Source organism: Solanum dulcamara, chromosome 1, assembly GCF_947179165.1.
Source record: "Solanum dulcamara chromosome 1, daSolDulc1.2, whole genome shotgun sequence".
NCBI lineage: Eukaryota > Viridiplantae > Streptophyta > Magnoliopsida > Solanales > Solanaceae > Solanum > Solanum dulcamara.
Window position 1 is genome coordinate 70,725,136 of NC_077237.1, and position 72,089 is coordinate 70,797,224.

The window sequence follows — 72,089 nt, forward strand, 5'->3', positions numbered from 1 at the left end:
TTTTATTTGAATTGTCCATTAATATGTATAATATATAATATTTTCTTGCAATTTATGTTATTTAGAAATTTAGAATAAATATAATTTTCGACTAAATAAAAAATTTGAAAAAGAATTAAAAAATTTATTACATAAAGATTTTATAGGGTGATTATTTGAAAATAACAACAATTTATATTATGAAATAAGAAAATAAAAATAATAATATAATACCAAAAAAAGAGAAATATTCTTTTCAAAAAGTAAAATAGAAAATCGAGTTGAAATTGATTGTCTCCAAATATAGAGAACTCCTATATTTGGAGAGTAAAATCGAGAATAGGATTAAATGCCCTTAGGGGTCATTTGGTGTGAATGATAACACAAAATAGTGATGGATTAAATTATAGTGACACTTAATTTGTTGTTTGGTTGACAAGTTTGGATAACTTATCATGGTATTAATAATTAGTAATGAGATAAGTTATCCCTCCTCTTGGGTGGTATAATAATTCCGGGATAAAATAGGTAAATGACAAAAAATTCCCTTTAAATCATTTTTATACCTCACTTTTCAAATTCATATATATTTACACTATTTTTAATATAAATTTTACTTAAATCCCATAATAAAAAAGCCCAATTACAATTCATCCCTACTCTTTCGTTAATTATCCGAAATCCCTGATTTTGACATACTTTCGGATACATAAGTATTGTGCCTGATACATCGCGAATTGATCTATAGTAATTAATGTGGTTGATTTTTTTTTATGAAAAGGTAACGTATCTCACTTTAAGTTTCCTTCATTCAAGCAATCACGTAGTAAAATCAGGTAATTAACCCCCAAACAAACCGTAACAGATTGTTGAATTCGAAAATTCAAAAATCCAAACGGGCATAGCATAGAATTCTTTCAAATTTCAATTCAATTTTCAAAATTCATTGAATAATTCAAGATGAATATATCAATTTTACTGAGACATTTTGAAGTTTGACAATCCGAGATGAGTTATGAAAGATACATAAGTGATGGAATCGTAGTTGGCGGTAATATTTCGTTCGTGAATCTAAAATCAATATTTTTTGCTGAATTGAGCATCGACGAATCATTGAAAAACATTGAAATCTGATACATCGTGCAAGGTAACTCATCGTCAATGATTATTCGTAATGATACGTGTGTTAAACTTTACATCGAGTTGAAGAAGAACGAGCCCGGATTCACAATATATCCCATGTGCATAACAACATCAGATAGAACAAGTTATTAGATACAATCACTCGATGTATCATTAACAAATCTAATATTTATTTAGATTTATGATATAATACAGATACATATACATAATATTTAGAGATATACATATTGAGTTTGATACATTGAGTATACGTGTTTAAGAACTGTCTGATACATATAGTTTTAAATATTTTTTTTTATAGAAAATGAGTGAAAATTTGAATCTTGATACATTACTAAATATTGTATCTCAATGGTTAAGCAACACTCCGTACATTTCAAGTTGTATCAGGTACACTCATTTTTTTGAAGTTTTTATTCATGATTCATCATAGTCTTATGTATCTAATAGAGTTTAATAAGTTTTTCTACTATTTTGTTGATTTCGAAAATTATTTTTTTATTTTATAGTCAAAATACATAAGAATTATTATGTATTTGGTATAATTGAAAAACACTTTTGCTGTCAATATGTACTTTCATTATTATATTTGGTCATGATACATAAAAAACTTATGTATCTGGGACATGTTAATAACTTTTCCTAAAAATATGCAGTTGTGAGTTAACATGCTATTCAGACGACTGTTGTTGGAGAATGAAAGCATTGTGTAGGAAAAACTCTGATATATTCAAAGTGAGATATTTCAATAGTGAACATTCATGTCCCTTAAGAGATAGAATTTTCAACAAAGTCCATGCTACAAAGGCTTTTGTTAGTGCATTCACTGCACCTAAATTAGTTAATCATAAGAGAATTCATGCCCCTAATGATATAAGAAAGGATATTAAAGCAGTCTATGGGGTTGATATTATCTATCAACAAGCATGACATGCAAAGAAATATGCTTTGGAGATGTTAAGGGGTAATCCTGCTGATGGATATAGGCAGATTCATGTATACATCCATATGCTAAATCCCTGTATCCAAATTTGTAGATAACTATGCACAAGTCACCAAGCGATTAGTTCATGTATCTATTCATAGCGTTAAAGCTATTGATGAGTGGGTTTCAGTTTTGCAGACCTGTAGTTGTTGTTGACGATGCTCATCTTGATGGACCTTATAAAAGGACATTTGTATCGGCTAGAACACTTGATAGAATAGGTATTACGTTTTGTTACTGTTAGGTATTGAATAACAATATATCATCTCATTTGATACATTTGTTGTGTATCTGATATACAATAATAACTATTTTGTAGCTGAGAATTATTTTTAAGTTGCATATTTTCATTGGCGTATAGTATTGTTGATACGAAAAATAATTCATCATGGTCGTGATTTTTCCAACAGCTCAGAGATGCATTTGCTGAGAGGGACAATATGCGTATTGTATTGGATAGGAAGGAAAGCATAATGAAAAGTGTAAGTATTGTGTTTTCCAATATTCCTCACATTGCATCCATATGGCATATATGAAAAAATGTGTGCACTAACAACAGAAGGAACAAAACTATACTAAGTGACCTCTTCTACTCAATGGACAAAGCATACCAAAAAGATGAATTCCAACAAATAATGGTAAAAGTGAAAAAACTTAATCACAGGGTGAAAGATTAATTGAAAAATGCGGGGTACGAAAAGTGGTCAAGAGTTCATGGAACTGTCAACAGGGGGAGAATGATGACTTCTAATATTGCAGAATGTATCAAGGATGTCTTGTTGAAGCACGAGAATTGCCTATAATTGACTTTTTGAAAAAGATGAGAATGTTATTTGATGCTTGAAACTACAAAAATAGAAAAATAGCAGCTTATACAAAACAGACTTTGGGTAGAAAATTCGAAGATATCCTAATACTAAACACAATGAAGTGTTCGAGAATGAAGGTATGCATCAGTTATTTAACAGAATGACTCTGATTGATACATAGTTTTTTGTTTTTTCAGTGCTGTATTCATAATTTTGGTAATTTTTTTTACAGGTTGTTGCTTCATCAGAATATCTATATTCTGTTTATAAATCAGGAAGAAGATACATTGTGTGTCTTAAAAGAAAAATATGCAATTGTGGGAGGTTTCAACTAGACGAGATACCATGTCCATACACAATTGCAATGTTGAAGAGAAAGAACATTATAGACATGCACCCATACTGTTCTGATTACTACAAGCCAGAGGCATTGACAAATACTTATGAATTGTCAATGATTCCAATGCCATATAAGAAAGATTGGATTATTCCGAAAGAAATATTGGAAGAATTCGTCTTTCCACCAAGATACAAAAGGATGTCAGGAAGACAAAAGAAAGGAAGAAAAAAAACTCTAGTGAGAAGCTAAGTATGAGAACAAACTATGTGATCGTTGTGGCCATGAAGACCACAATAGAAGGACTTATAATTTCATTTCCAAAGAGAAATGATACTTTGATTTACCAACATACTTTCAATTTGAATCAAGTACTTATGTATCTGATATTTTTTTTATAATAAAGTAGTTTTTTTTAAAATAAAATTCAGAAGAAAGAGAGTTGTAATATTTTAGTGGTTATAAATTGATACATAGTTCTGTTTAGTAGATGCCCATGATAGATGAATACTCTATGTATCAAAAAAATAATTGAATAGTAATAACTGATACATGCATGGTTGATAATTATTTTTATTATAATTTACCTGATAATCAAATAGTAAAGGTTATTAATTATCAAAATAAATAGATTAAGTAATATATTTAAGGTGATACATCTCACTAATACATCATTGTTGTGAATCTAATACAAGAGACACAATTATATAATCCTTTAACTGATATATGAGAATAATACATTCAAAAGATGTATGTGATGCAAAAAGATGTTATGTGTTAGATACAAATCTGATATTAATTTAGACTTATTTGATACAATGCACTACAGATTTCTCATGAAAATGTATCAGATACATTAAAGGTTGATAAATTAAATACTGATATTTGAGTTTGATACATTGATTACTAATACATGACCATCGACTGATATTTGAGTTTGATAAATTGAAGACAGATATATAAACTTTTAACTGATACCTGTAAATGATATATCAGAATGATGTATCTTCCACAAGAGATGCTACATAAGCATTGTTATGTATCTGGTATATTGAAAGATTATGTATCATGAACAAAACTGATATTAATTTATACTTATTAGATACAATGCACCACAGATTTAAAGTGTTCAAGATCTATATATTTAGATTGATATATTGAAGACCTGTACACAGAATTGATACATAATAGAGATGTATCTAATACAAGAGCTTATGTTATGTATCATGGTCAATAACAATACCAAGATAAGTAAATATAGTGACCAATAAAAATATATATTCAACAACAACTGATAAATTGTTGCACAACAAAAGATTAACATAGTAGTTGTTCAATAAAACCTTACAAATAGTACATAACCCAAAAATGTTCACTATTGCTGTTAAAAAAAGTCTAAATTCTACTACTACCAATTTTAAAAAACTACTCGACGTCCACCAGTTCTCATTGACCAGGAGATATGAAATCTCTCTTACATTTTTTTAGATCATCATTTTCACTAACATAACCATCATTGGCCTTTCGACAACCATAATTCCACAATAGAGAGGTGTATCTTGAATAGAAGTATTCGGCATTTAGTCCTGTAGATGAAATTAAAATTTTATCACTAAGATATTCAGTAAAAGCAGCCACGAACATACCACAATCCCTACAAAAAAAGAATTAACCAATTTTTAAAAAATAAAAATGTCATTTTAATGAATTAAATATGCATAATTGTTAATACTCACAAGCTATCGCTTTCTTGTTGCTCAATGCCTTCAATATATTCAACCCAAAAAGGATGATGTGCTTCAAGCATGCTACCGGTTGATTTTTCCTTATATGAATCAAGTGATGACCAATCAATACGTTCATTCTTCTAAAAAAATCACTATCTTGAAGGTATGTAGGTAGCATTACTATTATATTTTGAATCTCTGGGAAATGATTTCTTCTTCTTGTTTCAGAGGATGAATCATGCACGCGTATCAACCTCTTCCTCAACATAACTACTGCAGAGCCTAATGAAAATCACTGTCACAGTTTATCAGAATGTATACCTCATCTATCAAATGTCATTAAAAATCGAAGGGGATTGACAAACCTTTGATTATGTTCTTCACAAAACTCTTGTGATGAGTTAAAATAACGGCCAATGCCATTGCTTCTTGGATAGAAATATCAGGAGGAGTGTGATAGTATCGTGTGTGTGTGCATACTCGATGTAAACTTTGAAGATACAATTTGTTATTGTGTATTAATACTGATTAACCAACTACATCTTGGACTTCTTTCGAAGGTAGTATTAAATTGATGTGTTGCACATTTTAAGAAAATAGTAGTTATTCAAATTGATACATAGTTAGTAACAGAATAGATACATTTGTATTAGATGTATCTGATATAAGTACTTATGTATAAGACAGTGTATCTGAAATGTATCAGACAGTGTCTTGTACTATATCAAAAAATAATTATAAAAGTTATAAATGTTATATCTTACTTCATCATTTCAGCATCTGTTAGACTGTGACATGAGATAGAACTAGTTCTTATCTTGAGAAAATGTCACTACAAAGTTTATTTTTTCAAAATTGAATAAAGAGCACCTTGCTTTGTAGTGTTCCTCCTTTGGTTTCATAATTGAAAAATTACATTAAAATGAGAGTAAACATATAATAAACGGTTTGTATTGATATAAATTATAAATATAATACTTACTTATTGGCATACGATTTTAATAGTTCCTTAACTATCCATTGTGAGTAGTCTGTGATAATCTCAGTTGGGAGACTATAGCATATGTAAAAACCTTCAAAAGGATATGTTTGATTCTTTTTAGTCGACATCTTCTCCTTATCCTTTTCACTTGAACCAAAGGTTGTTAGGTACTGTGATTGTAAGATCTTAGAAGGCAAGAGGTGTCTTGGCATCATCTGGCAACACAATGGGTTTAGATGGAAGAGTGGTAGGTATCTGGCTATCACATAGTAAGCATTCAGTCTGTGCTACTTGTTCATGACTAATAGCAGTCAATGGCGTGATCAGTAATGAAATTTTGTATATAAGAGCATCTACCACATTTTGAGTTTTGGACGATATCGAGGTTGAAGTTGTGGAATCCTATTTAGTAACAATGATGAAAATATTATGACTTTAATATAATAATCTGTACTAAAGCTAATGAATCAGATACAGGTGTGAAAGATTATCGATACACTGGGCTTGATTTTGTCTTTATCAATCTGCTCAACATATTTTTCAACTTTGTCAATATTATCAACATCCTCACTTGCATCTTTCATGGCAAAATTTGGCTCTTCTAATACATTAGCCTAAATAATGTGTATCATGGCACTACTAAACTTATTAATATTGAATGTATCATAAAATTTATTCTGATACATTACCTTTAATGTATCAGAAGTAGTAGCCTCTTCAAAGGATTCTGCAGCAGCTGATTCCATGTGATGTGGTAATACATCCTCCATTTGTTATGAAATCTTGGATGGTTAAGCTTCCTACAATTACAAGAATAACAATTACTTATGTAAATGACTATTAAAATGAAAAATAATGTATCTGATACATGATCATAAAATTTATCAAGTATTTTAAAAGTATATCAATTAGAAAGGCAGAATGATCAAAATCTACATGATGTATCTACCTGAATATCTTCTTAAAAATGAGATTGGTCATGTGCTTTAGGGGCATCAGATTTATTTAGATCATCAGTGTACTCCAATACAACACAATAGGTGGTTGATGTTCTTCAACCACATAGAATGATTGACCAAAATTATTTTTTTGAATTGTAGATGATGTGTTTGTCATGTGATGATTGGGGATCTACAAAGTTTTAAAAAATAAAAATTATAACATACTAAAAAATTCAATTGTTTTAACAAAAAATACTATACCTTGAAAGGTGGGTGAACTATATTCGCAATGGTTTTCAAGAGATCAGTATGATTTGAATCGATTTTAGTCTCGAGACGCTTGAACTTCCGGTCAACCTTAATACAGTAATAAGAAAAATTAGAATGTAGCAACTTATTAAATGTATATTGACTAACTTAAAAGTTATACTAAAAAAGTATGTATTTCTTTAAAAACTTCTTTAGGACTTTGACATCCACTAAAGCAATTTGGTCCGATTGACGGGACGATTCACCTCCTACCACTAACTTTGCCACTGATTTTGTAATATTGAAGACATGATTTTTTGATGGTTTTGGTGGTGGGACATGTTTATCTTTATTAGACGTTTCTACAGAAATTGTCTTTTTCCTAATAGCAGTCTTTCTTCTTTTGGGAAGAGATGGAGAAGATGTATCAATAATACAATCGGACCTCCTTAACAACTCTTCAAGTGATTTAGTTGAAAAGTCCTCAAAGCCAGAGAGTTCTTGAGGTTCCATTCGTTTGGGCTAGGCAGCTAATGTAGTGGCTACAGTAGAAGGTTGATTGCGAGGGATGTCAAGGAATGCCAATTCATCTTGTGTTGGGACAAGATTGGAGAATGAAAACTGGAAAAAAAAAGTGAAGAGTAGAGAAAAAAAAACAATGTTCAGTATGTATCATGGATTCATGACTGAAACCTAATGTATCAGATTCAATAGTAGTGAATATATCAGAATTTATATGTATATTGAATTAGTGCACAATTGTAAAGTAGAAAACCTTTAACTACAGATAATAAGCATCAGATGATATATACATTGATATAAAATATACCTCACTAAAAATGCTAGACATAAAGATCTCATATTTGGGCTTGACTACAACAACATGCCAATTAAGAACTCTGGGGATATGACTGCCCACTCTTACAGCAATTTCAAAAGGGACTTGAGATGCACATTCATAAATCTATGCATTGAGAGTGTATGATATGGTGCCCAAATGATACATTTGTTTGGAAGTAGTAAACTCCTACCTCATACCTTTCATCAATCTGAAAAAGACGATTTTACCCCTTGAAAACTGCTCATACTTACCATCCTCTACCATTTTGAAATCGTCAGCAGAAATAGGTGAATCACCTAGTTGAGGAAAGACAAACGTGTGGATGAAGTAGAGAATGGCCATCTGAACAACGTTTTGATTTTCCATCTTCCAATTAAGAAACGCTGAACAAAATATCCTGTGTTTACACCATTTTGTGCCCCAGGAAAATATTTAGACAACAACCTTCTTGGGAGTGCATTTGAGTATCGAAATTCATTTATATTATCAATACATTGTAGATCGATGATAATAGCAAATTCCTTAATCGAGAAATGGCGTACGTTATCCTAAATATGACGAATGTGCAATTCATTTGTATTTTTCTGTTCCAACTCAAGAAGTAATAGACATTTAATGATTTGACCTTGCAAATTACACTGTGACATATCTAAGTAGTGACCAAAAATAATTTGCCTAAACAACTGGATACCTTATTCACCTATTGATGATTTAAAATCATCAATAAAATTAGTGGTATATGTAGTGCCGAATCTAAAAGAGTGGAAAAGGATCTTTTTGATGACATACTTCAATTCCTACATTGACAGAACAAATGAATTAGATCAAAATGATGCCTGATACATTACATATTTTGCTTCAGAAAATAAAACACAATATGATATATTTGAGTAGATGATACATATCGAACTTATGTATCAAGTATATGACCAATCCAGATACATATTAAGCTTATATATATTGATATGATACACTTAATTTTGATTACCTATACATACAGAACAAATTGTGTGTAATGAAAATTAAAAGACCTTATGCATCAAGAACAACATAGAATGCATAAATTGATGAATCCTAATCAACGCAACATCAGTAAAAAGGTTATGTACCATAATTAATACATAATTTATCATGAAATCATAAAAAGCTGAAGACCTTATGTATCATGTACATAATAGCAAAAACCCATAATAGAACCTTATGTATCAACATATCAAAAGTCTATCAACACTTAAAATACAAGAAAAGAAAATTGATACATATAGTCTATATCAAATATGGTTAAAAAAATCTGATATATTTGGTCTCATACATTTAGTCTGATGTATTTATTCGCTACATTTTGGTCTGATACATTTGAATAACTTATACCTTTGGAATATGAAGGCGTGTTGTAACACCTTTGATTTTCTCCTCTTCTTTTTGAGGTGATTGTTGAACTGTAGACTTTGATTTTACAATTTGAGATTTCGATTTTGCATGTAAAGCATCCATAACTAATGTATTATTGCGATATTTGGATTTAATCGCTTTGTACCCTTTATCAACAGAATCAAAACCCGGTGAAATAAGAATTTCTTAATTTTGATTCAACTGTGTGAGACCAACACTAAAAGATGAAAATAATCAATATGTATTAGTGAATAGAAGAGTAAAAATAATAAAAAATTACAGTTGAAATCAATAGAAGATCGAAAGAGATGGAATTGAAGTGAGAAGACAGATAAGGAAAAAATTGAATTACCTTAATTAGAAGCTTGAAATTCAGAAAAACATGGACTGAAAATTCAAAAAAGAAACCACTATAGTTGTGGCTTGAAAATAAGCGTGAATTTAGGATAGTTGGGAGAACCAAAATGGGGCGTATTGGTGAGTTGGAGAGAGAGTTAGAAAAAAAAGGATTTTTGAGATTTTTACAAATGGTAGAAAATAATAGTAAATATAGTGTTATAAGGTGTGTAGATAGGTAATCGTTTTATTTTTAATACCATATATAACAACATTCACAACCTCCACTCCTTATTTTTATGTAATTCTTCATATTTTTTATTAAAAAATTACACAATATAATATAATTTTTATTTATAAAATTATTTGACTAATTCTTAAGTTTATTTATATTTTGATTTCTCATAAATCATTTTTTACTTTAACAGACTTAAAATTAAAATTCTATTTTTAAATTAAATAAGAAAAAAATATTTTTTAAATACATACGGACATCATGAAAATGCACACATAAAAATATTTAAACTAAAAAAGATGAAAGCTTTATTTTAAGAATAGATATTGAATAACTAAAGCTTGCAACTAAAATACAAAAAACTAAATAAAGTGAAGGGTATTTTTGTAAACAAACAACTTATTCTTAAATTTTATTCAATGCAAATTATTTTGAATACAATTAAACAAACACTCAATAAAAAATAATATCAGCATAACTTATCCCATCATAACTTTTCCAACATAACTTATCACATCATAACTTATTCTATTATAACTTGTATTCAAACCAAATGACCCCTTAGTATCTTTCTGCTTTTTCAGTAGGTAATTATATTTGCAGACATCGGATACAGTCCAAGTGACACTTTTTTGCATTTTATATGACAACTTTTTCTGCACTTTTGGGTTTAAATGTTCATTTGACTTGCATATTTTGTCACTATCTTTGTTTAACAATACTCGTCAATTATTAACTTTGCATATTTTTTACAAAATTATAAATAGAAGGATAATTTTTTCATATCATTCTTTGAATATAATAATTATAATGTCTTTAAAATGTAATAGAGAAATAACTATAATTAATGATAAGGATAAATTAGGAACTTAGTGTAAAATTATCTCTTGATTTTATAAATTGAACAAGTATTATTGGACATCTATTTTTAGTATAGTGAAAAAATAGAGATGGACAAAAGAAATACTTATAGTCTAAGACAAAATATTATAATAAGGTTTAAGTCATCAACGGACACTCAAAGTTGTCCACATATTTCACATAGACGTCTCAACTAGGACTAGTACCCAACAACAACAACAACATACCCAGTGAAATTCCACAAGTGGGGTCTAGGGAGGGTAAGATGTATGCAGACCTTACCACTTCCTTATGGAGATAGAGAGGTTATTTCCGAAAGACCATCGACTCAAAAGTCACAGTCCAAAATAAGAGAAAAAACAATATCTAGCATAATGACAAAAAAAGTGATGCAAATTTTATAAGACAAGAACAATAACGATAACAAAGTAATGTGATAATCAAAGACAATGAAAACACAACTATAAAGGCATGCTTAGACCTACGACCCCCCTAAATCGACACACGGCAAGTCACCATTTCATCCCAACTAGCCTTCTACCCTAATTCGCGACCTCCACTCATTTTTATCTAAGGTCATTCCTCGGTGATATGGAGTAGCGTCATATCTTGTCTAATCACTTCTCTCCAATACCTTTTTGATCTACCCCTACCCCTTCGCATAACCCCCAACTCCAATCGCTCGCAGCTCCTAACTGGGGCGTCGACACCCCTTCTCTACACATGCCCAAACCATCTCAGTCTCTCTTCTCTCATCTTGTCTTCCACAAATGTCACTCCCACCTTATCCCAAATAACATCATTTCTAATCTTATGTAATGAACTTGAGGATTATTTTAGGAAATTTGTGCAAAATTACCATTTTACCCCTATCATTAGTTCTCCCGAGTATTATTTGTTCAGTATGTGGGGTAAAATGTGTTAAAGCCTTAATAGATAGTGAATTCGGCAAATTCTTGAGTTTGTATGGAGTTAAGTTGTGAAAAGTAGTTTTCGGTACCAATCGGAGCTATGAGTCTCAGAACGTGATTCTGTCAGTTTCATTAGCTTCAAAATGTGAAAATTGGTGTAGAAGGATTGGCGGAAATAAATTTCAGGTTGATATGTGAATTTGAGGTCTAAAGTTGAAAAGTGAGGTTTTAAATGAATTGGTTTGACTTTAGTCAACGTTTTGAGATGTGAGCATCGGATGAGAATTCTGTCAATTCCGTTGCATCTAGAAAGTTGAATTTCATCTAGTTGAACATTGACTTAGAGCCTCGGAACCTTAATCATCATTTTGCGTTCTTAGGCCAAAAGTTCAGTTTAGGCCAATAAGTGGTTCGGGAGGGTATTTTGGTCAAAACAATTTCTTTTTAGAAATCTGATAATTTTATTGAGTCAAGAATATCAAATTCAGTGTTGTAGCATAGCCCATTTATTCTTATAGGACTCCAAATAATTTTCGAGGGTCCAACTGAGAGCATTTTTAGACTATGTTTCAAGTGGAGATTATGTTTTTAGTGCAACTTAAGTTGCTCTTACAGGTCGCGACCCAAGGTCACACAATCGTGAAGTATGAGTTTATTATTCCTCATAATCGCTAGGGAGGTTTCATGATTACGATGGGTTACTGTCTAGTGCTTCGCGATCGCGAGAGTTAGTGGCTCGCGATCACGATGCACAAATCATGCCTGAATAGTGTTCAACTTTGGAAGAAACCCCATTTTCACCATTTTTGAGTTCTTGAGCTTCATGGGCAATTTGGAGAAGAGGTTTTCGAGTAAAATCTTTGGGTAAGTGATTTTTAACCTAAAACCTTCCTTTTCTATTAATTATTTGATGAATTTGACTCCTAAATTTTTGTTTCAAATTCCAAAACTTGTTGTTTCTTCCCTAATCCAAATTCAAGGAAATTGATGATTTCTAACTCGCTTTGTACTCTATTTTTATGGGTTTTTCGGCCATGAATTTCTCATGACTAGTAGAACGTAATTTTTCAATAAAATTTTAAATTTAACCCTTCCGATTCTGAAACCTATCAATATAGGTGTTATTGGACTCATTATGATGTGTATGTTTCATTCTTGATAATGGGCTATCCTCTCGGGCATTGAATTCAAAGGTCGTTCATCCGGTAGAGTGTTTAAGTGTAACTTTAACAATTGAGGTAAGTTTGACTATACTTATTGGGGCTGAGTGTAATGACCCGAACCGTCATTACTAAGGGACATATGAAACCGTAAAAATTTTGCCATCTTGACCCGTACTATCCCGCTAGAGCGAACACAATCCTGCTACAGCGGCGCCACTCCGGTGGGATGTGAGCCACCAGAGCGGGATGATCGGGGCAGAACTTAATGTCCTAAATTCTTATTTTCTCTTCTTGTCCCTAAGTGCCAAAAATAGGCGAGGGTTACCCCTGAAACCCTCTAAAATCTGCTCTAGGATTGTAAAAGGAGGTAGAAGGAGATTTCAGCACAGGAAAGGTTCTAATCGGTGGAATTCAGGCCCACTTTCACCATCTCGTTGTCTGGAATCTAGGATTGAAGCCATAATGCCTCTCTAAAGTTGGTTGGCGCCTAGGTAGGCTAGGTTTCTCTAATTAACTAGTTTTAAATCTGTTTTCACGCATTCTATATTGTTGTTGACAGGATATTTCATGCCTAGGACTTCAGGCACGGAGTTTGGATGGCTAAATGTATGGTATTTGTTATTAGGGTAGGACTATACTATATGGGTATGATTATCCTGTGATTAGTGATGATAGTCTAGTTCTTGGTTGATAACTGTAATACTACTTGTTGATATAATTGATGGTCTTTGTAAAAATAAAGGATGAATGTGAATAACTCATTTGATAGTCTCTTGCCGTGAACCTATTTAATTACATGTGGCTGAAGATTATGGTTTAGTCTTTGTTATAGAGTGACTCCTAATTAGTATTCGAGTAATGTTGTGATGTCTACCATGGTTTCAATGGTTGTGGTTAAGTGATTGATATGTGGTTGTGATCGGTCTACAAGTTCAAGACCGTAAAATCTGTAATCTTGAACTTACTCTACTAAAAGTGATGCCTTGAATGAAGAAGGCTTAATGAAATGTTATAAATGAAGGGAAAGATAGACCGAAACCAATGAAATGACTAATTGTGAACAACTGCATACAATGAACCTATTCTTGATTGTGCAAATATGTGAATTATTCATTGTGGACTGTGATTGTGGTTGTGATTGTGATATTGGACCGGGTATCACATTTCAACACATATCTTGGATCGGATGTCATGTTATGACACTTATATTGGATTAGGTGTCACGTTTTGACACATATATAGGACATATGTCACGTTTTGACATATATATTGAATTAGGTGTCATATTCTGACACATATATATAGCTTGGTATGAGTTCCATGAGAGAACCATTGCGTGGCTATCATTTATTAATTGATCTTGACTATGTGGGTGATGATCGAGAAATTGACCCAGTTATAATTGAGCATGTCCATCGTTTTTAATAATTGATATGAAATGACCAAAGGTTCAAGTGTTTTCATATTGGCTGTTGTAATTGAGATTTACCTTGTGAAATTCTCCTGAAATGATAAATTGATAATGTGTTCATGTATATGCTTGATTGGATTATGTTATGGGTGCTAGATGCATCCACATAGTAGGTATAAGGTTGTGGATAAACAAGTGGGAAACAATCAATGCCTCTGTTAAGAGAGATTAATAACTTAAAGTCAGTTTTTGTTGATGTCCTGTAGGCACATTGGTTAAAAAGAGGATTGGAAGGTTTTCAAAGATTTTATCTCTGGGCAGGCCGCCTTGGCGGGAGGAATCCCACTGTGGCGAGGCAATCAGAGCGGGATATGTTCCGCCATGGCGGGACAGTAGCGGTTAAGAGGTGAGCTTTAGTCCTCCTAATGTTGTCCTCTTTCAAGTGAGATGTTAATTATCCTAAGGCCATGTGATAGTGTAAAACTAAATATAATAGACAGGTTAGACAGAGTTAGTACTGGCTCGTAATTTAAAAACTTCTCTATGTGATAGAAGGGTTAGACCTTGATTTGTATTAGAGTTGACAGCGGACCAACTAGAAGGGATGAGAGTTAGGCTTGAACGAATTTAATGAGGTTATGAGAATGATAAAAGTTTGCATAAGTTTGACGGTGAATCTCTTAAGAGCACATTTTCTTCTTATCTATTTCTTTATAGTATGCAGTGGGTATCAGGCTGACCGATGATGCCAACCAGTATGTGTTGTTTGTACTGATACTACCCTTTCTATACCAGTTGTCATAGTCTAGTTGCAGGGTCAGTGATGTTTCATAGGTGAAGACGAGAAAGAGTTTCCAACAGTTTTTACTCTTCCTTTCTTATGGTAGGAGTTGTGTTTTATTTTTATTTATACTCTATATCTTTAGAATCTCTTGTACCTTCTTAGATTAGTATTATTGGGGGTGTTAAAGTGTTTTGTAATAAACTCTAGAATTTTGATAATTTAATTATGATGTATTCCTGACTCTTAAGGTTATTATTAGTATTTTGTTAAACTTTCGCATGTTATTTCTGTAAGGGTTCTCCTATGTAGGTGTTAGATTAGGTGCCCGCACAGTCTGGTGGATTGGTTCATGATACTGAGTTGGGGTGATTAGTCAAATTCTATATTGTAGACTTTGGGATGGGGTCATAGTGTAGTTTGGGACTGATAATTGATATTGTGATACCCGGGTGAGGGCTTATATGTACTGTATAGCCCGTGTGGGGGCCTTATATGATATTTTATCTGTGATTGAGACTGTGTAATCTATGACTTAAATGAGTGGAACTGAGAAAAGGCTAATTGACTTGTAATGCCCATCTGAGAGGTAGAGTTGGGGGTTCCGAGCATGCCTAAGTATTAAGATATTGTTAAAAAGGGGGTAAACACTTAATTTGATGTATTTCCTTCCCATTACTGTTTATTGAGGGTGAATATCATGCTTAGGTTAAGTTTTGAGAACTTTGAACCTTGTACTACATGTTGAGTTGAATATTACCTCTATGCCTTATACGTTGTGATTGAATTCATCTTCATTCATACTATTATTGATCATTGGGAAGTTGAGAAATGTGGAAACCCTTTTGAGAAAGAAAATGTGACATCTTTTGTATCCTTGACCACGAGATAGGTGGCAAGCGAATGAGACATTTGTATCATGAGTCATTGGCCATGACTTATGTGGCGACGTAGTTGATACATTGAGATTGTGATGAGATATATGGTATACGAGACCCTCATGGGTCCTGCTTTGTAGCACGACTCAGCAGGTGTATACGATAGATTGTGCGATAACCTTGACCCCACCATACCATCATATCATTGTATCATCATAGTGTATTGCATTGCATTGATACCTGTGATAATTGTTCTATCTATTTAATTGTGATATTGAACTGTAATTCTATGTTTACTATATTCACATCATTCTATATAAATTGGCGGCAACATAGCCGGAGTAGGACTTTTCTCTGTTTAGGTGGAAACGTTCCTTAAATTATTTCTTAGTTTTTGATTAATCCCTTTTACTCAATCGGTTAAACTTACTGAGTACATGTGGATTTTACCCAACCCTACTTCTGTGTCCTTTTTTGATGCAGGATACTAGTCAAGGTACCCAACACGGTAGTTGATTCTCACAGATACATCATCATTGAATCAATGGTGAGATCTTGGGATCTAGATCTCCGCTAGTCCATCTTTCGTTTACAGTCTTTTCTATATTCAGAGACTTAAATTGTGTATTCAGATTCAGATTTTTATTTAGATGCTCTTAAAACTTATGACACCAGGTTTTGGGGTATTTTAGTTGTTGGCTTCTATTTTGCGTTTATTTGTAGCCTAACTTTCCTTTGGGAGTCTCTTATGGTTTTACTTTTCGGCTCACGCATCGGGATGGGGTTTGGGATGCATGCCATTATGATCTTAACTTTTGGGTCATGACATCTTATCACTCCTAGTGTGTTCACGCATCCATCTCAGCATCCTTATCTCCGAAATATGTATCTTCTGAACATAAGAGTTTTTTACTAGCCAACACCCCACTCCATATAACAATGCTGGTCTAACCACCATTCTGTAGAATTTACCTTTAATTTTAGGTGATATTTTCTTATCACACAAGACTTCAAAGGCAAGCCTCTATTTCATCCACGTTGCCTCAATACGGTGAGTGACATCATCTTTGATGTCTCCACTACTCTGAATGATGGATCCAAGATATTTAAAGCTTTATGTCTTGGAAATAGGTTGAGTGGCAAGCCTCGCTTTCGTGCCCTAAATTTGAACTCCAAGTATTTTGTTTTGGTCCTACTAAATCTTAATCCTTTGGACTCTAGCGTTTGTCTCCAAACCTCCAACCTATCATTAACTCTGTCCTGAGTCTCATCAATTAAAACTATGTCGTCCGCAAATAACATATAATATAGAACCTCCTCCTGAATAGACCATGTCAGCTCATCCATCACCAAAGCAAAAAGAAAAGAACTCAACACAGATCCATGATGTGTAGTCTCATCTCAACAGGAAAATGCTCTGAGTCACCTCTCATCGTCCTAACCTGAATCTTGGCTCCAGCATACATGTCTTTTCTCACCCTAATATACACCATCGGGAAACCTATAGCCTCCAGACACCTCCAGAGAACATCCCTCGGAACTTTATCATAAGCCTTTTCAAGGTTAATGAATATCATATGGAGATCCTTTTTCTTTCTCTAAATTTCTCCACCAGTCTCCGGATAAGATGAATTGCTTGAATGGATGACAGCCCCGACATGAATCTGAACTGGTTCTCTAAGATTGACACTCCTCTCCTCACCCTCATCTCCACCACTCTCTCCCAAATCTTCATAGTATAGCTTAATAATTTGATATTTCTATAATTATTACAGTTTTGGATATCACCCTTGTTCCTGTATAATGGAACCATAGTAATCCACCTCCATTTATCGGGCATCTTAGCAGTTTTCATAATAACATTAAACAACTTAATCAACTGCTCCAAACCTGTCTTGTCAGTGCTCTTTCAAAAGTCCACCGAGATCTCATCAGGCCCAACCGCTCTCCCCCTCCTCATCCTGCTAATAGCACGTCTAATCTCCTCAACCCTAAAATACCTCTAGTACCCAAAGTCTCGAAAACTATGAGAGTACACCAAATCAACCAATACAATATCTCTGTCTCTTTTTTCATTTAAGATTCTGTAGAAGTAAGCTTTCCACCACACTTCACCTTCCTTGTCCTTGATGCACTTTACTAGATTCAGGTCGTGGGCTTTTCTCTCTCTCTCTTTGGCGAGCCTATACTATCTCTTATCCCCACCTTTTCCCCTAACTCGACATATAGGCATTCAAAAGTTGTCGTCTTAGCACTGGTGACCACCAACTTCACTTTTTCTTGTACTTTTTTATTCCACCACCAATCTCCTTGACGATCACCAAAGATTCCTCTCAATACCCCTAGAACCTTGGTAGCTGCTTTTCTAATGCAACCAACTGTCATGTTCCACATGTTGTTCACATCCCCGTTATTACTCCAGACCCCTAAATCAGTCAACTTCTCCACCATCTCCTAAGAAAGAGAGGGACTTATCCCCCCATCTAATCCTCGGTCGGTTATAAAGGAAATTCTTTCTCCTATCCCTCTTAATCTCTAAGTCCATCACCAAAAGCTTATGTTAGGTAGTAATATTTTCATTCGGAATAACCTTGCAATCCTTAAAAGGCCTCTATCACCCTTCTGGAGGAGTAAGTAGTCAATCTGAGTCCTATCTACCATGCTACTAAAGGTGACTAATTGATTGTCCCTCTTCAGAAAATACGAGTTAGCAATGGCCAACTCAAAAGCTTTAGCAACCTTCAGTAGATATACCCCGCCGCTATTCCTTTCCCCAAAACCAAAATCTCCATGGACATCATCAAAACCATTAGAAGTTTGTACCGATATGACCATTGAAATCTCTACCAATGAAAATCTTTTCGGTACTCGGTATACCTCTCACTACCTCATTCAAATCCTCCCAAAAGAGCCTTTTGACTTCTTCCTCCAGGCCCACATGGAGTGCAATATTTGCTAGGGGCGTGGAGATGCTGTAAAATTCTATTTTATAAGTACTTTTTAAATTATTTTTTTTCTTCTTCTTTTTCATTTTTTAATTTCAAATAACTTTTTCCCTTTCTTCTTCTCTTTTAGATGATCTGCCTATGTTATTTTTCTCATGATTTCATTAATTTATCTCTAAAATAGCAAGTCTTTTATACATAAAAAATTGATACAAGCATTAAATTGAAATATATAGAATCGATAAATGAACAAAAAAATTCGTCGGAGATAACTTTTTTTCGGCAGATAGCCATGAAAATTTCATCAGAGACTTTCCAATCTGGAAGAAATTTTGAATTTTTTTTAAAAAAAAACAAAAAAAACAAAGGGATAGTGAAAGATTTATTTATTTTTTCAGAAAAAAGAGAAAAATCACTATCTTGAATTGTTGTTTTGGTCGGATATTGACAGGAACGCTGACCTGAGGTAAAGGAAGAATAACTGGAATTTTGAAGGGAGGAAGAAAAAAAAGGAAAGAGGAGAAAATTTGGACAGAGAATAGATGGTGGCTTAAGAAGAAGAAATAGATTGATGGACAAAAATGGGGGATCTGGGGAGAATTTCTTTGGATGTAAAAATTAGGGGGGGGGAGTGGGCGCTGGGTGGGTATAGAAATTAAGATTCTTTTTTTTAATTAGTTGAATGTATTTAAAATTACTATTTATTTATTTAAAATTTAAAATTTATTTTGAATAATTATTTGAGTGGATATGCCACGTGTCCTAATTTTATTCGTCATTTTACTATAACACCAACGTGTGAGTATCACGCAATATATAGTTTGGACTGATGGTCATTTTATGTTCAATCGGTACATATTTCTTAATATTTAAGTGCCTAATAGGAAAATAAATTTGTTGGGGTGTATAAGTGTCACATTTCAAAATACCCCCTAGACGTGACTGGCACCCTCTAACAACACCGGTAGGGTGAACCAAATATCAACACTATCACCCAAATTATTTAAGCACTAAGATAAAATATGTGCAACTCCAAAACTAATCAATACTCATCAAAAAAAATAATTATCCAACCAAAATCGTATATCGATTTATAAAAAGAAACAGTCACTTAAATAACGTATATCTAGCTCGAATCCCACCATAAGACCATGAAGTATCTGATAGAGTTACATGAGTTCAATGTTGGGCATGCAAACCCCAAGAAAAGAAGATGTAAGCTATAAATAACTAGAGTTGAAATAGTAGCCTCCACGACCAATGTGAAGGCTCATCTCAACGACAGAATCCACACGAATGAACTAGTTAGCCACTAGTCTCACCCTCTACTACAGTATCTGCATAGACATGCAAATAAGGAGTGAGCTATATATAAATATATCCTAGTAAGATCCTCGACCTGCTACTTTAATACCCCTGGAACAAGAGTTAGAAAATACATCTACATAATAAACCCATAATGATATGCACAAGAGTGTATTTCATAATATAAAGCTCAATAAGTCCAACCAGATATTCCTAAAAGGACACTACATGTTTCGTCTCAATTCACACTTAAAGCTTGTCATAAACGGCAGGAGATCAGCTCATCACCTCGACAAGTCCACGGCAGCATATATAATGCCCCAAAGTGTACTACGACAGCATATACAAAGCCCCTAATATATTACGGCAGCATAGGTATTCCCCTAACATATTACAACGGCTAGGTATGCCCCCAGTAACTATATTACGATAACGAAGAAAGATATCTAATTGCCACACCACATATAACTTATAAAAATATTCGATATTCTTTCCAAAATAGCATATCTACGGCTGATCAAAACCACAAATTCTGCCAAAAACACGCTTGTCCCAATACATGAACCAAGAAGAAAAAACATATTTTTAAAAGCAAGTTTGAAAAGCAAGCATTAAAGCTTAAAGTCTCACTTACCTCGCTAATGACAAGTCCCACAACCTTGTACGCTTAGAACATCAACCAAACAGCCCCCAATTGCCTCAATTTATGAAAAATATTGATTAACGATATCAATTATACTTGTCGGGACCAAATCTCAATATCCCTAACTTTTAAGCTTAGAGACAAACCTTAATATCTCACACCTGAAACCATGAATTAAAGGTAAAACAAATATCTCAACCAAGCTGCCTAAATTTAATTAATGAGTCATCTATCCAATAATTATACACCGCATTTCAAAAATAATGATCAATCTATTAACTAATAACTTGGATGAAATCTGACAACTTTTGCAGCAACCAATCTATGGTAGAGCCAATCTAGTGGCTACTCCAGATGCCTAACATGCTAAATATTCTAGCTGCATTGTCGTACTTTTGACTTTCTCAATCAAGTAGCAGATACCAAGAGTTCACAAAGGACCGATTTCTATACTTAGCAGCTTTCCATTCTTATATTGCAAATTTAGATTATTTTGCTAATTTAGCCCATCATTGAAAAGATAGAGATAAAAGATCACTTTCTGCACTTCTCGCAAAGAATATTTATGCTGCAGCCAAAACAAAAAAAAAAAACATGATGCCAATTACCTGTGTTTATCACCCGCAACAGTGGTACAAAAGTTCGGTTAATTCAGTCGATGAACTTCTGTTGCTGCCCATTAGAAAGTTAAGAGAATAATAACCCTACTATTTACTCCTTAGGTAAAGCGCACGCAGTAACAAGAATAAGAGAATAGGGTTACCTCACACCTTTTAATTTTCTTTATTATTATTATTATTATTATTATTATTATTATTATTATTATTATTATTATTATTAAGAGTTAAAATTATCAATTAATCCTTTATAAAAAAAAGGTTATTGCAATAAGTGAAATATGCAGAAAATTTTGAATGATCGTAAATGACTTAAGCCATTAAAATAATGAATATAATGTAAGTTTGATGGGAAAATATTTCACATGGAAATGTAAAACTTAGTTATATGAATTTAATTCCTCAAAGTAGTCAAGGTGTTATAAAAATGAAATGGCGCTGACCATTCTGAAATTTTCTCAAATAGAAAGATTGTCATGTAAATTAAAGGCCCAATTGCTTACCTATATAATTTAATATATTATATATTATTAATTATGAATTTTAGTACATGTTTTATTTTTATAAAAAATAGTTATACTTTTTTTTTTGAAATAGCAAAAATAATAATAAAAAAAAAATCTTCTCTTTTTTCTCTCTCTCCCTCTCTCTCTCTCTCGTTCTTCTCTTTTTTTTCTGTCCGTCTTTCTATTTTTCTTTTTCTTTTTAAAAATAATAATTAATTATTCTAATTATTTTTTAATATAAATACATATATAATGCATTTTTAACACAATTTTAATGTATTAACATATAAACTAATTTAAATAATGCTTTAATGTTTGAAATTCAAGTATAATATTTTGACATTATTAAAAAAAATACAAATGACAATTATAATACATTTTAAATTCAATATATTATACATATAATAGGTATGTTTGAATGCACGTGGTGAATATATAACTATAATATTTTAATACAATAATATATTTTAGCACTTATTTGCGTTATTCGTTATTTGCTTTCCCATAACGTTTTGAACTTCTTAGCTTTATCTAACCTCTTTTTATGCTTCTTTTGAGCCGAGAATCTCTCGGAAATAACCGTCCTACCTTGGTAGGACTAAGGTCTGCATACACTTTATCCTCCCCAGACCCCACATTGTGGGATTTCATTGGGTTGTTGTTGTTGTTGTATATTTTAGCACCGTCGATAAGGGAAAAATAAACAACAATTATAATACATTTTGAATTCAATATATTATACATATTATAGGCACATTTCAATGCATGTGGTGAATATATAACACAAATATTTTTAATACTAATATATTATAAGTATTATATGTGAATTTCAAATATTTTGATACTATTTAAACTAGCTTACATTGTTAGAAATATATTATATTTGTTCTGACATAACAACTATCTAATTCATAATAATATATATTAGTGAATTCGAATTGTATTACAACTATCATTTATATTTAATACAATTTTAATACTATTTTAATACATTTGTTTTAGAGCTTCACCTCTTCTTTTTCGATAAATCATCACTATCTGACCACCAATCATTTATATTTAATATAGTTTTAGTACAAATTTAATACAGTTTTTCAAAACTTTACCTCTTCTCCCGGTGAATCACCATCACCAGCCCACTATTGAACTACCAGTACCTTCAATCAACCCCAAAAAAATCACCATGCAATCCACCTGCAATCACTAAACTTCCTTTTCCCCATTTTCAAGTCCAAACACCACCATTAGATCAGAACAGTGGAGATAGTTTATCGATCAAATCAAACGCCGATTTTCATAGAGCTCACCAGAGCTCGTGATTCATAGCGAGATCATGTGTCCATCTATAGAACTGTATGTAATATATAATATGTGCAATAATTCATTCAGTTCTTCCTCTACTCAATTTCACCAAGAAACTATTTTTTATTTATATGAAATTTAGAAGATTTAATTAGGTGTACAGTGTAGGTATATCCATAGCCTTATATTTTTTTCCCGAATTTGACACGGAAGTTCACAGCTTTGCTTTGGTGTACACTAAGAATCGAGGAAGATCGGTCATCATTAATTGACAGTTGAATGACTGCGACGACCATGACACCAACGCCCGGAGCGCTGGTTTTATTGTAATATTTGCTCAGCCACTGATTAATAGCAAGAAGGAAGAAACTCTTAATTTGTTGGTAAACATATGCTATACATCTTAATAAAAAAAATACCTCGGAAAAGATAATATTTAATCTAAAAAAATGATTTATATATAAAAAAAACCTAAATTAAAATGAATGGAGTAATATTCCCATAAAGTAAATTGGGAAACGGGCTGTATCTACTCATTTTTTTTTTTTAAGGGAACAGACCCTACACGAGGCTCCCACCTCTCGTGCACAGTCAGGGGTTGAGCAGCACCCCCAAGCCTTAACATAAATAACAAAATAAAAATACAAGGAGGGGGACATAAACCTTACCTCCGATACTAATTTTAGTGTTAGGTATAAAAGAAAATGTTTTTCTAAAAAATATTTTCTTTGAAAACAAATTGAATTCAAAATTATTTTTTGTTAATGAATGGAAAACAGTTTTGGAAAATATTTTTTGAATTTTTTTTCCTATTATTTGGTTGTGATGAAAAATGTTTTTCAGATTTTTTTTTATTTTTGACTAGAAAGTAGAAAATATTTTTTTAGGAAAATAGTTTCTGACATGAAAAACAACCACAATAACCGATTCGGGATCGAACCTCGACACTTGAACCAAAATTTGACCCGACGACTCATTCGAGATCCGACCTCGAAGATCGATCCAAGATTTGACCCTAACCCCTGACCTAGGAGCTAACCTCGACCATCAATTCGAGATTCGATATTCAAACTGGCACCCAACCCTGACTCCGACACCCAATCGAGGACTTAATCCCGACTCTTTATTTGAGACCTGACATTCGAACTGGACCTGACCCAAACCCCAATCCTTATACCTGATCCGAGAGAAGACCCCACGATCAATCTGAAATTCGACCTCGAGACCTGAACCAGGACCTGACCCCCGATTTCCACATAAGACTTGACATTCAAATTAGGACCCGATCTCGACACCGACATTCGTCTTGTGACCTGATCTCGACTCTCGATCCAAGACTCGACTCCTATCTTGACACTCAAATCGGGACACGACCCTAATGATCGATTCAGAATCCAACCTCGAGATCCGACTTCAGACCTCACCTCGAGACCCAACCTAGGACCTGACCTCGACACCCCAACCTAGAAACAATCGACCAATTCGAGATCCGACAATGATACTCAAATCGGGACCCAACTTTCAAATTAAGGCCCGACCCCGCCACCCAACACTCGATGTGGATCTGACTCGACTCGAATTACGACTCAAGATTCGACTTTCAAATCGAGACTCGACCCCGACTTTCAAACTAGGATGGGACTACAGCCGACTCGGGACCTAACTTTCAAATCGGAATTTGATTTTTTTTTTAAAAAAACAATTTTAATTTTTTTTGGGGGAGGGGGGTGGGGGGGGTGGGGGGAGACAGTAGAAGTGGAGTAAAAAAAATTTTTTTTTTTGGTGGGGTGGGGGGCTAGGGACTAGTTTCGGTGTAGGGGGAGGTAAAAAAAATTGAAACTTTTTAAGAAAGAAATTTTAAAAAATTTAATTATTTTTGGAAGGGGAGGATCGGGGTACGGGGTGGGTAAGGAAAAAAAATTGTAATTTGAAGTTGGAGGAGAATTTTGGTAATGTTTTCCTTATTTTCGTTTTAGGTAATCATTTTTTTAAAATTTGAGAAAAATAAGTTAATTTGGAAAACATTTAAGCCAATCAAACATAAAAAAAATTAGAAAACATTTACACACCATGTCTTAAGAAGTTTGAATTATGAGTCTATTACCAATGAACCATTTAGACTTTCTGGTGTAAAAAAGAAAACCTTAAAGGAAGTTAAATCCTCCATACTAACTTCTTATGAACTTCTATTAGACTTTTAGTTAAGAAGTGGAATTTTTATTGATAAATGATCTTTTCTTAAAATGGATTTTTTTAGGAAATTACATGGACGCCTTGAAAATAGATGGTTTGAACTTTTCACCCGGCTTGTCTCATGGACAAACCTCCAAGCTGGTTAACATTCAAAACTCTTGTTAAACTAAAGTTTGTTCATGGGGTAAGTGGTCAAAAGCTTAAGACCACTCACCTCTGAGATCATTCTTGTAATTCATCCAGAAGTTTTCAAGTATAAGACGATACTAACCGGCTATGTTACTTATTGTAGGCTAAATAGTTTCAGACACACTTTTTGTGTGTACGTACACACACAAGTCAAAACTAAATCCAACCTCCCTCCCAATCCTTCTTGCATGGTAGCAGAACTAAAGTAACTTAAGCCATCAGAATTCTGAATGAACATATTTTGAAACTCAAAACTGTAATTGAAGAGGACAAAGTGTCAAATTATTTGCGTCTACAAGGGAATGAAAATAGCACACATCCAAAATTTTATTATACAGAAGACCTTAAGGCAAAACTGAAAGACTAAGTCCTAGCATTCACCATAAAGCATATATTATTAACTACATGAGAACTCTCTGTACTCCTTCCTGTTTCTGCTTCCCCGTACATTTCTCGTCAGCTACTCTGATTTTCAAATCTTTCTGATGGAGTTTATCAAGCCTCTTCACTTAACCAATTACACACCTCATACATTTTTCTTGGCACTGATTAATGACAGAGCCTCTTTCTTTCTTCGTCAGATATGTTGAATATGAAATAGTTGTAATGGAGTTTATCGTCGAGAACCTTCAAGACCAAGCCTTGCAGTCAACCAATTACAAACCTCATCCATTTCCCTTGGTACTGTGTAATGACCAAGCCTGCAGAAGAAGTTGGTAATTCGCATTTATCTTTCATAGATCGCAAGAACGACTATTTTTCTCCAAGAAATGAAAAGGGGTTACCCGTCATAGGCTTTGAATTGAAGATTCCTGAATCCAGCTGAACTGAAGACATAGGAAGCTCTCTCTCCATATCGATAAGGAACAACTTCATCGCCTAACAAGTCCAGATAACTGTGTAAGATGGATATGCAGATTGTAGATACTTCATATGAATCACATTACTCAATTTGCACTACAAGCGGGGAACAGCAAGATGCCTCATAGAAGCAAGGTTAAGGTGCCCTTATTTCGTAAGATACCAACGATCCCTTGGAGATGCTGCTGTCTATCTAAGTAGATTGCATAGAGAATGGAAAAGACTAATGATTTCCACTAGGATAAGCCTGACTCTACTAGCATGGTTTAAAAATAACATCTAGAATACTGTTGCATCGTTCAAGACAAATAAAATACCTGCATAAAGTAGCATTTTAAGTAGTTCAGACATTGGACACTAATTCAAAAAAAACAAAAGCATTCCTTAACAAACTAGCAGCTTTCTTTTTCTTGGTATTGTGGAGTGATAAAAAGATCAAGGTAGACTCAGAACACTCTGTACATCAGATCGGATGTTTAGGATCCTTAAGGACTCTAAAAGACATAACACAAACTCTGAGAGGGAAACGAACTTCAAGGTTTTAAAACCAATATTTGCAAGTGAAAGTACATACATTTTCCATGACATAGTAGAATGGGTAAAGATGCAGCACGTCTTGCAGCATCATGTGATCCTTCAATCTTGTTCCTCACATTCCTGCAGAATGTCAGTTGTTAACTCCTAAGTACATTTGTCTTTCAAATATAAGGATAAATAGAAACATAAGAGGAAAACAAAAGCTTTTAAATTTCATTTCATTCGGTATCATTTTGGGTAGTTCGTTTTTATAGCTCTTGAACAGTAAAAGCTATTAAATTTAAGAAAATAACTTCTTAGAATATTATTTTGCACAACTAATACTGATAAAAGATTGAGCAATACCTAGTGCTTGTGATATTCCATATAATTGTTCAGGATAAAGAGGAAAACTTAGAAAGAATCAAAAGAGCTATAGTTTGAAAAATGATTTCGCACCTGGAACCTGGAAGCCACCCACTGAGGCCTATGACAGCCCTCAAGTTGACAGGGTAAGGGTTTCCATTTCCGTATTTCCCCTGGGCAAAGCAAGTCGCTGAGTAGAGCGCAGTGGCTGCACCCATGCTGAAGCCTCCGATACCAAGTTTAACTGTATAGGACATAATAATTTGCTAATCAGACAAATAAAATAGTCTGACCAAACAATTTCAAGTGAAAAGAGTAATTTCTTAGGTGTCAATATTGCCAATCTAGACCCTAGTATGACAGAGGGAAGGTCAGAGAGGAGAGCAAATACGCCCAACACTATGAGCCTGTGCGAAGTATTTGATTGATTTAGCATTCACATCAATTGACATCATGCATAGTAAAAAAACTTACCGTCAGCAGGTTCAGTTGACAATAAGTTTGCAATATGTGCAACTGACGCCTCTAAGCCTTCAAGATCATTAGTCGTGTCATCAGAAAGTTCTCCCGCATCAAACCCTGGAATAAGATGAAGATCCATCTAAATGGAAGTTATAAAGGTAACTATGTCATTGTTGTCAGGTTCATTCTTACATGCAGTGCAAGGAAATCCACCAAGTATAGCCACGGGACGAGTTGGGGCAGTTGGGCATATCCATTTGATCTGCAAGATTATATAGACAACAATCATTTTCTAGGACGAGTACCATCTAACCACATAAAGCAAAAATGTTATCAGAGTTACACCACTTACATTAGGAAGGGCTAGGCTTTCCAAGAGTTGAGAAGAACTACAAAAAGAAACAAACAAATTAGCTGATACAACAAAACATTTCTTGATTTTTCTTTGGGGATCTGTGTGTGTGTGTAGGGGGGGGGGGGGGGGTGCACGCGGTGGTGGCGGCATTATAGGACATTATGATAAACTATCTTAGTTAACCTGCTGTATATCCAACACAGAAAAGAACCTAGTGAAGTAGCAGTAACAAAAAACAATTTTATCCAGCCTCTCTCTTAAACAGAAGATGATATGAAGAAAAAGTTGTGTCTAACAGAATACTGTAAGGGGTCGTTTGGTTCATGGGATAGGTGGATATCCCAGGATTAAGTTTGATATTAAATTTATACTTTGTTTGCTTGAAGGTATAAATTTAATCCTATCCACTCAATTAAAAGGGTATATATAACCAAAAATGGTTATCACTGTTTCTCCTTTTCTCTAGTTAACCGGAGAACCTTAACATAAATAAACTAAAAAAAAAACTTTTAACATGAAATGACTTCCTTATAAGACGTATCAAAACGCCGACATTCTCTAAACCAACTTTTCTTCTCTTGTTTTGTCAATGAACCCACACTTCTTTACAAACTTTATTCTAACAATTGGTACAGTGAACTCCACTAAGAAACAGACTATATGGCTTATGAGTGATGTGATTATTTTTGTAGTTTCTTTTCATTTCGAAAAGTGACAAAATGAAGGAAGAAATAGCAAAGAAGTTGTTCTTAATTGGTCAGGTTTATTTGTATAATATTGTCCATCATGACTTTGTTGTTGATTTCATACAAAAAAAAGGCTCAAAGGTAATAATCAAGAGCAGAAGACAGGGAATACACCAAAGTGATGTCTTATCTTGGATACTTCATACAATTCCTTTGCTTCAGATTAGATAAAGTTTGTCTTAAAAGCAAAAAAGTTACCAGACTATATAAATGTGACATTTTTTTTAAAAAAATAACCATAAATTGTTTGTCTTAAAAGCAAAAGGAACCAACCTAGAGCCATTATCACCGAGGCCGTGTAGCCAAACCATTGTAGCCTGGTGTTTTCCTTTAGGCCTCACCACATATGTCCTTCCGAACTCCATCGTCCTCCTAGACGTTCTACTTCCTGTAATATTGTTAACCAAGTTAATTTGTCCATTAGCAAATAATTCAATGGAGAAAATTACTTTGACAAAGATATAAAAAGAGACAACGAATGTGATAACGAAAATCCTACTCTCATTGATAGCTACCACAATGTCAAGTTGCTTTTCAGAATTTAAAGCCAAAAGGGCCTTAAACTTTTATGTTTCTATATTTTATAAATTGAAGCGACAAAGAGCTGAATCTCAGTACATAGTGACAGTAAGTCCAATAAGGTAGTCCTTCTAAAGGATGACATAATGCAAAGTCAGTGCGAAGAACCTGAGGGAAAGAAAAGCTTGTAATATGCAAACTAACCAGAGCCCATGGAAGGATTTATGTAACTCATGTCTATCCACAGATGAAATGCAACCTTCAATGTAGTTTTGAAAAGGCCACCTCTCTGTACAACAATAAACTAAAAAAGTGATGCTAAGTTGAAGAAAACACAACGTTTTGAGTCCCTATTTATAGACAAAGTAGTAGGTCCAAAATAGAATAATAAAACAAGTGAATATGCAACAACATCTAAGTATGTGTGGAACAGCTGCAAATTGTGCCTAATACCACCTAGAAACTCATAAAGAAATACAAGGCATCAATGAAAACAGAGGGAAAAAGAGTGCAATCTTTTCAACCGCGGAAACAAGAGAATCAAAAGAGAAACAAGAAAGAGCACAATTCATCCGTCCATTTCCCTTAAGAGGATTCTAGAATTACAGTATGGTGAAGAGAATCTATGCCATGGAAGAAAAAAATAAAAAGGAAATTTTTACAACTACAAGCTTTAAGAATATTACTGAAAACAACAAGGAATAATACCAAGTTGGTATAAAAGAAAAAATATCTTTCTTTCAATCATTTGTTTATGTATTTTGATGATGATTGATGGATACCCATTAACTTTCTTTTTTAAAAAATAAATAAAAATAAAGTAAAGCTCAAATTGTCTAATGTATCATGATTGCCACATTGTTATGCATTCAAGAAATGCAGAAATGATCAAGAATTTGAACAAGTGAGCACATAGGGCTTACCAACAAAGAATTGCTTAGGTGGAAGGGACAAACATCTGGAAAAGCAAGTGAACTTTATACGCTCTCTCTATCACTTTCTTGATTTGCCACCTATTTGGCTATTTTAGTCCCTCAAAGTCACTTTCTAGTGGTAACCCCAAGTCTCAAAGTCATCATAAGCTTTTTTGTTTGTTTCTACTGATGGCTGACTCCACAACAGAAGAGCAACTCACCTATCTGTCTGTCATGTAGCAGATGATTTTATTTGAGTGCCACTATACAATAGGTTTGAAGTTGGGTAAAGGCTAAAAACTGTTACTTCACCTCTGTCGATTGCTCTGTATTCTAAAGATTCCCCTTTGCTGGGGTCAGTGATACACCCAAAGTATACCTTCAAGTATAAAACAGTCGCTCATCAAATAAAGAACTCAATTAGATTAGGATCGATCTCACATCAAATATGGCTAGAAATCAGGCCAAGGTGTCATATCCAATCTTTTAGTCAGCTATTTTTGAGGCGGAATTTGTAATAACAAGTAACAGTTTATCAAATATCCATCTAAATTAATTATGAGAATGGTTTAGGAATCTGTTCCTCGTGATTTCATAACTCAGCAAGCGTATTGTAACAGTATTTTATTTCAATGCTTAGTATGCAAAATAATAAGCTTAGTACACCTAAACGTTTTTTGACCCTATTTAGATGAATACTACTTTATATATATTTTGGTCTTTGAGTGTGTAAATCTTAACTCTTACCTTAATTTCGGATTAACTTTACCTTTTCCAACTCAAGTTATTAGCTGAGGGTTGATAACCTCAAATATCCATTGTTAATCCCTTTTTCTATTCTATACCTATTTTATCAAGCAAGTTAAGAATTAAGGCAAGTTAACGTTTGCAATCATTACAAAGCAATCAGTACGAAGAGAGAAACAATACATACATGCACACTGTTCAAGAATCACTTTTTTGTTAACTTACCTTATTAATTTGTCATGATTCCCACAATCCTAGTTATGAGATTTATTTATGTCACGCTCCGATTCTAAATTCTAAGTGTGGCCGGCACTCAAAATTCATTGTTGGTTCCCAAGTGAATCCTTGGTCTGGCTGACTACTAAGCGGAAGACTTAACTCAGAACAAAAGCTAACTCAGATGAGCAATTCAAAAGCATAAACATTACTTATTAAATCATAGACTAAAAATACTCTGAATATAATATAATTCAATGCTTAAAACATAATCTCAAAAAACTCAAAGTAAACCTCTACTCAGTCTATGAAGCCTCTAATGACTCTGGATAGATACCAGGACAGGTCCACGACTATCTCAAGAACTAATAAAATGAAATAAAGAAACTAAAAGAGATCCTCCAAAGACAAGGAGGTCTTACCAACGAGTTGGATGGATGTGATCTTTAACGATACGCTTGTTGAGGATCTCTAACACCTGTATCTGCATCATAAAATGATGTATCTCCAAATGGTGCTAGTGCATGAAATGTACGGTATGTAAAATAACTGAAAAGAAACAACTCACCGAATACTCATCTGAAATGAATACTGAAAATAATGATTGAAAGTAAAGCATGTAAGTGTAAGAAAACTTCACAGCTTTACAGTAAAGTAAGATAAATGATGCAACTCAAATAATATAGTATTTTCTCTTAGTAGGAAGTTTTTCTAGCCAACAACCATCACTATGAGCCTTATGATGATACAACGAACTACTCTCATTAGCAGAATCGTCCAATACCTTATTAGGGTAAGGGACGCAAACTCATTTCATGGATCCCATAAAAGTCCATATCAAGGACTAGAGTGAGGAGTCTCCTGAACCAACGACATGATCATATCCTACGCCGGCTACGTAGTTTATGGAGTTTGAGTTATCTAAACTCTTATCCAAATCGAATCTCAATACTACTCCCAAAAATATGCAATAATGCTCATATACTCAAATGAGTGAAAATACTCAAAATAATATCTCATTTAGTCTCATTGGACTTTACTCAGTTTAACTCATCTTTTCTCAAATTCACTACGTTCTCTTTAAAATAGTTATGCTTCTCAATTTCAGTAAATGCACGAAAATATAGCTTTTGTTTCTCAACTCAGTCTCAAAATAAATACATGCATAATTCTCTAACTCATTTAGACTTAATAAGAATCATGCATAAACTCAATAATATAAAATTTTATAACTCAAGTGGCTTAATATGCTTAAAACTATTTTCTCAATTAAGACATGAAAATATGTCATTCTTTAACTCTACAGTGCATAGTAAAAGCAATTGTAAATACTCAACTAGAGTTCATGTGAATGTAAGCATGAACAACAATTCAAGAACATGAAGTATGAAAATAATTGCAACAGAATTCACTACGCAGAGAACTCAATGAGAGATAATCATAACTAACTCAAAAACTCAGTATAACGGGATTAAACTCAAGCTTAAACTCATACTGGCCGAATGAAGATGTAGGGCGCGAGGATGAACTCAGTACAACGCTATGTTTAAACTTACATGCCTGGAAGAGCATTGTTCTAGGCAAAACTCAAAGAACTTGATTAATACGCTTAAACCCTACCTTTTTTTCTCTTCAATATATCCTCACTCTAAATCTTCTAAGTGTTAGTGAGAGAAAAAGCACATAGGGTAGTAATAAAGGACCTAAATTAGTCCCAAAACGTCAGAATTTTTCTTTGAAAAGAATGAAATAAAAACCAAACTACCCTTCATTAAAATCATGCCTGAGCCACCTAAGAGTCGTTCTACGGACTGTAGAACTTTCTGCAGGCCATTTAAAACTCTTCGTAGGAACTGGGTGCTCCAACTATGAGCTTATTGGAATATGTCAAGTTGGAGTGTACGATCCCTTCTACGGGTTGCAAACCCTCATTGTGGAGGTGCACTTCTTTGAGGGTGGGTCTATGGAACCTCCTACGGTCCTTAGACCCTTAGACGGGATCATAGAAACGAGTCGTAAAAGTTGCACTGAAGAGGGGGTTTCTGGGGTTTGGGTCTACAAAACCTTCTACGGTCCATAGACCCTTTGACGGGTCATGAAGTACTTTCGTGGGGAAGGCACTGGGTTAGGTCTATAGGACTCCCTTCCACAGGCCCTTTCCACGATCCGCATAAACCTGTATATATGGACCGTTAGCGTGAAGGACACAAAGGCTCCACTTTTTGGAAGACATGGGCTTTGATGTATCAATAGTATAACAGAGGGTATACGAATATTATTTTTGAAAATTCGGCGGTGTATTTATCTTTTTTCATTTTTATAAAACTTTTTTTATGAGGCACAAAATATCATGATCAACAAGAGCCATTAATCAAGGCATGGCCCATAGAAGATGGATTCCTTGGCCCATTATGCGCCTCATCTTTTCACCTGGGCTCAAGCGCCATGGAAAATTAAGCTATTTTCCTGAGTACCCAATTTTTCAAAAAAGAATTAGTAGGAAGTATTATGTTTCTTTTAAAAAAGTTAACATTATAAAAGAGAGAACTTCCTTTTTATTTTTCAAAAATGAAAGATATAATATAGTTAATCATTATCTCACTCCAAAAACAATGAGTCTTATGTTTCCAACGCTCACAAACGTGTAAATTAAAACTAATTTTTCCAAAACCATATTCAAACGTTAACACTCTCAGAAATCGAAATCAGTGAGAAATTTATGCTATAATACATAATTTTTCCACTTATTTTTTCATTGAATTATCTCACTGAAAAAAAATACCGTGAAAAATAGATTCTTACTGAAATATTGGAAAACTTTTTAATTTTTCTATATGAAAATATTACTATTTTTTCTTTCTCACCAATTCAATAAAAATTTCGGTGAGAATAGCCGCCGAATGTTTTCAAGTGAAAAATTTTAATGAAAAAATTATAATTTTTTAATAGTGTAAGGAAAAAAAATAGTAGTCCTTAACACACGAAGCAAAATTAAATGGGTCACATGAGAACTCAGAAATGTAACTAATGACGGCAGCACTAATAATAGTAGTGACAATTGTTGTTGTTATGTCTCTTTTCAGAGTATTATTTGTACAAGAATCTCTCTTGATTTTTACAAAGTTATAAAGCAATTGATGTTGTTGCATTGTCACCAACAAATGTCGTTACTTAGAAGCTATATATGTGAATATGGAGATCATAATGACTTCAATCATCATACTTGTGAAATTTGCAGATTTTGCATAATTAGATATGGATTTATATGAGTAACAAAAAGGCATACACCATCATTAAATTAGTTGACCGCCTTTTTTTTCTTCTTCTTAAATAACAATAATATTCGAGTCAATTTATGAGCATATTAACTATTTTATTAAATGCATGTTACTTGCCATTGGTACACGTATGGAATAATAATTAAGCTAGTTGACTTAATTTGGGATTTTTTTTTATTGAAGTGTGGAATATTGAAGGGGGTCGACAATCTTTTCAAGTGAAAAAACAAGACCTTTAATTCTGTCTCCCTTTTGGAGGGGACGCAGATTATTATAGTGAAAATCTTGAATGTCATCTCTGTTACCACACTAAGAAAAAAGAATCAATCAGTAGTACTATTATGTATTTATATTATATGTATATAACACATTGATTATTCTATCTAGTGATGAAATTCAGGTTCGAATTTTGGGTGGGGATAATTTTAAACTTAATGCAAGATATTCTGTTGGCACTAGCCCCTTAGTTTGTCAAGGCTTAACAAATTATATTATCAAGTTGTTTAACACTTGTGAATGATTCACTTTGGAGAAAAAAAAAAGGTTGTTAATAAAGGGAAAAGGAAATATTGGCCTCAAATAGCAAATGCCTTTTCTACATATAAAATGATGGTAGTGGCTTTTTCCTCTTTTTCAATATGTAGATTAAGTGTTAAGAAAACAATATAATACATATAAGTATCATTCCGTTTATCATGTGTTGGGACTTGGCTGTGTCAACAAAAAATCTCACATATAAGTTATAAGGATATTCCGGTTAACCTTGTGAGATCTTTTGGAGAAAATTATGGGGGCTTGAATCAAAGTGGATAAGATCATATTATGTTAAGCGTATTTAAGAAATTTTTATCTCAATAATTACTATCAGAGTCAATGATTTAATGAGAGGAATATGAAAGTGACAAAATGATAATATGCGGATTTACTGCTTTTATCATAACAAAGGTAGCATTAACACATGCAAATCAAGAGGTTAGTTGAGCCTTTGGTCTCATAATTAAATGTACGGTGATCATGTGGATGGCACGTGGAACTTAATTGAAGAGAGACATTGTTGGATGTCTAAAACAAGCGAGTTTCCAAGAGAAGCCATTAAAATGTTTCTGACGAACTTGCCGTCAGAAATTCTTTAATGACGAGTCAATTTAAAAAGAACGTCCATCGAAAATTTGTGTATTATTAATAGTGATACCTTTTGGGAAACCTCACGGGCTTGACCCAAAATGAATAATATCACATTATATTAACAGTCTTTTTGAACTGACCTAATAAGAGAATCTGATCATTTAAATTTTTAGATGAAATTGATCACTCGGCGGAAACTCTAATTTCATCCCCTTTTCTCTTTTCTTTTTGTATACGCGGTTGCAATTCTTGCAGAGTGACCTTTATTCCCTATGCCATTTAGGACGGTGTTAACTAAAAGAGAGGTATCTTCCAAGTCTAAATTCATAATAAATTTTAACACTATAAGTGAGAAAACTTAGAGACAAAGAAAAGAATAAATTTTTAAGTAGGCAGGATGATGCTATTCCAAGAACCAATTAATTCCTCTCTTCTACTTTTTTTTGGTTTCTAATTTAACAATAATACTAATTGTGAGTTTCGTGATTTGACCTATGCGTCCCTTCAATCTAGTTTTTGAGACGATTAAAGAGCCAAATATATAGTACTTTATGCTATTAAAAAGAATGTGAATACGTAAAACGTTGGCTCATTAGAATTATTCTAGACAGACTTTCTATCAAAAATATCTGTTAGTATTATACCATCGAAAATATTGAATCATTTTCGACGTGCAGCCTAAAACGCCTACGTTCCGCTTATAGCCAATACAACCACAACTTAACTTGCACGAGATTCAAAAACCGAAGGTCTACCCATTTGCCACCTTAGTGGCGTCACACGAACTTAGGATATCATATATACATATTTAAGGACTATATAATGAACTAGAGGTACACTCATTGTTCTCAATTTTGAATTTATATCTATATAATATAATTTAAAATAATTAGATTTGTAGCCTCTGTCATAAAAGATAAGGTGGTTCAGTAATACTGAATATATCCATTAACTTTAAATACTATTATAATTGTTTTCAATGTTAGTGTTATTAAGTCATTTGGTTCATGGAATAAGGTAGGATATTTCAAAATTAAATTTGAGATTAAATTGATATTTTATTTTGATTTTGGTTGAAGGTATAAATTTATTTTTGATATTTCATTTTATCCCACGTAACTTGGTATTAATTGGTCCATGAATTATAATCCCAAGATTATAATTCCAAAATAACTTAATCCGCGAATCAAATGACCCTAAATATTCAATTTACTCAACGCCTTGATTTTGATACATTTCGGGGAACAAAAATATTTTTAAAAAATTGTCCACGTGGAATATTATGCCAACAACTTTTGTATAGAAAATCATATGGGTGGGAACCAAGGCGAGGGATGTAAATGTGTTTAAGATATGATACGCAGGAGGCTCGAGGGATAGGAATGGAGAAGGAATTTTAGTTGATATGGAACTCAAGGAGCATGTGGTGGAGGTTAAGAGGGTTCATGATAGAATAATGACTATTAAGCTAGTTGTGAAGGTTAAGAGGATGAATGATAGAATGATAACTATTAAGTTTACAACACAGCGGCAAGTGCAGAACGCACCATCAAAAGTATTTTGTGTAGCCTTGGGTCCATGGCAGTATGAGCTAAGAAGCAGATACGTCACAAAATGAATAGAGTCAACACGTAGAATCTTTCCACTTTCTGAAAATAGTGAGTTTGGTATTTAGAAAGTGAGGGACTATTTGTATAGGGGAAATCGGGCCTAGTAAAGAGAAACAACCCTCGGTAAGACAAGAGAAGCCTCAACGCCTATTTGAGTGAAACTGTTTTGTGGCCGATTATCCAAGAGAGATTTTACTCGAGGAAGACTGCCTTACAACTAGACATGTTCATAATGATCCTAGGGAGCTCAACAATCAATCTCGAGTCGCACGTCCACCTGTTCCAATCATCTTCATGCGAGGCATCATAACATAGGCACATGCTACAAAATAGCCTTTTCAGTATCAAACGTGTCATCATTTCACATTAAGACAACAAATTCCTTTCTCCGACCTATAAAAGGAGGCTCTGAAGAAAATATCAGAAAAATTCCTAGTAACATCATATTCTTCTTTTGTTCTTCTTATTAGATTTCCTATGGAAGAAGCCTTGAACCGTTTCCCTCGCTTGTACTATTCCTTTTCTTTTAGAAGATTGCATTTTTGTATTAAATCGCCACATTGGTGTATTAGTATAAAGAAAATAAACTTGATCGACTTTAATCTATTTGCCTTTAATCTTTTTTAGAGATTTTATTATTGATCAAAATGACGTTTTTTTCGATAAACAGACGTTATAACTTGAATTGTGACCTCTTAGCTACCGAATTAATCTTTTAGAGATGTTTTCATCCTCATTGATTGAAATTATTTCGCTTGAATTAATCAAATTAAATCAATAGTCATTGCTTATAACCACTCTTGGAGTCTTTGTGCGATATCATAAATTCACTCATGCGCATGTATTATATTAAATATAATTAATCAACTTTAAACATACTTATTCAAATAATAAATTCTATTTTTAATTAGAGAAACTTACCTAAATAGCTATAGTAATAAAGTTATTGACTTTCAATAGCTATAAGTATGTTATTTACCCAAAAATGACTATAGTTTATATCCAAAATTCGTTGTATGTTTGTATATATATATATATATTAATTCATTTATCCCAAGACTCAATTTAGGACGACGGGAGGTGACTCAAAGCATTTTTCTGTTGAGATGGGACTACATCACAGATCGGTGCTGAGTCCTTTTCTTTTTGATTTGGTGATTGATGAGCTGACACGGTTTATACAAGATGAGGTTTCATGGTGTATGCTATTTGCAGATGACATAGTTTTGATTGATGAGATTCAAAATAGAGTTAATGATAGGTTGGAGGTTTGGAGACAAACTCTAGAGTCCAAAGGGTTCAAATTGAGCAGGACCAAAACAGAATACTTGGAGTGCAAATTTAGTGTTGCGAGGGATGAAGAGGTCATGAAAGTGAGACTTCCCACTCAATCTATCCCCAAGAAAGAAAGTTTTAAATACCTTGGATCCATCATCCAGAGTAGTGGGGACATCGATGATGATGCCATAGATCGCATTAGGAAAGCATTGATGAAATGGAGGCTTGCCTCTGAAGTCCTGTGTGATAAGAAGATACCAGCTAAACTTAAAGATAAGTTTCTATAGAATGATGGTTAGACCGCCATTGTTATATGGAGTTGAGTATTTGTCACGCCCCGGGAGGGTACCCTAGACGTAACCGGTACCCGAAGGCCATTTCTGACCTCCGAGCGAACCACCTGGTCCAGTCACACATTCATTCAATCACATTCTCTTAGCGAAAACTCAATTAAAGAAATGCTATTCATACATGGGGGCCGAAGGCCAAACATTTACAATCCAACAAGACAATAAAGTAAGACTCTTCAAAATAACAGTTCGACCTCCCTACACTCCAGTCTATGAAGCCTCTATCAAAGTCTAAGAGGTGCCCATGACAAGTCCATGGCTACCAACAATCAAAATAAAGAAAAGGTCAACAAAACTGTACATGAAGGCTCAACATCCTCAGGAAACTAGAAGGACTCACCAACTAGCTGAGAGTGTATGTGGATCTTCAACGGAGCGACGGTTGATAATCTCTAGTACCTGTCTCTACATCATGAAATGATGCAGGCCAAATGGCATCAGTACATGGAATGTACGAGTACGTAAAATGGCCGAATACAACGAACATCAAGAAAGAATTAATCAACTCGGAAGCTCAACTCAAGAGGAATAATAACTCAATCAAATATCCTAAGTCTAAACAAGAATATGATTTAGATGGGACCAATCACATATAATTCAACTCAATCTGACTCAGAGTACTATCACGACCTATTTGGGAGTTTCTCTTACCCGACAACCATCACTTATGAGCCAGTGAAAGTACAACAAACCGATGTTATTACCGCGTCCGCTCATACCTTGCCAGGGTATGAACGAATCAACCAATCATGGATCCAATCCAACCAAGTCCTATAATGTCAGGACAAATCTCTCGGGGAAGCATCCGACTTTAACAGTTCAATCCCCCCTACGTTTGGCAACATAGGTATTGGGTTCGAGTATGGACTATACTCTTGCCCAATTCGGTGCTCGATACTCCTCCCAAGACTCAATGCTCATAAAACTCCATCCAATCAACTCAATCAACTCATATCGACAAGTATCGTTATAACCTTGTCATCTCATCAACTCTATCACAATCACATCTTTCTCAATCGTACTATCCGATCAATCTCAAGCATATCATTCAAAGAAATTTAAATGAACATATGTAGCATCATCTAGATGTAATCAATCATTTTTTTCATCCATTTGAGAAATCTTTTGAGGCTTATCACAATTTCAAGACTTTAAATTGACATTTCATATTGAGCAACATTTTCAAGAAAATAACATCCTTTATCATAATCTACATAGTTAAGAAGATAGATAAAACATATTTCACAACTCATCTCTCCATCAACTCGTACTCACATAAGGGCTTATTTTTGGAACCTCTTAGCTCAACAACATTGACACATATAGAATCAAATAAATAGGGGACAAAGTTCATACGAGCATAAACCATACCAAGAAACTCTATTTTCATGAACATCTAACATCAAAGCAAGAATAGGGCACATGGGTGGACTCAACCCATGTTTTGGATAGCCTTACATACCTTAGTGAAGACTTGAAGAAAACCTTGTGGTTGGGTCTTCAATGGAGGACTCAAATCTTGAAGCTCTTGGACTCCTTTTTGTTGGAAATGGAGAAGAAGAAGAAAAGAGAGAGAAGCTAGGGCTTTTTAGAGAGAGGGTGAGGCTACAAAGTGTGTTACCAAAAGACCAAGGGTAACATATATATAATTTGGGTAAGTTCCCAAATTACCCCTCCTCAAAAGTTCTGAAAATAGGCTAAAACACACCTGGCGCGATAGTGGCGTGTCGCGCCATTGCAGCGCCATGCTGAATACGCCTAAAACCTACACACCTCGTAGTGGCGTGCCGCGCTAGAGACCAAACTACTGAGGCATGTTTCTGGCGCGATAGTGGCACGTCGCGCCCTTCAACGCCAAGGCCATATTTTCTGGGTTCTAGAAATTTGGCCTGAAAAACCCTGCACAACTTTTAGTGGCGCGTCGCGCCAAGGACCAAACTACTGAGGCATGTTTATGGCGCGATAGTGGCGCGTCGCGCCCTTACAGCGCCAAGGCCATTTCCCCAGCAGTTGCAACCCAGGACAAAAATGAAATTCCTGCCGTGCTAGTTCATCTTAGGATCGTCATATCTTTTGACTCCGAACTCCAAAATTTATGTTCTTGGTGGCGTTGGAAAGAAGACTCAACGGACTTTGATTTAATGGGTCATGGGCCAACCAGATTGTCGTCTTTCAAAAGATAGGGTCATTAGAAGTCGACCCCTTATGCGAACTCCTACCCAAACTTAGCCACGACGAATCTTTTGGATTTAATTTGATCCTAGGGGTCCTTCATGACCCTGCCTCACCTCTAACGCTGCTCAAATTCTCAAAGACTCATTTCGACTCATGCATACGCTCCTCAATACTCGACTTTGACCCTACCCGTATACAAGAAGGGTTTGAATTCTAAGGGAAAATTTTGAGGGGTGTTACATTATCTCCCCCTTGGGATCATTCGTCCTCGAATGACGAGAAATCAAGAATAGACTCGGGGTACAAATCGAAATCAAAACTCAGTCATTCAATCAGTCAAATTCTCAATCAATTATCAATCAAGACTCAAGATGTGCAATTGAATTCAAATGAAGGAAATGGACATTACCTTCAACATTCTCATCGGTAGGCACGAATAGATGGGGATATTTAGATTTCATGGCTTCCTCCGCTTCCCATATGGCTTCCTCAACAAATTGGTTCCTCCACAGGACTTTGACTGAGGCGACTTCTTTGTTCCTCAATTTGCGAATTTGGCGATCAAGAATTTGGACCGGAACTTCTTCATAAGACAAGCTATCCTTAATTCCAATGCTATCAATGGGGACTACCAATGAGGGATCGCCCAAGCACTTTTTCAATATCAAAATGTGGAATATCGGATGAATAGAGGCTAGCTCCGACGGTAACTCCAACTCATAAGCAACACTCCCAATCCGTCTCAAGATCTAGTACGGACCAATATATTAAGGAATAAGCTTCCCCTTCTTTCCAAACCTCATGACACCCTTCATGGGTGACACTTTCAAATACACCCAATCAGCCACCTCAAACTCTAAGTCTCTCCTTCTCACATCGGTGTAAGATTTTTGGCGGCTTTGGGCTGTCTTTAGCCTATCTTGGATAACTCTCACCTTCTTCATGGCTTGGTGAACAAGGTCAGGCCCAATCAACTCGGCTTCACCAACTTCAAACCACCCAATGGGAGATCTACACCTCCTCCATACAAAGCTTCATAAGGAGCCATTTGAATGCTTGCATGATAGCTATTGTTGTATGCAAACTCTATGAGAGGTAAGTGATCATCCCAATTTCCCTTGAAGTCAAGCACACATGCCCTCAACATATCTTCCAATGTCTGGATGGTGCGCTCTGCTTGGCCATCTGTCTGGGGATGGAAGGCTGTACTCAAGTTCACCCTCGAACCTAATCCCTTCTAAAAGGATTTCCAAAATTGGGAAGTGAATTGAGCTCCTCTGTCTGAGATAATAGACAAGGGAACCCCATGCAATCTGACGATCTCCTGGATGTACAACTTTGCATAATCTTCTGTGGTATCAGTAGTCTTAACCGCCAAGAAGTGAGCTGATTTTGTCATTCTATCCACAATCACCCAAATGGAAGCATGTTGCTTTCGGGACTTCGGCAAGCCTGTAATAAAGTCCATGTTGATCATCTCCCACTTCCATTCTAGAATTTCTATGTTTTGGGCTAAACCATATGGCCTTTGATGCTCAACCTTCACCTGTTGGCAATTCAGGCACTTGGAAACAAATTCCGCAATATCCTTCTTCATCCCACTCCACCAATAGATTTCCTTCAAGTCATGATACATTTTCGTGGAGCCTGGATGAATGGAGTACCTGGAACTATGCACTTCAGCCATAATCCTCTCTCGAACATCATCGACATCCGGCACACATAATCTATTTTGGTACCTCAACACACCATCTCCCCCTTTGGTGAAAACCATTACCTCTTGTTTGTGAACAATTCCCTTCAATTGGAGAAGGATGGGATCTTGGTCTTGCTTCTCCTTTACCTCTGCCACAAGTGAGGACGTAGACCCATCCTGAATAGTAACTCCGCCTTCATTGTTCTCTTCCAAATGAACTCCCAATCGGGCTAATTTGTGTACCTCTTTCACCAATTCTCTCCTTCCTTCCTCCACGTGGTTAGTGCTACCCATAGACAACCTGCTAAGAGCATCAGCAACAACATTAGCTTTACCTGGATGGTAGAGGATGCTCATATCATAGTCCTTGAGTAGCTCAAGCCATCTCCTTTGCCTCAGGTTGAGTTCCTTCTGGCTAAAGACGTATTTCAAGCTCTTGTGATCGGTGAATACATCGATATGCACTCCATACAGGTAGTGGCGCCAGATTTTAAGCGCAAACACCACAGCCGCCAGCTCAAGGTCATGAGTTGGGTAATTCCTCTCGTGAACCTTAAGCTGTCTTGAAGCATAGGCTATCACCTTCCCCCTTTACATCAACACACAACTCAAACCAATTCTGGATGCATCACAATAGATCACAAAACCCTCTATACCATCGAGCAAGGTTAGAACAGGGGCAGTGGTTAGCTTAGTCTTTAATTTCTGGAAACTCTCCTCACAAGCCTCGGACCATTGGAACTTAGCCTTCTTTTGAGTCAGCTTAGTCAATGGTGATGATATGGAGGAGAATCCCTCTACAAACCTTCGATAATAGCCAGCCAAACCTAAGAAGCTTCTTATCTCTATCGGGGATGTGGGTCTGGGCCAACTCTTCACTGCCTCAATCTTTTGAGCATCAACCTGAATACCATCTCCAGATATAATGTGGCCTAGGAAGGCCACTGATGCAAGCCAAAATTCACATTTGGAGAACTTTTCATACAATATCTGGTCTCTCAAAGTTTGCAAGATGACTCTAAGATGATGGGCATGCTCCTCCTCATTCTTGGAGTAAACCAGAATATCATCTATGAACACAATCACAAACATATCAAGATATGGCTTGAATACTTGGTTCATGAGATCCATAAAAACGGTAGGGGCATTAGTCAACCCAAAGGACATGACCAAGAATTCGAAGTGGCCATAACGAGTCCGGAAAGCAGTCTTCAGAATAACGCATTCTCTCACCTTTAATTGGTGGTAACCGGATCTCAAGTCTATCTTTGAGAAGCACGTGGCACCCTGAAGCTGATCAAATAAATCATCTATTCTGGGGAGAGGGTATTTGTTCTTTATGGTGACCTTATTCAGTTGCCTGTAGTCAATAAACATTCTAAGAGACCCATCTTTCTTCCAAACAAATAGGACTGGAGCTCCCCATGGTGAGACACTCGGCCTAATAAATCCCTTATCTAATAAGTCTTTCAACTGCTCCTTCAACTCTCTCAACTCGGCTGGGGCCATTCTATAAGGAGGAATTGAGATAGGCTGGGTATCAGGAAGAACATCAATCCCGAAGTCGATCTCCCTATTAGGAGGGACTCCAGGCAGATCTTCAGGAAAGACATCTAGAAACTCGTTGACAATTGGAACCGACTCAAGGGATGGAGACTCAATATTGTCACCTTTCACTCGGACAATGTGATAAACACACCCTTTTGAGATTAGCTTCCTGGCCCTAAGGTATGAAATAAACTTACCCTTAGGCGCAATCGTACTACCCTTCCACTCTATGATAGCCTCATTCAGGAATTTGAATGTGACAATCTGAGTTCTACAATCAATAGAGGCATAACAGACATAGAGCCAGTCCATGCCAAGGATCACGTCAAAGTCAACCATGTCCAACTCAACTAGGTCAGCCAAGGTATCCCAGTAATAAATGGACACAGTGCAATCTCTATAGACTCTCTCAGCTAAGACAGAATCACCGACAGGAGTGGCCACACTAAAAGGCTCAAGAAGACGTTCAGGAATTTTATCAAATTTACTAGCCACATAAGGAGTCACAAAAGATAGAGTGGCACCCGGATCCATCAATACATAACAATCAAAAGAAGAGACTCGAATCGTACCCGTCACGACGTTTGGAGAGTCCTCTTGATCTTGGCGACTACCCATGGCATATAAACGATTTGTACCTCCGCTGGTGCCTAAAGTAGTGCCCCTTTGATTACCTCTAGTCGGTGGTGCGGTGGTAGAATGTTGGGCTCTGTTCCCCCATGTTGGACACTCCTTCTGAAAATGGTCTATTTGGCCACATTTATAACAACCCATCCTTCCCACTCTGCCCTTTCCCAAGTGAAACTTACCACACTTGACGCATGGTGGCTTTCCTTGCGCACCTTGACCCATGCTAGCTTGGGATTGAGAACCCTGGGGTTTGAAATTCTGGCGGCCTTGTCCCTACCGATCATACCTATTTTGTGGCATCGGTGCACTGGCGGTAGATGAGGCATAGTTGGAAGGCCTCTTCTGGAAGAAGGACCTGTTGCCCTTGCCTTGCCTCTGCTCATTCTCATGGCCCGCTGATTTTGCCTTCTTGCTCAGGTGCTCTTCTCTGTCCTTTCTTTTCTCATCCTCTACCTGTTGAGCATACACCATTAATCTGGAAAGATCCATATCCGAGATCAACAATGCTGCCTTGCACTCCTTCTTTACATGCCTCCCTAATCCGGAGATAAATTCCTCATCTTTGACCTCACATCTGGAATCATTTCTGGAGCATACCTGGACAGCTGGATGAACTTTAGGCCATACTCCTTAACCGACATACCCTTCTGTTTCAGGTTTACAAATTCCTCCACTTTCGCTTCCCTCAATTCTCGAGGAAAGAAGTGGTCAAGAAAGGCTCCCTCAAACTCATCCCACCTAGCAGGTTCAGCATCCTCACCCCTACTCTATTCCCATTGGTTATACCAAATGTTTGCCACATCCTTGAGTTGATAAGACACCAACTCGACCCTCTCGATTTCCGTAGCATGCATAGCTTTCAGAATCTTCCACATCTCATCGATAAAGTTTTGGGGGTCTTCATCGACCTTAGAACCCGTGAATGCTGGTGGATTTATCCTCAGAAAGTCTCTAATTCTAGTGGCGGCAGATGGCTCCTAGGAACTAAAGCTGAGAGTCGGCGAACTCTGATTACCATTTCGGGCAGCCATTAGTTGCGTGAGCATTGCAATTGCCCCTCGAAATTCAGCCTCTGATATGGGTGCAAGTGGAGTAGATAGCACTTGAGGTGCCTCCGCATATCTCGCGGCTCGGCCTCTAGCCTTTGATGGTCATGCCTCCGACTGTGGCATCCCTGCATTATCAACATTCCTCTGGCTAGCGGTACGTTTAGGAGGCATTATCTGTAACGTACAACGCACGAATTAGAAAGGAGTTTTATAAAGTTTAACTCTATCGCACGAGTCCAGAGTATGAGAGAAGTGAAACAATTCCTAATGTCCTATAGCCTCCTGCTTATAAGTGTGGTGCACAACAAACCCATAAGCAAGACTCTACTAGACACGGCTTCATAGACTCCCTAGGATACTTGAACTCTATGCTCTGATACCATGTTTGTCACGCTCCGAGAGGGTACCCTAGACGTAACCGGCACCCGAAGGCCATTTATGACCTCCGAGCGAACCACCTGGTCCAGTCACACATTCATTCAATCACATTCTCTTAGCGGAAACTCAATTAAAGAAATACTATTCATATATAGGGGCCGAAGGCCAAACATTTACAACCCAACAAGAAAATAAAGTAAGACTCTTCAAAATAACAGTTCGACCTCCCCACACTCCAGTCTATGAAGCCTCTATCAAAGTCTAAGAGGTGCCCATGACAAGTCCATAGCTACCAATAATCAAAATAAAGGAAAGGTCAACAAAACTGTACATGAAGGCTCAACATCCTTTGGAAACTAGGAGGACTCACCAACTAGCTGAGAGTGTATGTGGATCTTCAACGGAGCACCGGTTGATGATATCTAGTACCTGTCTCTCCATCATGAAACGATGCAGGCCAAATGGCATCAGTACATGGAATATACGATTATGTAAAATAGCTGAATACAACGAACATCAAGAAAGAATTAATCAACTCGGAAGCTCAACTCAAGAGGAATAATAACTCAATCAAATGTCCTAAGTCTAAACAAGAATATGATTTAGACGGTACCAATCACATACAATTCAACTCAATCTGACTCAGAGTACTATCACGACCTATTTGGGAGTTTCTCTTATCCGACAACCATCACTTATGAGCCAGTGAAAGTACAACAAACCGACGTTGTTGCCGTGTCCGCTCATACCTTGCCAGGGTATGAACGAATCAACCAATCATGGATCCAATCCAACCAAGTCCTATAATGTCAGGACACATCTCTTGGGGAAGCATCCGACTTTAACGGTTCAATCCCTCCTACGTTTGGCAACATAGGTATTGGGTTCGAGTATGGACTATACTCTTTCCCAATTCGGTGCTCGATACTCCTTCCAAGACTCAATGCTCATAAAACTCCATCCAATCAACTCAATCAACTCATATCGACAAGTCTCGTTACAACCTTGTCATCTTATCAACTCTATCACAATCACATCTTTCTCAATCGTACTATCCGATCAATCTCAAGCATATCATTCAAAGAAATTTAAATGCACATATGTAGCATCATCTAGATGTAATCAATCATTTCTTTCATCCATTTGAGAAATCTTTTGAGGCTTATCACAATTTCAAGACTTTAAATTGACATTTCATATTGAGCAACATTTTCAAGAAAATAACATCCTTTATCATAATCTACATAGTTAAGAAGATAGATAAAACGTATTTCACAACTCATCTCTCCATCAACTCGTACTCACATAAGGGCTCATTTTTGGAACCTCTTAGCTCAACAACATTGACACATATAGAATCAAATAAATAGGGGACAAAGTTCATACGAGCATAAACCATACCAAGAAACTCTATTTTCATGAACATCTAACCTCAAAGCAAGAATAGGGCACATGGGTGGACTCAACCCATGTTTTGGATAGCCTTACATACCTTAGTGAAGACTTGAAGAAAACCTTGTGGTTGGGTCTTCAATGGAGGACTCAAATCTTGAAGCTCTTGGACTCCTTTTCGTTGGAAATGGAGAAGAAGAAGAAAAGAGAGAGAAGCTAGGGATTTTTAGAGAGAGGGTGAGGCTGCAAAGTGTGTTACCAAAAGACCAAGGGTAACATATATCTAATTTGGGTAAGTTCCCAAATTACCCCTCCTCAAAAGTTCTGAAAATAGGCTAAAATGCACCTGACGCGATAGTGGTGCATCGCGCCATTGCAACACCAGGGTGAATACGCCTAAAACCTGCATACCTCGTGGTGGCACGCCGCGCCAGAGACCAAACTACTGAGGCATGTTTCTGGCGCGATAGTGGCACGTCGCGCCCTTACAACGCCAAGGCCATATTTTCTGGGTTCTAGAAATTTGGCCTGAAAAACCCTGCACAACTTTTAGTGGCGCGTCGCGCCAAGGACCAAACTACTGAGGCATGTTTATGGCGCGATAGTGGCGCATCGCGCCCTTACAGCGCCAAGGCCATTTCCCCAGCAGTTGCAACCCAGGCCAAAAATGAAATTCCTGCCGTGCTAGTTCATCCTAGGATCGTCATATCTTTTGACTCCGAACTCCAAAATTTACGTTCTTGGTGGCGTTGGAAAGAAGACTCAACGGAATTTGATTTGATGGGTCATGGGCCACCCAGATTGTCGTCTTTCAAAAGATAGGGTCGTTAGAAGTCGACCCCTTATGCGAACTCCTACCCAAACTTAGCCACGACAAATCTTTTGGATTTAATTTGGTCCTAGGGGTCCTTCATGACCCTGCCTCACCTCTAACGCTGCTCAAATTCTCAAAGACTCATTTCGACTCATGCATACGCTTCTCAATACTCGAGTTCGACCCTACCCGTATACAAGAAGGGTTTGAATTCTAGGGGAAAATTTTGAGGGGTGTTACAGTATTGACCAGTCAAGCATACTCATGTTCAGAAGATACATGTTGCAGATATGAGGATATTGATATGGATCGGATGTGTGGACATACTAGAAATGATAAGATTAAGAATGAGGTTATTTAGAAAACGGCGGGAGTGGCCTTTGTGGCAGGTAAAATAAGAGAAGCGAGATTGAGATGGTTTGAGCATGTGCAGAGGAGGGGGTCGATGCCCTAGTTAGGAGATGCAAGCGGTTGGATTTGGGAGTTATGCGGAGGGGTAGGGGTAGACCAAAAAAATATTAGGGAGAGGTAATTAGATAAGGTATGGCGCAACTCCATATCACAGAGGACATGACCTTAGATAAAAAGGAGTAGAGGTCACATATTAGGATAGAAGGCTGGTAGGAGTAGAATGTTGTCTTGCCTTATGACGGTTTAGGGTTAGTCTTAGGTCTAGGCGTGTCTTTTTAGTTGTGATGGATGCTATTGCATTTCGATTATCACTTTATTTTGCTATCATTATTGTTCTTGTCTTGTAAAATTTACATCGCATTTTGTTTTAGCCATTATGCTATATATATTATTTTTCTCTCTTATTTGAGACTGATACTTTTGAGTCGATGGTCTTTCAAAAACAATCTCTTTATCCCAATGAGATAGTGGTAAGGTCCGCGTACATCCTACCCTCCCAGACCCCATTTGTGGAATTTTATAAAGTAATACAACTATATAACTAATGCAGTAAATGAGGTAAAAAATCAGGTACTATAACTGATATCCCTTTGTTTAAGTCCCAAAAATTCTCAACTTCCCATTATTAAATAAACAACTATTACCTATAACAACAATTAATTAGGGGTGGGTGTTCGGTTCGATTTTGTTTAAGTTCGGCACGGTTTTGTTCTTCGGTGTTTGATTTTGAAAAAGTGTGTACCGTATTTCAAACCAAACTAGATAGGTTCGGTTTATTTTGATGTTTTTAAAATATTTTTTTGGTGCAAATAAAAAATAAAATGAAAACATTCACTGCACTTTAAACATCCTACAGCTGCCTATTGTCCTGCACTTTAAACATCCAGTCAAGTACCAATGTACTTAGTACAAATATTACTTTTAATTTTCAAATGCTACTGCCCAGCCATGTTCAATGCTATGCTCAGCGATGCTACTGCCAAAACTAACACAAATGTACAAAGATTACATTTAAATGCCTAATCATGCTACTGTCAGAGAATTGAACTGAGCGAGTCGCGACTATGATATGTGTGATTACGTATGTGCGAGTTTTGTTTAGTTTAGACTTTAGCGTTCTAAAATTTGGGCCAAATGCAAAATGATTTGGGTAAAAATTAAAATATTTTGGGTCAAAATATATAAGTAATATAATTTAAAATATTATTTAAATTTATTTAATAAAACTTCGTTTCTTCGGTGCACCGTGATTTCGTGATCCTTACATCGAACATCGAATCGAAGTTTATGAAAAGAAGAACTGACACCAAATTAAAACACCGAAGAAATGATACAAAAAAACTAAATTAGTTCAGTTTGATTCGATTTTTCACTTTCTTGTATTTATGCACACCCCTACTATTAATTACCTATTGGAAAGGGCATGTACGAGTGGAATGAGAACAGATTTACCAAAATTTTTGGGATAAAACTCTTCTTCTATTTTGTCTACTCTGTTCTTCTTCGAGGGTCATAACAGTATTCACTGTATTTGTTTCGATTTTATTTAATATTTACTAACATATATGCATACTTTGTTTTCAAAAATGCATGCAAGCATTTTTATAGGTATGATTATATTAAAATATCAATGATGCAATCCATTCTTGACTTTGAGCTAAATATGATATATTGGACAACCCCCCCCCCCCCTAAGAAACATATCATAAAATAATTGTATTTAATATATACTAGCATATATGAATATTTTTACTTGGTATAGCAGCCATCATTATAGAAACATGATGTGTTAATGTAACAAATAGGTAGTACAATACAATGTACATATATTTAGATACATTATTGTTAAGAATACAATAATATAGTGTATATATAAATACCCCTGCTATTAAACAAAAAATTGATATATTATGCAACCCAACAAAGAAAAAAATAGAATATAACACAAAAATCTCAAAATAGTAACTAGATGTATTCAAATATACTAAAATCATTGTTGAAATCATTCAAGATAATCTTGATTCGGATGAAAATATGGGGATTTTTTTTTATTTTAAAAAACTATGAAATAGGAATTTAATGAAAGAGAAACCTTGAATATGGTAAAAGATGGGAAGATAGTAAAAGTGGGAAACTATAAACATGTGCCGTGTAATTGATTAGCTTGCATTAAATGTGTTGCAATTAGAAATTTATTTAATTATGTATAAAAATAAAAAGAAATATTATTTGTATGTAATTAATTTTACTATTTAATATTTAATTATATTAATGTAATATAAAAATTGTAAACTATAGCTATTTATATAAATATATATTAATGTTTGTTGACAAACAGAAAGAGGGAAAAAGGAAAAGCCTTTCACAGCCGAAATGACAGAGAAAAGAGAGAGACTCATATTATACCGTTCACAATAATAAATCATTAAATTTTTTTAATTTGAATTTTTGTGGTTAATTTCTTTTTTTCACAGCACTGCTCTGAAATCTCAAATCCGTCTTGAAATCCTGTGCAATTTCTCTGACAAGTCTTTGAAAAGGTAGCTTTTGGATCAAAAGCTCAGTACTCTTCTGGTACTTACGGGTCTCACGAAGAGCAACTGTTCCTGGACGGAAACAGTGAGGCTTCTTCACTCCTCAGGTGTCCGGTGCTAATTTCCTAGCGGCTTGAGTGGCCAACTGCTTCCTTGGTGCCTTTCCTCCTATTCACTTCAGATTCACTTCCACCGTGGACAATGCCTTGAAGGTGCTCAACGAAATTCCTCAACGAAATACTGCTTCATTAAAGATTCGTTCAATTCAAAATCTGCTACCCACACAACCCAAAGATCGTTGTGAACAGCACCTTGGCAAGCCGACGTGGACAATAACTCCGACGTGTACAGTAACTCTGAAGTGAAACAATATTTTTCGACGGCAATCAGGTTTATTTCAACTGAAGTTGTTACCTCCGGTTTCCATATCTTTCCCTATCCCTATCTATTTCTTGCTCATACAATTGTAGTTATATTTTGCTGATTTTAAATCTTTGAATAATTTACTAATTCATACGCGTTTTCTTGGCTTTGGATAGTAATGGTAGACTAGGGTCATGTTATCGCTCAGGGACGAGGATGAGGACGGGGATGGGGACGGGGGTAAGGAGGGGTAAGTGGGTTAAAGGAGCGTCTAGACTGAGAGTAGATTCTTGGAACATTAGGACGTTGACGGGAAAATCCATAGAGCTAGTTAAGATTCTAAAGAAGAGGAAGATTAATATAGCTTGTGTACAAGAGACCAAATGGGTAGGTTCAAAAGCTAAGGAGGTAGACGGGTATAAACTTTGGTTCTCTGGTAGATCGAAGTATAGGAATGGGGTAGGCATTTTAGTAGACAGTAATTTAAAGAATCAGGTGGTGGAGGTTAAGAGAGTCACTGATAGGATGATATCGATTAAGGTGGTCGTTAAAGGGATCACGTTGAACATTATTAGTGCTTATGCTCCGCAAGCGGGCTTAAGCGAGGAGGATAAGAGGCGCTTTTGGGAGGATTTGGATGAGTTAGTGGGAGGCATACCGCCTACTGAGAAGCTTTTCGTGGGAGGGGAGCACATCGGGTCTATTTCGGGAGGGTATGATGATGTGCATGAAGGCTTTGGTTTCGGGGACAGAAATTGAGGAAGAGTCTCACTTTTGGATTTTGCAAGAGCTTTTGGGTTGGTGATAGCCAATTCGAGTTTTCCAAAAAAGGAGGTCCACTTTGTAACCTTCCAGAGTGCGGTGGCTAAGACTCAAATAGATTTTTTACTTCTTAGGAAGAATGATAAAGGTCTGTGTAAAGACTGTAAAGTCATTCCGATCGATAACCTTACGAACCGACATAAGCTCTTGGTGATGGATTTAGGAATCAAGATGATGAGGAAGAAGAGGGTCGGGAATGACCGACCTAGGATTAGATGGGGGAGTTTGACCATGGCTAGCGCCCTGGAGATAGGAGAGAAATTGAAGGATATGGGGGCCTGAAATAGTAGTGGGGATGCGAACACTATGTGAGATAGGACAGGTAGTTGTATTAGGGTTGTAGCAAGGGAAGTGTTGGGAGTCTCGACAGGTAGCCGTGGCCGGCATCGAAGGGACTAGTGGTGGAATGGAGAAGTGCAAGGGAAGGTGGAAGCAAATAAGATAGCGTATGTGAAGCTGATAGAAAGCAAGGATAAGGTGGAGAAGTGGACGAATAGGGAACTTTATAAGATAGCGAGGAAAGAGGTGAAGTCGGCGGTTTCGACGACAAAAATGGCAGCTTTTGAACGCCTTTATGCTGAACTAGAAGAGAAAGGAGGGGATATGAAATTGTTCAAGCTAGCCAGGGTGCGGGAGCGAAGGGCACACGATGTGGATCAAGTGAAGTGAATTAAGGGCGAGCATGTAAAAGTATTGGTAGAGGAGACCCTCATTAAACAGAGATGACAATCGTATTTCCGTAAACTCTTAAACGAAGAAGAGGATAGAGAGATTGTGTTGGGAGATTTGGAACATACAGGGAGGCTTCACAATTTTGGGTATTGCAGGAGTATTTTGGTCGAAGAGGTTAAGGGTGCTATGTGTAGGATGTGCTGGGGAAGAGCAATCGGATTTGACGAGATTCCTGAGGAAATTTGGAAAAGTGCGAGCTTGGTAGGTTTGAAGTGGATGACTAGGTTATTTAATATCATCTTTAGGATAGCAACGATGCCCGAAGAAGGGAGGTCGAGCGTAATGATCCCTCTATACAAAAATAAGGGGGATATCCAGAGCTGCAACAACTATAGATGTATCAAGCTTCTAAGCCATACTATGAAAGTGTGGGAAAGAGTGGTGGAGATGAGGGTTAGGAGAGGCGTGTCTATCTCAGAGAACCAGTTCGTATTTATGCCAGGACTCTCAACTATAGAAGCCATCCATCTTATGAGGAGACTGGTAGAGCAGTATAGGAAGAGAAAGAGGGACTTGCATATGGTATTCATTGATCTAGAAAAAGGCTTACGATAAAATTCCACGAGAGATACTATGGAGATGTTTGGAGGCTAAAAATGTATTTGTGGCATACATTAGGGTGATCAAGGATATGTATGAGGGTGCCAAAACTAGGGAAAGGACAGTAGGAGGGGACTCAGAGCACTTCCCAGTTGTGATGGAGTTGCATCAATGATCAGCCCTTAGTCCGTTTTTATTTTCCTTGGTGATGGATGGATTGACGCAATAAATTCAAGGTGAGGTGCCATTGTGTATGCTTTTTGCGGACGACATAGTTCTGATCGATGAGAGTTGTAGCGGAGTTAACGCTAAGCTGGAGGATTAGAGACATACCTTGGAGTCTAAAGGGTTTAAGCAGAGTAGGACCAAGACAGAGTACTTAGAGTGCAAGTTCAGTGAGACACCTCAAGAGGTTGGCACGGGAGTTAGGCTTGGTGACCAGGCCATCAAAAAGAAAAGTAGTTTTAAGTACCTTGGGTCTATTATGCAAGGCAGCGGGGAGATTGACGATGATGTCACACATCGTATTGGGGCAGGGTGGATGAAATAGAGGCTCGCTTTTGGTGTGTTATATGACAAGAAGGTTCCACTAAAACTTAAGGGCAAGTTCTACAAAGTGGTGGTTAGACCGGCTATGTTATATGGGGTGGAGTGTTGGCCAGTTAAGGTCTCTCACATTCAAAAGATGAAAGTAGTAGAGATGAGAATGTTGAGATGAATCTGTGGACATACCAGGAGCGACATGATTAGAAATGAGGTTATTCGGGACAAGGTAGGAGTGGCCTCGGTGGAAGACAAGATGCAGAAAATGCGACTGAGATGGTTTGGGCATATGAAGAGGAGAGACACAGATGTTCCAGTGAGGAGGTTTGAGAGGTTGGCCATGGATGGTTTTAGAAGAGGTAGGGTGTCACGACCTAAGCCTAGGGCCTAGACGTGACATGGCGAATGAGGAACCCGAAAGTACCTTAATCAAGCCTCTTAGCATTCTTTTAGCCTTTCATAGGTAATGATGATAAATAAATAAGCGGAAATCATAATAGTAAATCTTCAACTTACATATGTCCAACAATACCTCTAACTATTAGATTTAATGGGGCTAAGACAAGTCCCTAGCTCACCCTTAATTATAATAGAAGAAATGCCATAGTAAAATATCTTAACATATCATAAGCTAGAAAGATAAAGGAGTATTGTTCCCGGAACATAGGAACTCACCAAAAGTAGTCTTCAATGGAATATCAACTAGCCACGTGGAGGAGAACGAGGAGGAGCACTGATCCCTACATGGTGATATCATGTAGCCAAAAGAGTATGCTTTAGTATTTTGAATGTACTAAGTATGTAAGGATGCATGAACATTGAGGAAAATATTAAAACATTTATGTAATATGGAACATAATTTAATGTATGCATAATAAATCATATATATATCCTTTAAAACATTCATTTTGTGGGAAATTAACCATAACCGACATTTAAGACCATGCGAGCTATTACATGGAATCCAACATAACCCCCTACGTTGGCCGGGGAGACTACTTACCGGGTAGAACTCCGTCAACTTCATTCATTTCTTTAACTTTAACTTTAAGGGATATTTATGGATCCATTTGCCTAAGCCTACAAGGGCTCCTATGTTGGCACATAGTTAATGAGACAAGGGGTTGCTACTAGGATTCCCTTACTGAATCCCACCTCAATGCCTCATTCGGTGCTAAGTCAATCCTACGGAATAGTTTAATACTTCAAAATATTCATAGCATATAACTTGAGAATTCAAACATCATGTTCGGTAGAATAGCTCATTAAAATATTTGATAATTCAAATATGCAAGAATTGTCCTTATTGCACAAAGAATCCATCAGTCATATCATTTCATCATTCTTTCATTTCATAAGACTCCTTTTTTGATCATAGATATTGCTTTCATAAATATTTATTTGGAATCAAAGCTTTCAAGTCAAACTTTATTAAAAAACATAGTAAAACTAGGTGGGTTCAAATCACTTCAACTTGCAAATATGTATGTAAATAAATATTCATAAATACTTTGAAATCCATTAATTAAAAATCATGCTTTAAACAACCCACCATGAATTTCAAGAGCCTTTAAATAGATAAATAGAGGAATTACTTGTAAACCATCAATTCATAAATATGAAATTATGTTGCATCAAAATAGAGTAATAATCATTAGTTTAACCATGATTCATACTATTAAGTAAAAATAAGAATTTAGCATAAGAAAATATTACTTGAAATCAAGATATTTAATTGAAAGAGTTTTTGGACTACATAGATGAAAGAACCCATGGATAAATACACACATAACTTAGAGTAGAGCTTAAAGAAAATAAATATAATTTATCATATAATCAAAATAATTTAGACATGAGAGTGGAAGGAATACTCTCATTAAAGCCTTACATACCTGAAATCCGAAGCTTTAGTCGGAACCGAAAAACTTAATGAACACTCTTGAGTCCTAACTTTTCTCCCCGCCGGAACGTTTTGTGTACTATCCAGAGTATATGAATCACCGGAATAGTATTTCTTCACTACTAAGAACTAAAACTATATTTGAGAATGTTTAAAGAAGTGTATAGAGAGAAGACTTGCTTGAGAAAGCTTGATGAATAAAATGAGGAAATAAGGTGGGTATTTATAGGTGGGAAAGAGAGACCTAACAATAAATAAAATAATTATAAAAAAAAATCTAAAAATTTAATGGAATATATTGATGTCATGGATGATGTTAAATGGAGGACAATTTATGTCATGAGTGATGTCAAATGTATCTAGATCTTTCCATGGTAGGTGAAATGAGTTATCTTTGACAGAATACTCCTTTTCGGAGCTGCGTTTGAACAGGATAAATTCCTTATTAGGATTTAGTGTCTTCATAAGAATTGTATATATAGAAGTCTAGTTTTATGTCGTTCAAGAATCAACCAATTTGGATAAACCTACAGTAAGATATGATTTTTCTTCTATAAACACTTCTTTCCGTCACAGCATTCTGTCTTACAATAATTAATTTATTTGACCTACTTAACCTCCGAAACTTAAAATATGGACTTCACAAGAGTTGTAGGTAACGATATCTTGGTTACTCAGAAATTTCAATCACCCAATTTGGATATTCCTATGAAAGGTTATGCCCAAAATACAGAGGCTGTATCATATTTAGGCGAAAATTGAAACATCGTATACAACGTTTTTAGGGGATGTTACATTATCTCCCCCTTGGGAACATTCGTCCTCGAATGAGGAAAGACTTATCTTGAGTAGAGTAGAGTGTAAACCAATAACCTATTATTAATGCAATTGTGTAATTTAAAACATCGTTTAAAACATATTTTATAATTTTGCAAGCATATGACAAGAAACGTTGAGATGCAAAGATTTCAAGTAATTGAGCAAGGACAACTTAATACCTTAGGTTTGGGTAGAGGGGAAAAGATGAGGGTATCTCTTAATCATATCCGCTTCCACTTCCCATGTTGCACTTTCTATTTGTTGATTCCTCCAAAGGACTTTAACAGATGCAACTTCTTTGTTCCTCAATCTCTTAACTTGCCGATCCAAAATTTCCACTGGAACTTCTTCATAGGTCAAGTTTTCTTCAATAGTCACTACTCCCATAGGTACAATGGAACTAGGATCACCCACACTTTTTTTCAACATAGAAACGTGAAACACCGGATGAACTATGGCCATTTCCAAAGGTAATTCCAACTCATATGCAACCTTACCAACACGTCTCACAATTCTATAAGGCCCTACATACCTAGGGCTCAATTTCCCTTTCTTACCAAATCGAACCACACCTTTCATGGGTGAAACCTTCAGATACACCCAATCATCCACATTAAACTCAAGATCCCTTCTTCTAGTGTCAGAATAGGACTTTTGACGACTTTGAGCCGTCTTCAACCTTTCTCTAATGATCTTCACCTTCTCTAAAGCATCAAGTACCAAATTGGGGCCCAACAAGGTCATCTCACCTACTTCGAACCAACCAACCGGTGATCTACATCATCTCCCATACAAAGCCTCAAACGGCGCCATCTCAATACTTGAGTGGTAACTATTATTATAGTTAAACTCGATGAGAGGTAGATGATCATCCCAATTCCCTTTAAACTCCAACACACAAGCCCTTAACATATCCTCTAGTGTTTGAATCGTCTTTTCGGCTTGCCCATCCATTTGAGAATGGAATGCTGTGCTCAACTTTACCTTAGTACCGAGGCCTTTTTGAAATGATCTCCAGAAGTGAGAAGTGAATTGGGTACCATGATCCAAAATAATGGATAATGGCACACCATGCAACCTCACCAACTCCCGAATATACAACTTGGCATAGTCTTCGGCACTATAGGAAGTTTTAACCGGTAGGAAGTGAGATGACTTAGTCAATCTATCAACAATTACCTAAATCGAGTCATGACGCTTCCGGGTATGAGGCAAACCCACTACAAAATCCATATTCATATCTTCCCACTTCCAAGTTGGGATTTCAATGTCTTGGGCTAGGCTACCCGGCCTTTGATGTTCGGCCTTCACTTGTTGGCAATTCGTACATTCGGACACAAACCTTGCTATGTCCTTCTTCATGCCACCCTACCAATACACCTCCTTTAAGTCTCGGTACATTTTCGTTGAATCAGGATGAATGGAGTATGTAGAATTATGAGCCTCCATCATGATCAAACTCCTTAGGCCATCAACATTTGGAACACATATTCGACCTTGATAGTATAGTACCCCATCTCCCCCTTGGGAAAAGACCTCTATCTTTTTTTCCTTTACCAACTTCTTTAACTCGATAAACTTTGGGTCAAGATCTTGCTTGGATTTAACATCCACCACCAAAGAGGATTCAGACCTATTTTGAACAACCATACCCCCATTATTAGTACCACACAACTTCACTCCTAATCTAGCCAATCGGTGAACATCTTTCACCAACTCCCTCTTAATTTCATCCACATGGGCCACACTCCCCATAGACACTCTACTAAGTGCATCAGCAACCACATTAGCTTTATCCGGATGATAGTGCACACTCATGTCATAGTCCTTAAGGAGTTCTAGCCACCTCCTTTGCCTTAGATTAAGGTACTTTTGGGTGAACACATATTGAAGACTCTTATGATCAGTATACACATCTACATGCACCCCATAGAGGTAATGCCTCCAAATCTTCAGAGCAAAAACAACGGCCGCCAATTCAAGGTCATGGGTAGGGTAGTTACACTCATGCACCTTTAATTGCCTAGAAGCATAGGCTATGACCTTGCCGTTTTGCATTAAGACACAACCTAAACCAATCTTTGAAGCATCACAATAAATTACAAACCCCTCTAATCCTTCTGGGAGAGTCAAAATAGGAGCAGAGGTAAGTCGATCTTTTAAGGTCTGGAAACTCTTCTCACACTCATCTGTCCATATGAATTTGGATTTCTTTTGGGTCAATTTTTTCATAGGAGATGAGATGGAAGAAAAGACTTTGACGAACCTTCTATAGTACCCGGCTAGACCTAAGAAGCTCCTAATGTCTGAAGGAGATAATGGTCTAGGCCAATTTTTGACTTCCTCTATTTTCTTAGGATCAAGCTTGATCCCATCACTGGACACTATGTGACCAAGAAATGCTACCTCCTTTAACCAAAATTCACACTTACTAAATTTTGCAAATAATTATCTATCCTCAAAGTTTGAAGCACAACTCTTAAGTGATTTTTATGTTCTTTCTCACCCCGAGAGTAAATCAAAATATCATCAATGAAAACCACCACAAAAGTATCAAGGTAAGGTTTGAACACCCTATTCATCAAGTCCATGAACACTGCCGGTGCATTCGTTAACCCAAAACTCATCACCACAAACTCATAGTGACCATACCTTGTTCAGAAGGCCATTTTAGGAATGTCACATTCCCTCACCCGTAGTTGGTGATAGCCAGACCGAAGGTCGATCTTGGAGAAGTGACTTGCCCCTTGCAATTGATCAAACAAGTCATCTATTCTAGGGAGTGGGTACTTGTTCTTAATGGTCATCTTATTTAATTGACGGTAGTCTATGCACATTCAAAGCGATCCATCCTTCTTTCTCACAAATAACACAAGAGCACCCCATGGCGAAATACTTGGTCTTATGAACCCCTTCTCTAACAAGTCCTTTAACTGTTCCTTCAACTATTTTAATTCTGCCGGGGCCATACGGTATGGAGGAATAGATATAGGTTGGGTATTAGGGAGAAGATCGATACCAAAATCAACTTCCCTTTCGGGAGGGACACCAGGAAGGTCTTCGGGAAAGACATCGGGGAATTCATTGACTATAGGAACCGACTCAAGAGGAGGACTTTTAGAGTTGACATATCTAACCCTCACAATATGGTAAATACATCCCTTAGAAATCATTTTGCGGGCCTTAAGATAAGAAATAAACTGCCCTTGACCACCGAATCATGACCCTGCCATTCAATAACAGGCTCATTTGGAAATTGGAATTTGACTCGATGATTCCTACAATTTATGGAAGCATAAGATGCATGTAACCAATCCATCCCAAGAATGACATCGAAATCTATCATGTCAAGCTCAATGAGATCACAAGGAATAACTTTATGCAAGATAGACACAGGGCAACCCCTATAGACCTTTCTAGCAATAACTGACTCACTAACGGGTGTAGACACCAAATAGGGCTCTAATAACATTTCAAGTAAAACATCAAATCTATTAGCAAGGAATGGAGTAACAAAAGATAAATTTGTACCCAGATCTAATAGTGCATACACATCAAAAGAAAAGACCTTTAACATACCGATAATGACATTGGGTGCATCCTCAACCTCTTGTCTCCCATGCAAGGCGTAAAAGCGGTTGGTGCGTTGGACACCTCCTTGGACTTGTTGACCATGATCAATTTGGCCTTGAGTCCTACCACTACCATCTCTACAATCCTTAGCATGGTGGCCCAGCTTGCCACACTTAAAGCATGCATTGGAGCCAGCTAAGCATTCCCCTTTGTGAGTCCTTCCACACTTCTTGCAAGCAGGGAAAGTTTGAGTAGCAACATTCTCTCTTGGAATCATTGGTTTACCACTCTTGTCCTTGTTGAACCTTGGAGGAGGAGTATTGGTGGAACCTTGTCCCATAAATTGTTGCCCACCTTGGCCTTTGCCATTGTTACCATAATCGGACCTTTGAGGGTTAAACCCTCCACCATCCACTCTAGCCTTTTTGAACCCCCTTGATCTCTCTCTAAGCTTCTCTTCTTCAATTTGTTCTGCGTAAGTCATTAACCGAGAGATATCCATCTCCTTGACCAATATGACCATTTTGCATTCCTTGGACACCAAGCTTGACACACCGGAAATAAACTTGCTCATCCTAGCTCTTGGGTCAGAGACCATGAAGGTAGCATAGTTGGACAACTTAGTGAATTTGAGAGCATACTCCCTCACGCTCATACTCCCTCACGCTCATACTCCCTTGACGGAGGTTGATGAACTCTTGAATTTTGGCCTCCCTTAGCTCTAATGGGAATAAGCAGTCTAGGAAGGTACCTTTGAACTCTTCCCATCCTATCGACCCTATTTCTTCATCCCTCTTAACAACCCATTGTTCATACCACATTCGAGCCACACCTTTAAGTTGATAGGCTACTAGCTCGGCCTTCTCATTTGGTGGCATACCCATGATAGCCACAATCCGATACACCTCATTTATGAACTTCATAGGGTCCTTATCTAGTTTAGAACCATTAAACTCGGGTGAATTCATCCTTTGGAAATCTCGAATCCTAGAGGCTGGATTTTGCATTTGGAGAGGAAGAACACCTAGATTCCCTTGGTTAGCTACGACTTGGGCTAACAAAGTAATAACATTGCAAAACTCGGCATGGGTTACCCCGTCCTCATGATGTTGGGCATTAGGAATTGGAGGAGTTTGGTCCTCATCGTCAACCCTTGCTCTTCGAGGTGGTCTTCCACGAGTCATTATCTAGAGAACACAAAATGGGTCGTTGGTTAAAGGAAAGCTTAGGACACTCTAAGGCACGACATGAATTTGAAAGAAGTGAAAATTTTCCTAAACACCTCATAGTCTCTTATTCATAATTGTGGCGCGCTTTACAACCATGAACAAGAACCTATTCGACGCGGTATGTTGGACTTCCAAGGATCATTCAAAACCTCAGGCTCTGATACCAAGTTTGTCACGACCCAAGCCTAGGGCCTAGATGTGACATGACGAATGAGGAACCCGAAAGTACCTCAATCAAGCCTCTTAGCATTCTTTTAGCCTTTCATAGGTAATGATGATAAATAAATAAGCGGAAATCATAATAGTAAATCTTCAACTTACATATGTCCAACAATACCTTTAACTATTAGATTTAATGGGGCTAAGACAAGTCCCTAGCTCACCCTTAATTATAATAGAAAAAATGTCATAGTAAAATATCTTAACATATCATAAGCTAGAAAGATAAATGAGTATTGTTCCCGGAACATGGGAACTCACCAAAAGTAGTCTTCAATGGAATATCAACTAGCCACGTGGAGGAGAACGAGGAGGAGCACTGATCCCTACATGGTGATATCATGTAGCCAAAAGAGTATGCGTTAGTACTTTGAATGTACTAAGTATATAAGGATACATGAACATTGAGGAAAACATTAAAACATTTATGTAATATGGAACATAATTTAATGTATGCATAATAAATCATATATATATCCTTTAAAACATTCATTTTATGGGAAATTAACCATAACCGACATTTAAGACCATGCGAACTATTACATGGAATCCAACATAACCCCCTACGTTGGCCGGGGAGACTACTTACCGGGTAGAACTCCGTCAACTTCATTCATTTCTTTAACTTTAACTTTAAGGGATATTTATGGATCCATTAGCCTAAGCCTACAAGGGCTCCTATGTTGGCACATAGTTAATGAGACAAGGGGTTGCTACTAGGATTCCCTTACCGAATCCCACCTCAATGCCTCATTCGGTGCTAAGTCAATCCTACGGAATAGTTTAATACTTCAAAATATTCATAGCATATAACTTGAGAATTCAAACATCATGTTTGGTAGAATAGCTCATTAAAATATTTGATAATTCAAATATGCAAGAATTGTCCTTATTGCACAAAGAATCCATCAGTCATATCATTTCATCATTCTTTCATTTCATAAGACTCCTTTTTTGATCATAGATATTGCTTTCATAAATATTTATTTGGAGTCAAAGCTTTCAAGTCAAACTTTATTAAAAAACATAGTAAAACTAGGTGGGTTCAAATCACTTCAACTTGCAAATATGTATGTAAATAAATATTCATAAATACTTTGAAATCCATTAATTAAAAATCATGCTTTAAACAACCCACCATGAATTTCAAGAGCCTTTAAATAGATAAATAGAGGAATTACTTGTAAACCATCAATTCATAAATATGAAATTATGTTGCATCAAAATAGAGTAATAATCATTAGTTTAACCATGATTCATACTATTAAGTAAAAATAAGAATTTAGCATAAGAAAATATTACTTGAAATCAAGATATTTAATTGAAAGAGTTTTTGGACTACATAGATGAAAGAACCCATGGATAAATACACACATAACTTAGAGTAGAGCTTAAAGAAAATAAATATAATTTATCATATAATCAAAATAATTTAGACATGAGAGTGGAAGGAATAATCTCATTAAAGCCTTACATACCTGGAATCCGAAGCTTTAGTCGGAACCGAAAGACTTAATGAACATTCTTGAGTCCTAACTTTTCTCCCCGCCGGAATGTTTTGTGTACTACCCGGAGTATATGAATCACCGAAATAGTATTTCTTCACTACTAAGAACTAAAACTATATTTAAGAATGTGTAAAGAAGTGTATAGAGAGAAGACTTGCTTGAGAAAGCTTGATGAATAAAATGAGGAAATAAGGTGGGTATTTATACGTGGGAAAGAGAGACCTAACAATAAATAAAATAATTATAAAGAAAAATCTGAATATTTAATGGAATATATTGATGTCATGGATGATGTTAAATGGAGGACAATTTATGTCATGAGTGATGTCAAATGTATCTAGATCTTTCCATGATAGGTGAAATGAGTTATCTTTGACAGAATACTCCTTTTTGGAGCTGCATTTGAACAGGATAAATTCCTTATTAGGATTTGGTGTCTGCATAAGAATTGTAGATATAGAAGTCTAGTTTTATGTCGTTCAAGAATCAACCAATTTGGATAATCCTACAGTAAGATATGATCTTTCTTCTATAAACACTCCTTTCCGTCACAGCATTCTGTCTTACAATAATTAATTTATTTGACCTACTTAACCTATGAAACTTAAAATATGGCCTTCACAAAAGTTGTAGGTAAAGATCTTGTGGTTACTCAGAAATTTGAATCACCCAATTTGGATATTCCTATGAAATGTTATGCCTAAAATACCGAGGCTATATCATATTTAGGCGAAAATTGAAACATCGTATACAACGTTTTTAGGGGATGTTACATAGGGGTAGGCCGAAGAAATATTGGGGAGAGGTGATTAGACAAGACATGACGCAGTTACATCTTACCGAGGACATGACCTTAGATAGGAGGGTGTGGAAGACTCATATTAGGGTAGAAGGCTAGTACATAGTCTCGTTATTCTTCTCTATTAGTAGGCGCATTTGCGCACTATAATTTCTTTTGTGGAGGACTCAGATTAGGATAAAAGGCTAGGTGACTTATCCTTACACCATTGTAGTTGTAGTTCTGCTCATTGTTTTTTGCCATTTGATTTCTGCATTGTATTGCTGTTATAGGTGTGGGGCCGTTGTACTTTGATTATCTTATTTATTTATTTATTTATTTATAGTAATTAATGCCTCTTTCTTTCCGTACTATTCTACCATGACTTTCTCACTTTTGATATTTCTTGTTTTCATTTTGTTTTCGATATGCTTGTCCCTATCTGGCCTTTTATCTTGTTTTCCTCTCTTGAGCCGAGGGTCTTTCGGAAACAACCGCCCTACCTTTCAAGGTGGGGGTAGGTTTGCGTACACTCTACCCTCTCCAGACCCCACATAGTGGGATTATACTGAATTTGTTGTTGTTGTATATATTGATATTTGTTATATTGAGTTAGATTTTCCTGTTACTTATTCGTTATTCTGCAGCAAAAAAGAAAAAAGGTTCTTTTATACATACTATTTAGGAAGTAATATGGTGTTTCTACTACTAGAAAAGACATCAATATCTTTCTTCTTCTGCTTCTTCTTTTGGTGCACAATATAGAAAGCTTTTATTCTCTTCTTTCATCTTATTTATTTGAACTTTTTACCAATCTCTTTTTTACACCCCATCGTAATATACTTTGATATTCTTATTTCCTTGTTCTCTTTTCATACCCTTTGCCCCTTTTGAGTTTGGTAGATGTTCATTATTCGATCTTTGAGTCTCCGAGAAGCCAAAGTTAAGATACTTTGAGGTTCAAGAATTTATTGTCGGAATTCTTCGTAGAATTCACCCAAAATCATAAGTAGATCATTATACAGAGATATTAATTTATAAGGATAATGGCTATTAAGCTAGTTGTGAAGGTTGAGAGGGTGAATGATAGGATGATAACTATTAAGTTTACAACAAAGAGGCAAATGCAGAACGCACCATCAAAAGTATTTTGTGTAGCCTTGGGTCTATGGGAATCCGAGCTGAGAAGCGTAACGTCACAAAATGACTCGAATAGCAAATTGCTCGTAATCGATTCTAGAGTCAACACGTAGAATCTTCCACTTTCCGAATATAATGAGTTTGGTATTTAGAAAATGAGGGACTATTTATATAGGGGAAATCGTGCCTAGTAATTAAAGAGAAACAACCCTCGGTAAGACAAGAGAAGCCTCGACACCTATTTGAGTGAAACTGTTTTGTGGCCGGTGTCCAAGAGAGATTTTACTCGAGGAAGATCGCCTTACAACTAGACACGTTCATAATGACCCTCGAGAGCTCAACAATCAATCTCGAGTCGCACGTCCACCTGTTCCAATCATCTTCAGGAGAGGCATCATAACATAGGCACATGCTACATAATAACCTTTTCATTATCAAATGTGTCATCGTTTCACATTAAGACGACAATTTCTTTTTCCGTCCTATAAAAGAAGGTTGTGAAGAAAATATCAGAAAAATTCCAAGCAACATCATATTCTTTCTTTTGTTCTTCTTCCATTAGAATTCCTATGGAAGAAGCCTTGAACCCTTAATTCCCTCGCTTGTACTATTCCTTTTCTTTTAGAAGATTGCATTTTTTGTATTAAATTGCCACCTTGGTGTATTAGTCTAAATAAAATCAACTTGATCGACTTTTAACCTATTTGGTTTTAATCACTTTTAGAGATATTATTATTGATCAAAATGACGCTTTTTCTATAAAAAGATGTTATAACTTGAATTGTGACCTCTTAGCTACCGAATTATTCTTTTGAGATGTTTTCATCCTCCTTCATTGAAATTATTTTACCTTAATTAATCAAATTAAATCAATAGTCATTGCTTAGAACCACCCTTGGTGCGATACCATAAATTCATTCATGCGCATGTATTATATAAAATATAATTAATCTACTTTTAACATACTTGTTCAAATAATAGATTCTACTATTACTTATTCGTTATTCTTCAGCTAAAAAAGAAAAAAAGGGTTCTTTTATACATACTATTTAGGAAGTAATATGGTGTTTCTACTACTAGACTAGAAAAGACACCGATATCTTTTTTTTTTTGGTACACAATATAGAAAGCTTTTATTCTCTTCTTTCGTCTTATTTATTTGAACTCTCTACCAATCTCTTTTTCACACCTCATCATAATATACTTTGATATTCTTATTTCCTTTTTCTCTTTTCATAACCTTTGCCCCTTTTGATTTTGATAGATATTCGTTATTCGATCTTTGAGTCTCCGAGAAGCCAAAGTTAAGACACATTGAGGTTCAAGAATTTATAACATAGTTGGGCTATTTAAAGAAAACCGACAAATCGTATTAAATCGATAAATAGAATCAAAATCGAGAAAAAAATGATTTATGATTTGATGTTTACAAGAAATCAATCATAATTGATTTGATTTTAACTATAAAAAAACTAATTAATAGAAACCATACCAAACTAACAATATATTTATACACATATTATAAATATTTTCTACTTTGAAATGTTCATATTTATATTTTTTTAAATATTATTTCAAATTTGAACTTACAATTTGTGATGTTACAAAAAAACAATTATGAAATTATAGCTCATAAACATCTAGTAACTCAAATAAAAGTTCAAATCAAATCATGTTCATTTTCATTATATCTTATAGTATTTGTTTTATGGTTGTTTTGGTTGGTGGTGACACTATGTTTTAGCATCATTATCATGTATCTTACTAGGAAAAAAAATGAAGCATTAAATAAGCAGCTTATAAGATGAAAGCAGTGTATAAGCTCCCAAAAAAAAGTTGGGGTAGGCCAACTTATCTTTAGATAAGCTAAGCCAAATAGACCTAGAGCCCGTTTGGATGGACTTAAAAAAAGTAACTTTTATGTATGAAGTGTTTTTAGAACTTTAAAGTGCTGAAAGTTATTTTTATAAATAAGCAGTTGAGTGTTTGGATAAAAGTGCTTAAATGAGGAAAATGATGTGAATTTTAGGGTTAAAAGAATAAAAAGGGTAGTTTGGGAATTTAGTTAAAATATAAGGGATGTAAAAGTAATTTCAATGGTCAAAGAAAATGACTTTAAGCACTTAAAAAAAAAAGTGAGGAATCCTAACTTTTCATTTTTGACTGACTTTAAGAACTTTCTGGCTTAAAGTTAGCATTAGGCAAACACGTCCAAAAGCTGAAAAGGGGCTTTAAGTTGGTTTTGACCAACTTAAAGCCAATCCAAACGGGCTCCTAATTATCTTTTTGGGCTTAGTTTAAGCACAAAATGGATTTAAGTTGACCAGTTAAACATTTAAAAAAGCTGAAAACAGATTATCAACAACTTATAAGTCAATCCAAACGGACTCTTAGTTACATATTTTGTGTCGTAGAGCACTTACCAGAGAAAACCCCCCAAAAACTCAAACCAAAATCGAAAAAATTGAGATCAAAAATCTACTTTTGTTAGTGTGATTTGATTTATAGATTTTAAAAATTGATATAATTAATTTGGTTTGGAAAATGAAAAAATCGAACCAAATCAATGTATATACACCTATTTTCTACAATAAATATGAAAATGGCACTTAATTAAATAATGAGGCCATATCCATACTCCTTAGAAAACTTAAACAATAAATCTAACTCAAAATAATGAAGACACATCCACACTCCTTAAAAATTTTAAACAAGAAATCTAAATCAAAATAGTTTCTTAAAAATAGAAAATTCGAGAATTGGATGCTCACTTTATGTGTTAATTAACTATCTTTTGATTTATGGGGATGTGTCTGAGTTACGTGTAATAAAATCTTTACCAAAATCATTGGTGTAAGGATTAGATCTATTAAAAATATTGTGAATATCGACCTCAAAATTATCGACCTTCAATAAAAGTCGATAATAATTTCCAACTTTCAGAAGTCGGTATGATTTAAAAATAAATAAATAAGAAAATCAACTTCTGAAAGACGATTTTAATGCCCTAAAATGCAGGCCACGTACCAACTTTGGAGGTGGGATATTTTCCCAAAAATATTAAATACAAGAAAAACCGATCTCTTGTAGTCGGTATTGAATTAATAAATACTACTATTTCATTTAATCTCAATTAAATATAAAAAAACAAAACTGTTACCTATATAAATTTTAATTAAACCGTCCTCTGGGGGACGGTTACTTATTAAATAAAAATAAAAAAAATTAAAATGCCGATTTACGGAAGTCGATCAAATTAAATTTTATGTTATTAAATTAATTTCATTAAAATATTTATATTGTGACTATGAGAAGTCAATATTTTTATTTTTATTTTTTAAAACCGACTTCCAGTGGTCGGTAATAGTTAAAAATAAAACTTAGTCTTATCAAAATTTAAAATACAGAAAACTAATAAAAAAATATTTTCAATTAAATTTAAATAAATTGTCCTCTAAAAGGCAGTTTTATGTAAAATAAAAATAGAGTAATATAATATACCGAAATCTGAAAGTCGATATTATTCAAATTAACGTGATAAATTTTATTATATTAAAATTTAATGTGATACCGACCTTCAGAGGTTGGTATATTTTATATTATTTAATTATTTTTAATAAAATCGACATTCGGGGTAAGTTTTTTAAAAATATTTCTATTAATCATTATTTTCCTATTATATTGTTTGTCGAACCTTCATTTTCTATCAATAATACATCGAACACTTGTCTCATTTGATGATATATGTTAAGTTCTATCAAGGTTTGTATGTCCGAACTAAAATGGATCTTTTGTGTAGTCGTAGGCAAAATGTGTATGGAATACGTTGATTGTACGAGCTTATACATACACGTCAAGTAGTGTAATAAATGAAGTCCTATATATTCATGGCCCGGGTATGAATTACGTTATTAATTAAAGAAATACCAATCAATTCAGGTATTAAATATGTTGATATTATGAGATAATACATATCTATTACTATATTTGGGGATTTATATGTTAAATTTATATTAATAAACCTTAGCTGATCGAGAAATTTAAATTTATATAAGTAAGAGGTAATAAATATAATATATAAAATCTTAATTAATAAAATCGACCTCAAGAGGTCGGTATATATTAAAATAATTGATAAATATCGACTTCAAAAGGCCGGTATAGTTAAATTATTATTTTATTTAAATAATATCGACTTCTCGATGTCAGTATTTATTAAATATTTTGTGATACCCTAAAAATTACAAATATACCCCTAGAGGATAGCGAGCTCGCATAACGTATCATCCCTAACCTTTTTTGCGAATTCGAGGTCGGAATATCGATTAGGGGGAAGAATCATGTGGGGAAGTGGTCTTGATTGAATTATAGGCAATCCGGGTCTAAAGATAATTTTTTGGGGCAAAAATTGCATTTCTAGAAGGGTGCGCAACCAGTCCGCGTTGCGGACTTGCTCCTCCATAGTGCAATTTTAACTTAAATCTGACCAAAAACCAAATTGGCCAGAAATCCCACTTCAAGAATACGTTTTATGAGTTACTCAAACAACGTATTCACTGAATGCATTTTTTGTGTATTTTGTTCGTACGTTTTTCAGTTTCAGTGAGGGGTATTCCAATATTTTCTCCACCTTTCCCAAACTTAACACAAGCCATTTTGGGACTAAATTTAACCCTTTATCAGTACCCAAAGGGATTTTCTTCTCCTTCACCCTTAGAAATGTTTGAGAGCGAGGAGTAGAGTAGAGGAGAAGAGCTAGGGTTCTTGAATTTCAAACGAGGTCTTCAATTTTTGAGTAGATAATCTTCATTCTAGGTATGTAAGGCTATTCATAGCATTGGATTGAGTTCGTCCACATGCCCTACATCTAAATTCTATCGTTAAAGAGTTGAGTTGAGTTTTAGTTCGAATGAGTAATTTCTTCGTTCATTGAGTTCTATATAATTATGCATCGAGATTATTATTGATACCACACCTTGAATTCTTGAGATTGTTGTTCATGGTTTCATTCACATGAACCCTAGTTTAGTTGATGATCATTATATTAACATATATTTATTTTGAGTTGATGAGAATGGCTTTCATGCATTAAACAAAGTGTGATTTAAACTAAGTCTATGCATATTTATTGAGTTTTGAAAGATCATGAGCATTGAGCTTATATGGGTTTGAGAAGTCTCTTAATTATTATTTTGAGCATGAGTTTGATAAGTCTCTTATTATTTTGAGCATGATTTGAGAAATCTCTTAATTATTATTTTGAGTATTTTGAGTATAAACGGGTAGAGTATTATTATATTAAAATATCTATTTTGAGATTGAGTTTAAAAGTTAAGATATATTGTTATTTTAAATGCATTCATTGAGTTGAGATTATACCTATTTTAAAGAGAAGAGATGAGTTGATATGAGATAAGTTTTGAGCTAAGTCCAAAAGAGTCTAAATTAGTTAATTGGGTAAATATACTTATTTGAGTTATGAGCATAATAAGCCATATTTTGGGAGTAGTTTTGAGCATCGATTTGGGTAAGAGTATAGAATAATTCGAACCCCATAAACTATAGCCAGCGTAAGATAGGATCGTACCATTCATTCGGGCGACTCCTCATTGTCCCAAAAGAGGACTTTTATTGAATCCAGAGATGAGTTTGCATCTCTTACCCTGGAAAAGTATTGGAGGGTTGTGGAAACGACAACAGTTTGTGGTATCATCATTAGCTAATAAGTGATGGTTGTCGATTAGAGAAACTCCCCAAGAACTAAAGTATTATATTTACTTATTCATATATTTTAAAGAAGTCTTTTACACATATTGCATGCTTTATTGAGTTGAGCTATTTTCGGAGTTGATTCCTATGAATTGAGTTTAGTTGAGTATCTTTGAGTAAGTTTTCTTTCAGCTATTTTACATATCGTACTTTCCATGTACTAATGCCATTTGGTACTGCATCATTTTATGATGCAGACACAGGTGACAGAGGTCCTCAATAGGCATACTGTTGAAGATCAAAATTCCATCCAATTTTGGTAAGACCTCTTTACATTTAGAGACGCTCTTGAGTCTTTAACTTTCAGTCTTTATTTACCAGTTTGAGGTAGCTGTGGGCCTATCCGGTATATATTTCAAAGTCAATTTTAGAGGCTTCATAGACTAGTCACAGACAAAGTTTATTCAGTTATATTTAGAGTTCATGGTTTCAAAATATTGAGTTATATTCTATATATATTTCAGTATTGAGATTTTATTTTGAGAAGTTAAGTTTGTATATACTATTTGCGCCCATCTGAAAC

At 35.5% G+C, this 72,089-nt stretch overlaps 2 protein-coding genes across 3 annotated transcripts; one reads left to right on the forward strand and one right to left on the reverse strand.

Annotated features, from left to right (window-relative positions):
• Nucleotides 1-3,047: 3,047 nt before the first annotated feature.
• Nucleotides 3,048-3,505, forward strand: LOC129893912 (uncharacterized). The gene is made up of 2 exons (XM_055969348.1): nucleotides 3,048-3,053; nucleotides 3,149-3,505. The coding sequence occupies exons 1-2, from the start codon at nucleotides 3,048-3,050 to the stop codon at nucleotides 3,503-3,505; spliced, it is 363 nt and encodes a 120-aa protein (XP_055825323.1).
• A 22,380-nt stretch (nucleotides 3,506-25,885) lies between these two features.
• Nucleotides 25,886-30,146, reverse strand: LOC129896497 (uncharacterized). 2 transcript variants are annotated; one of them, XM_055972454.1, is made up of 9 exons: nucleotides 29,691-30,145; nucleotides 29,241-29,355; nucleotides 28,219-28,255; nucleotides 28,059-28,128; nucleotides 27,879-27,983; nucleotides 27,498-27,648; nucleotides 27,097-27,179; nucleotides 26,447-26,540; nucleotides 25,886-26,362 (listed from the first exon to the last, which is right to left on the reverse strand). In XM_055972454.1, the coding sequence occupies exons 1-9, from the start codon at nucleotides 29,719-29,721 to the stop codon at nucleotides 26,275-26,277; spliced, it is 774 nt and encodes a 257-aa protein (XP_055828429.1). In that variant the 5' UTR covers nucleotides 29,722-30,145; the 3' UTR covers nucleotides 25,886-26,274. The 2 variants fall into 2 exon arrangements, with proteins under 2 accessions (XP_055828429.1, XP_055828500.1); XM_055972525.1 differs by lacking the exons at nucleotides 25,886-26,362; nucleotides 26,447-26,540 and adding an exon at nucleotides 26,559-26,839 and having other exon boundaries at nucleotides 29,691-30,146.
• Nucleotides 30,147-72,089: the final 41,943 nt, after the last annotated feature.

Coding starts and splice junctions, on each gene's coding strand:
- LOC129896497 (XM_055972454.1), bottom strand. CDS start 29,721: ATGAGTTACATAAATCCTTCCATGGGCTCTG. Junction 27,984..28,058: donor TGGATTTCCTTGCACTGCAT/GTAAGAATGAAC, acceptor ATCTTATTCCAG/GGTTTGATGCGGGAGAACTT. Junction 27,180..27,497: donor GGGTGGCTTCCAGGTTCCAG/GTGCGAAATCAT, acceptor GACATTCTGCAG/GAATGTGAGGAACAAGATTG.